This window comes from Aegilops tauschii, chromosome 1 (genome assembly GCF_002575655.3).
Source record: "Aegilops tauschii subsp. strangulata cultivar AL8/78 chromosome 1, Aet v6.0, whole genome shotgun sequence".
In the NCBI taxonomy this organism is placed as follows: domain Eukaryota; kingdom Viridiplantae; phylum Streptophyta; class Magnoliopsida; order Poales; family Poaceae; genus Aegilops; species Aegilops tauschii.
In genome coordinates, this window is record NC_053035.3 from 448395650 (window position 1) to 448466236 (window position 70587).

Here is a 70587-nt window from a genome sequence, read left to right on the forward strand (position 1 = left end):
GAGATAAACGACAGATGCGAAAATCGAGGAGCCGGATTTCTGGAAAGGTAATGATGTCGCCTCGATTGTCGGAGGCTCGTTAATGATAGGTGACGTCACGGCGGTTTACCAAGATCCTAGAAGATGATGTCATGGCGGTTTACAAGATTGTGTGAAGATGTTGAAGAAGAAATTTTCTCAAGTATTGAGGATTGACATGAACCAGTTCAAATCAATCTGGGGCCTAATGTTGGGGATATTACCACTGGGCATAAACCGGCCAGGACAGGCCGGGTTAACTTCATAAGTAGTTCATCTGTATCTTAAGCCCATGAAGACAGACGGTGACGCTCCATGAAGGCCCAGGGCCCAAAGCCGGTTTAAGGCATGTAGACACAAACTGGCATTGAGATGTAAACTTGTGTTGTAAGATATACGTAGCAGAGACCGAGCCGGACACGATTATGAGCCGGCCTCGGAGTCTGTAAACCGACGGGCGTCAACCCATGTATATAAGGGGACGACCCGGCGGCGGTTCAGGGACAACAAACAACAACTCGAGACTCAGGCAAAGCGTATTCGCTCCCTGGTCATCGAAACCCCATCAATTCCATCACAACTAGACGTAGGCTTTTACCTTATTAAAGGGGCCGAACTAGTATAAAACTCTCTTGCATCCCTTGTCCGCTTTAACCCCTTCAAGCTAACCCGTAGCGATGGCTCCACGACTAAGTCCTTTCTCTAGGACATCTGCCGTGACAAAACCACGACACCGAAGGAATTTCATATTCAATATTTTCGGTAGGTGTAGTAAGTTGACGGGTAGCTAATTGTGGTTCCGGACGGGGTGAAGATACCCCGAACAAACCCCTCAAAGGATTGTTTTCCATAGTAACAAGTGACAATTAATTTCAGCACACTATATAAATGTTTCCTTACCGAATTCCACTTACCAAAAGCGCTTCACTCCCCGGCAACGGCGCCAGAAAATAGCCTTGATGACCCACAAGTATAGGGGATCAATTGTAGCTCTTTTCGATAAGTAAGAGTGTCGAACCCAACGAGGAGCAGAAGGAAATGACAAGTAGTTTTCAGTAAGGTAATGTCTACAAGTGCTGAAATTGTAAGTAGCGAGTAGTTTGATAGTAAGATAATTTGTAACGAGCAAGTAACGATAACAGTAACATGTATGTAGCAAGGTAGCCCAATCCTTTTGAGGCAAAGGACAGGCCAAAACGGTCTCTTATGATAAGCAAAGCGTTCTTGAGGGTACACGGGAATTTCATCTAGTCACTTTCATCATGTTGGTTTGATTTGTGTTCGCTACTTTGATAGTTTGATATGTGGGTGGACCGGTGCTTAAGTGCTGTTCTTACTTGAACAAACCTCCTACTTATGATTAACCCTCCCGCAAGCATCCGCAACTACGAGAAAAGTATTAAGAATAAAGTCTAACCGTAGCATTAAACTCTAGGATCCAATCGGTCCCTTACGGAATAGTGCATAAACTGGGGTTTAAGTTTCTGTCACTCTCGCAACCCACAATCTATTTACTACTCCACAATGCATTCCCTTAGGCCCAAATATGGTGAAGTGTCATGTAGCCGACGTTCACATGACACCACTAAGGGAATCACAACATACATACCATCAAAATATCGAACACATATAAAATTCACATGATTACTTGCAACATGATTTATCCCATGACCTCAAGAACGAAAGTAACTACTCACAAACAACAAACATGCTCATGATCAGAGGGGTGTTAATATGCATAATGGATCTGAACATATAATTTTCCACCAAATAAACCATATAGTAATCAACTACAAGATGTAATCAACACTACTAGTCACCCCCTAGCAACAATCTATAGTTCCGGTAACAAGATTGAATACAAGGGATGAACTAGGGTTTGAGATGAGATGGTGTTGGTGAAGATGTTGATGGAGATTTCCCTCCCCAAGATGGGAGAGTTGTTGGTGATGACTATGACGATGATTTCCCCCTCCGGGAGGGAAGTTCCCCCGGCAGAATCGCTCCGCCGGAGGGCAAAAGTGCTCCTACCCAAGTTCCGCCTCGAGACGGCGGCGCTCCGTCCCGAAAGTCCTCTTCCTATTTTTTTCTAGGTCAAAACCACTTATATACCAGAAGATGGGCACCGGAGGTGGGCCGAGGAGGCCACTACCCACCAGGGCGCGCCAGGGGGGCCTGGCGCGCCTAGGTGGGGTGAGCCCACCTGGTGGCCCCCCTCTGGTGTTTATTGGCTCCAGTATTTCTTAAATATTTCATAAAAAATCCTCGTGGAGTTTCAGCTCATTTGGAGATGTGCAGAATAGGTGGCTTGACGTAGCTTTTTCAGGTCCAGATTTCCACCTGCCAGGATTCTCCCCCTTGGTGTGTACCTTGCAAATTATGAGAGAAAAGGCATTAGAATTACCCCAAAAAAGCATTATTATGGATAAAAACATTGTAAATAACAGTAAGAAAACATGATGCAAAATGGACGTATCAGAGGACATGCGGTCTCTTCCCGTGGACGGGTATCCGGCACGCAGGGCTCAGAAATCCGAACATAACTTGTCCTTAACTTAGGGGGAGAAGTATTCTCGGCTGGCTCCTCCACGACCGCTACTAGATGGGTGATCGGTGGGGATTTGATTTCCCTCTGATCGAGTTTAAACCCGATCTGATCATAGTCTATTGCGACTACCAGAGCGGCGATGCGATCTAGCAGTTCGTTCAAGGACGAGACATCTGCCGGATCCATCTTTTCGGAGTGTTCGAGGCTGATGCGGAGGTGATGTTTGGCAATCGCGGGGGCTGCTTTTGGCTTAACAGCCAAGCGGGCGCCCATGGTGAAGCCGCCAAGCTGGAGGACCTGTCCAGGAGCTAGGGCCCTTCCAGAGGTGATGTTGTAATTGATGACAAGGCGATCCATCGATCCTTTCATCGACGACACAGAGGAACTCTCAATGAAAGCACCAATGTCGGTGTCAAAACCGGCCGATCTCGGGTAGGGGGTCCCGAACTGTGCGTCTGAGGATCAAAGGTAACAGGAGACAAGGGGGACACGATGTTTACCTAGGTTCGGGTCCTAGGCGCCCTACTTCCTGCTTTTTTTACTTTGATGAGTATTGGGGTTACAAGAGTTGATCTACCTCGATATCGTAATGGCTAAACCCTAGCCGTCTAGCCTATATGAATTCTGATAGCCTCTACGGACTAAACCGTCCGGTTTATATAGACACCGGAGGGGCCCATGGTTGTACAAAGTCAGTTTACAGAAGAAGGAAAGTATGCATCCGCACGCCAATCTTGCCATCCACGCAAAGGAGAGCCCCATCCGAACACGGGGGAAGGCCTTCTACTCTTTATCTTCACGGCCCATCAGTCCGGCCCATAATACACGTGCCGGATACCTGAGGACTCCTTAGTCCAGGACTCCCTTACCCACAACGACCCACTCGTAAGCTACGGCAGGGTACCGAGTAGAGTCGCCATCTTCGCCATACGCATCCCATGGACCTCTTCTTAACTTCTCTGGACGCCCCACCGGCAGCCGCTCCCACATCCAAATGGAGAGGGCCCACACAAATCCACCCATACCAGAAGTATATTCCGTCCTCGAGGTTGCCTCGTCAAGCTACAAAACAACAATTGATGATCAGATATAACACAATATCATGGAGCATACATTCGTAAAAAGCAATGAGATACTCTCTTACCGAGTGGTATTGGTAGGCGAGAGAGACGGTCCCCCAACTGTACCCTACATCCCAGTCGGCTAGGAAGAAGAGATACGACCAGAGGGCGGAGTTCCCAGAGCACTCTGGAAACACGACCTCTGTGAGAAGGTACCACAGGTAGGCCCTCGCGTACTGCTCCACCGTACCCTCATCGGCATTTACCAGGCATTTCTTCCGGTTGTTCAGGAGCCAGGGCAGCGATACACCAGATGTCCAGTTGCCCTTAGTCTCGGGGCAGTCGCCGATGAGGGTGGTAACCCTCTGCTGCCAGTTGGTCCTCTCCACTCGCCCGGTGAGTGCATGACCCTCGATCGGTAGGGCCGTAATAATCCCCCAATCCTCGACGTCATCTCCCCGCATGGGAGATGGAAACTATGCGTCTCGGGTCACCACCGGTCAATCAAAGCCGTGAGAGCTGCGTGGACAAGCGTTGGCGGCTGACGCTTGATCTGCAGGACGAAACCAAGTAGTCGGGCTCTCCTGAAGTACGGCGCATAGCTCTCGTCGTACTCCATCTTCACGGCATTCGCGTGACCCCTCATGCGCAGTGGCGGGAGCATCTGTCAAAAAGTGGACGCCAAAAGCAAGTAACTTAGTTTCATCAATCCGGAAACTTTGGTTCAATATTTCGATCATAGTACTTACCACTTCGTTCTCTATGAAATGGGCACGATGACCCTTGTCAAACGCGTAGTCAAGCATGGAGTACCATTTGCCAATGTTGTCCGCAAGAGGTGCCCGTCTACATAGAATTTCATAAACATAAGCATTATAAGCATAAGCATAAATAAAAAATGAAACATGGTTGATTCATTCATACAACATTCATATATTTATTCATACAACATTCATATATTTATTCATACAACATTCATATATAACATCCACATGCATCATATATCAAAACAAATTCCTCCCCTCCAACATGCATCATATCATCATTTTTACTCCAACAAAATCCACTACTTGCATCATATAACATCCACATGCATCCTATATCAAAACAAATTCCTCCAATATTCATCATATCATAAAAAAATTAACACAAAAATTATGAACTAGGGTTCATCTTGAGGGTTCGCCATTTTTTCTCCAACTACATCCACTACTTGCATCATAGCATATCAACATGCATCATCATATCAAAACAAATTCCTCCAACATGCATCATATCAAAAAAAAAGAACTCCTTCAAAAAAATATGAACCAAGGTTCATCTTCACACTACCATTCCAACTAGTGACTAGAGTTCATATCTAACACAATATAACATCTAGAATCAACCTAAATCAATCCTAGGGTACAAAAAAATTAAATCTAGTTCAAAAAAGGGGAGTGATTTGAATCAAATAATGCGAAGAATTGGAAGCTATTTGACTAAAACTAATTGGAGGGATCGGAGTAGCTTACTTTTCTCTTTTTGGGGCCATCTGGATCCGCAAAAACGATGAAGAAACGAAGAAGATCCGAGGAGGGAAGTGCAGGAGATGGGAGAGGGGGCGAGAGAAGTACTGCCTCTGTTCTTGGGGGCGGCTGGGTGTGGGGGAGAAGGGGGTGGGGCGGGCGGCCGCGCCCTATAACTGTCCACACCCTACCGCCAGGGTCCCTGGCAGTAGGATCAGACAAGCTACCGCCAGGACCAGCGACAGTAGGGTGGGACGGAGGGGGACGGCGGCCGTTTACGCTGCTGACGTGGATTAGTTTCCTACCGGCAAGCCCCATGGTGGTAGGCTATATAAGCCTACCGCCGAGCCCCCTGGCGATAGGAAAAATGGTCAGATTTCTACAAAAAATTGAACTGGGTTCAGATCTTGATTTTATTTGCTAAAAGGGTTAAAACACGAAATTTTGCCTCTAGTCGGCGGCTAGATCGATCAGTTAGCTAGCTTTTCACAGGAGCATACAAAGCGAGCTTCTTTTTTTCGGAAAAACTTCCAATCCATTCATCTTCAATCATGGCAGTACAACGAACACCAGAAATAAAAATTACATCCAGATCCGTATACCACCTAGCGACGACTACAAGCACCGAAGCGAGCCGAAGGCGCGCCGCCGTCGTCGCCCCTCCATCGCCGGAGCCGGGCACAACTTGTTGTAGTAGACAGTCGGGAAGTCATCGTGCTAAGCCCCCATAGGACCAGCACCCCAGAACAGCAAACGCCGCCGATGAAAAATAACGTAGATCGGAAGGATCCAAACCGAAGACACACGACCGTGGACGAACAACGACGAGATCCGAGCAAATCCACCAAAGATAGATCTGCCGGAGACACACCTCCACACGCCCACCAACGATGCTAGACGCACCGCCGGAACGGGGACTAGGCGGGGAGACCTTTATTCCATCTTCAGGGAGCCGCCGCCGTCTCGCCTTCCTGAGTAGGACACAAACCCTAACAAGATTGAAAAAAAGACTAAAAACGGAGCCCTTCCGCCGGCCCTTGGCAGGATCCACCGCGCCTCCATGGCCTTAGGGCCACCGGAGACGAGGCGGACCTGCACGGCGCCGACGAGAGGCACGAACCCTAACTTTCTTTCTTGGAGGAGGAAGAGGAGGCAAAGCCCTGGCTCTAGGTACGTGATAGGTATGACATCTTTCGTGTGTGTTTTTTTTAGAAAAGTATGACATCTTTCGTATGCGCTATTTTTTATACAAAGCGAGCTTTGCCGTGTACGTCAATCATGACCGCCACGGACCCACGCGCCTGCAGCCAGGCCGGTGCCGGCCGCATGACTGGACGGCGAGCATGCCGAAAGTCCAGCATCCCGCGAGCCAGGCCACTGTGCATGCAGTGCTACCACGGCCCAGCACTTGCACAGCATGCGGTGCAGCTCCATGACGTGACAGTCAAACCCCAATGGCGTGTCATGTTTTAGTCAAAACCGTTGATGAAAACCATCAAAGGAGGTATAAAGGACTAAACTTATCTGGTTTAAAAAGTTAAGGGACCAAGATTTTATGGTTTTAAAGTTAACTATACCATCGAGAAAGTTGAGGGACGAAAAATATACTTTTTCCTTTTTACATGTTGAAGGTGTTTTTTTACTTTTGGTGAATTTTTATAATAGATCTGACCTTTTTACAAAAAAATAAAATAATAGAGTTTTATATGAAAAAATTAATTAGTGACAATGCTATTACACTTTAAAAGAAAGAAAGGAGAACTTGCACATAACTTTGCACGAAAATTGCACTTTTTTGTAGTATGGGAAAAGCAACCATATAATATTACAATTTTCACATATATTTTTCAGAATTTGTCCATATATATTTTACATTTATCCAACATCCCAAAAATACCCAGACAAAAAACCCGACTAATAAAGAAAAAGAAAAAAGAAAAGCAAAAAAAAGAACAGAAAAACAAGAAAGAAGACAAAGGGAGAGAGAGGGAGAGCTGGGGCGCACATGTAATGGGCTTTAGCCCGTTTAGGAATTAACTGACCCAAATACGTCGTCAGTCAAAAAAGAAACAGACACAAAGAATTTCTCAAAAAAAAACAGACACAAAGTAACTCGTACAAACCAGAAGAGCATGAATCTTAATGCAGAATCAACGGCCAAAAATATTGGCTGACCCAAAATCAGATTTCAGGCGACTTACATATTGCTAAATTGAACTAAGTTTCATCTTATTGTATGCAAAAGCGGGACGGGTTCGGGCGCTGCTGTACACCTCTGCCTTTTTTTCGAAATGAAGGATGACTCCGGACCTCTGCATCAGGACGATGCATACATCTATTTTATTAATTATTCATCAAGACTTTACAAACCCTGCAATTTTTTTAAAAAAATCAAGACCTTAGAAAGTAATACATGGCAACAGCTATCGCTACTCCTATTAACTGACAAAGGGGTGCGTATTGTCGGGGCCGCCTGCCCAGACCTTGCACCAAACCTCTACACCCCTACCTATATGTTTCTGAAATCATGTGAACTTTCCTAAAAAATCATATATGAATCAAAAAGACCATATATTATTGTGAATCTTTAACATAATCCGCAAAACCTGCCAAATACAGTAATTATTTTCAGATGCTCCCACCTAACAACTCAATCTGGCGTGTACCCTCAAGCATTAGTACTGTCCGACGGAACATTAAGGCCAACTCCACCGCGCGACCCCATCCTGTCCGGCCCTGTCCGTTAGGGGTAAAACGGACAAACCAGAAGGCCCAGCGCGCGGGCGCAAACGGACTTTTGTCCGTTTTGTGTCCGCTTTCGACCCATCCCGGGCCCAAGTTTGTGCCGATTTTGGGGTGAAACGGACAGCGCGCGGACGGGCGGGACACGCACGCTTGTCCTCCCCTGGCCCGCCTGTCGGTGCCACAAAGCAAAACCCCCCCGCGCCCCATTTGGCGCCATTTCCCCCAAACCCTCCCACGTCCCTCCCGCCGCCCCCTCCCTCCCCCGTCCATGGCCGACGCCCAGCCGAATTCCAGCGGACAGGCCGTCGTCCCGCCCCCAAAGGTGAAGAAGAAGGCGGCCAAGGCGCCAAGGAAGCCGCGGTCGGAGTGCACGCCGGAGGAGATCACCAAGTTGGACGCGGAATCGGCGAAGAGGAGGGGCCGGAGAGCGGTCGTCAAGGTCAATGCCGCCGCGGCCAAGTTCGCCGCCGAGCGCGATGCGATGGAGGCCGCGGTCGACGAGAAGGAGGACATCGTCAATAAAGCGCACGCCCTCCTCATGCTTGGCATGGGCCGTCCGGCCAGTTTCCTGCAACGGCCGTCGGCCCGGCGAGCACAGGCTCGTCGGTCGCCCGGCCTCCGCACTGCCAGTCGCGGACCACGCCCATGTCGCCCGGCTTTCCTCCGCCAAAGCACGACAGCTAGACCTGTTTCTCGGGGTCGCCGGATGTTGGCGTGATCGTGCCGTCCACACCGCGCCCCTCGGCCGTCATCGACCTCAACGTCACGCCTGGGTCCAGCAGCAGCGGCGGCCGTCCGTCGAGATGCAAAGAAAGCAAGCACGGGCACCGTTCACGGGCACCATGCCGTCCCCCCCGCGTCTTGTTTGACGGAATGCCAACACCAACGCCACCGGTCGACGACCCCTTCTACAACCAGTACATGGAGGACGTGATTTTCGAGGGTGGGCAGGGCCACGCCTACGACCCCGACGAGACCCAAAGTCAGGATGGCCGCGCCCAGTACGTCCCCGATGAAGAGGCCGACGACCGTGCTGACTACGACCATGGTGACTCGTGGCATGAAGACGATGACATCTATTGCGAAGGTGATGGTGATGAAGAATAAGGCAATGACGTTAATATTAGTGGCGAGCCATTGTTCATTGACAAGCTCACCCAAAGAGCGGAAGAATAAAAGAGGAGGAAGAGCATTCGCACGGGTTCATATACACAAGATGAGGACAAGTTGATTTGCCAATGTTGGATGGATATTAGCCAAGATCCGAGGACCGGCGCGCAACAAAAGGGCCTTGTTTTTTGGACGAGAGTCCACAAAACATTCCATGAAAGGAAGATGTTTGAGCCCTACCAAATTACAAGCATCTGTGGCATCACCTCGATTCAAAAGAGGTGGTTGTTCATCCAACAAGAGTGCAACAAGTATTGCGCCGCATTTGAGAGCGTTGAAGCACGGCCCGTGAGTGGTCTCGACGTTGGGACATGGTATGCTCTCCTCATCCTAGTCCTTTCCTTGCTACGGCGATGAGACTTCGGCCTTGTATATGTTTGCATGTTCAATTGTTGTTGATCATGTGGTGTAGGCATTTCAATCTTTGGAGGCATTCAAGGCCCGGCACAATGACAAACCATTCACTCTTACGCGGACGATCATCAACAATTGCCCTAAGTTCAGGGACCAATACCGTGAACTTCAAAGGAAGAGAGGCATGAAGACGGCCAAGTTCGCCGGAGGTGGAGATGGCGAGGCGTTGAAGAGGCCGAGGGGCAAGACCAACTCCAAGGTTGACGACTGATATGTCTCCAACGTATCTATAATTTTTTATTGTTCCATGCTATATTATATTCTGTTTTGGACATTATTGGGCTTTATTATACACTTTTATATTACTTTTGGGACTAACCTATTAACCGAAGGCCTAGCCCAGAATTGTTTTTTGCCTATTTCAGAGTTTCGCAGAAAAAGAATATCGAACGGAGTCCAAACGGAATGAAACCTTCGGGAACGTGATTTTCGGAACGAACGTGATCCAGAGGACTTGGACCCTACGTCAAGACATCAACCAGGAGGGCACGAGGTAGGGGGCGCGCCTACCCCCCTGGGCGCGCCCTCCACCCTCGTGGGCCCCCTGTTGCTCCACCGACGTACTCCTTCCTCCTATATATACCTACGTACCCCCAAACTACCAGATACGGAGCCAAAAACCTAATTCCACCGCCGCAACCTTCTGTACCCGTGAGATCCCATCTTGGGGCCTGTTCCGGAGCTCCATCGGAGGGGGCATCGATCACGGAGGGCTTCTACATCAACACCATAGCCTCTCTGATGATGTGTGAGTAGTTTACCTCGGACCTCCGGGTCCATAGTTATTAGCTAGATGGCTTCTTCTCTCTTTTTGGATCTCAATACAATGTTCTCCCCCTCTCTCGTGGAGATCTATTCGATGTAATCTTCTTTTGCGGTGTGTTTGTTGAGACCGATGAATTCTGGGTTTATGATCAAGTTTATCTATGAACAATATTTGAATCTTCTCTGAATTCTTTTATGTATGATTGGTTATCTTTGCAAGTCTCTTCGAATTATCAGTTTGGTTTGGCCTACTAGATTGATCTTTCTTGCAATGGGAGAAGTGCTTAGCTTTGGGTTCAATCTTGCGGTGTCCTTTCCCAGTGACAGTAGGGGCAGCAAGGCACGTATTGTATTGTTGCCATCGAGGATAACAAGATGGGGTTTATATCATATTGCATGAGTTTATCCCTCTACATCATGTCATCTTGCTTAAAGCGTTACTCCGTTCTTATGAACTTAATACTCTAGATGCATGCTGGATAGCGGTCGATGTGTGGAGTAATAGTAGTAGATGCAGGCAGGAGTCGGTCTACTTGTCTCGGACGTGATGCCTATATACATGATCATACCTAGATATTCTCATAACTATGCTCAATTATGTCAATTGCTCAACAGTAATTTGTTCACCCACCGTAATGCTTATGCTCTTGAGAGAAGCCACTAGTGAAAACTATGGCCCCCGGGTCTCTTTTCCATCATATTAATCTCCCGACAACAAGCTATTTCTGGCGCCGTTTTTATTTTACTTTCTTTACTTTGCATCTTTATCATAAAAATACCAAAAATATTATCTTATCATATCTATCAGATCTCACTCTCGTAAGTGACCGTGAAGTGATTGACAACCCCTTTATTGCGTTGGTTGCGAGGATTTATTTGTTTGTGTAGGTGCGAGGGACTCGTGCGTGGCCTCCTACTGGATTGATACCTTGGTTCTCAAAAACTAAGGGAAATACTTACGCTACTTTGCTGCATCACCCTTTCCTCTTCAAGGGAAAACCAACGCAGTGCTCAAGAGGTAGCAAGAAGGATTTCTGGCGCCGTTGCCGGGGAGTCTACGCAAAAGTCAACATACCAAGTACCCATCACAAACCCTTATCTCCCGCATTACATTATTTGCCATTTGCCTCTCGTTTTCCTCTCCCCCACTTCACCCTTGCCGTTTTACTCGCCCTCTCTTTTCTGTTTGCCTCTTTTTCGCTTGCTTCTTGTTTGCTCGTGTGTTGGATTGCTTGCTTGTCACGATGGCTCAAGATAATACCAAATTATGTGACTTTACCAATACCAACAATAATGATTTACTTAGCACTCCGATTGCTCCTCTTACCGATACTGAATCTTGTGAAATCAATGCTGCCTTGTTGAATCTTGTCATGAAAGATCAATTCGCCGGCCTTCCTAGTGAAGATGCCGCTACCCATCTAAATAGCTTTGTTGATTTGTGTGATATGCAAAAGAAGAAAGATGTGGACAATGATATTGTTAAATTGAAGTTATTTCCTTTTTCGCTTAGAGATCGTGCTAAAGCTTGGTTTTCATCTTTGCCTAAAAATAGTATTGATTCTTGGAACAAGTGCAAAGATGCTTTTATCTCTAAATATTTTCGTCCCGCTAAGATCATCTCTCTTAGAAACGATATTATGAATTTTAAGCAACTTGATCATGAACATGTTGCACAATCTTGGGAGAGGATGAAATTAATGATACGTAATTGCCCTACGCGTGGTTTGAATTTGTGGATGATTATACAAAAAATTTATGCCAGATTGAATTTTGCTTCTAGAAATCTTTTAGATTCGGCCGCGGGAGGCACTTTTATGGAAATCACTTTAGGAGAATCCACTAAACTCCTAGATAATATTATGGTTAATTATTCCCAATGGCACACTGAAAGATCTACTAATAAAAAAGTGCATGCGATAGAAGAAATTAATGTTTTGAGTGGAAAGATGGATGAACTTATGAAATTATTTGCTACTAAGAGTGTTTCTTCTGATCCTAATGATATGCCTTTGTCTACTTTGATTGAGAATAATAATGAATCTATGGATGTGAATTTTGTTGGTAGGAATAATTTTGGTAACAACACGTATAGAGGAAACTTTAATCCTAGGCCTTATCCTAGTAATTCCTCTAATAATTATGGTAATTCCTACAACAATTCTTATGGAAACGTTAATAAGATGCCTTCTGAATTTGAGACTAGTGTTAAGGAATTTATGAATTCGCAAAAGAATTTCAATGCTTTGCTTGAAGAAAAATTGCTTAAAGTTGATGAATTGGCTAGGAACGTTGATAGAATTTCTCTTGATGTTGATTCTTTAAAACTTAGATCTATTCCTCTTAAGCATGATATCAATGAGTCTCTCAAAGCCATGAGAATTTCCATTGATGAGTGCAAAGAAAGAACCGCTAGGATGCGTGCTAAGAAAGATTGCTTTGTGAAAGCGTGTTCTTCAAATTTCTATGAAAATAAAGATGAAGATCTAAAAGTTATTGATGTGTCCCCTATTAAATATTTGTTTTGCAATATGAATCTTGATAATTATGGGACTGAATATGATCTACCTTTACCTAGAAGGCGTTCCAAAAATTCAGAGTTTTTAGATATTGATCCTAAAATTGATAAAAGTGGGATTGAAGAGATCAAAACATTAGATATTAATAAACCCACTATTTTGGATTTCAAGGAATTTAATTATGATAATTGCTCTTTGATAGATTGTATTTCCTTGTTGCAATCCGTGCTAAATTCTCCTCATGCTTATAGTCAAAATAAAGCCTTTACCAAACATATCGTTGATGCTTTGATGCAATCTTATGAAGAAAAACTTGAGTTGGAAGTTTCTATCCCGAGAAAACTTTATGATGAATGGGAACCTACCATTAAAATTAAGATTAAAGATCATGAATTCTATGCTTTGTGTGATTTGGGTGCTAGTGTTTCCACGATTTCAAAGACTTTGTGCGATTTGCTAGGTTTCCGTGATTTTGATGATTGCTCTCTAAACTTGCACCTTGCGGATTTCACTATGAAGAAACCTATGGGAAGAATTAATGATGTTCTTATTGTTGCAAATAGGAACTATGTGCCCATAGATTTTATTGTTCTTGACATAGATTGCAATCCTTCATGTCCTATTATTCTTGGTAGACCTTTCCTTAGAACGATTGGTGCAATTATTGATATGAAGGAAGGGAATATTAGATTCCAATTTCCATTAAATAAAGGCATGGAACACTTCCCTAGAAAGAAAATAAAATTACCTTATGAATCTATTATGAGAGCCACTTATGGATTGCCTACCAAAGATGGCAATACCTAGATCTATCCTTGCTTTTATGCCTAGCTAGGGGCGTTAAACGATAGCGCTTGTTGGGAGGCAACCCAATTTTATTTTTAGTTTTTTTTTGCTTTTTGCTTATGTTTAGGAATAAAACTTTGATCTAGCCTCTGGTTAGATGTGTTTTTATGTTTTAATTAGTATTTGTGCCAAGTTTAACCTATAGGGTCTTCTTGGATGATAGTTATTTGATCTTGCAGAAAATTCCAGAAACTTTCTGTTCACGAAAATAATTGTTAAAAATCACCAGAACGTGATAAAATATTGATTCCAATTGCTGATGATCAATAAACAAATTTTCTAGGTCTTCCTATTTTGGATGAATTTTTGGAGTTCCAGAAGTTTGCGTTAGTTACAGATTACTACAGACTGTTCTGTTTTTGACAGATTCTGTTTTTCGTGTGTTGTTTGCTTATTTTGATGAATCTATGGCTAGTAAAATAGTTTATAAACCATAGAGAAGTTGGAATACAGTAGTTTTAACACCAATATAAATAAATAATGAGTTCATTACAGTACCTTGAAGTGGTCTTTTGTTTTCTTTCGCTAACGGAGCTCACGAGATTTTCTGCTGAGTTTTGTGTTGTGAAGTTTTCAAGTTTTGGGTGAAAGATTTGATGGATTATGGAACAAGGAGTGGCAAGAGCCTAAGCTTGGGGATGCCCATGGCACCCCAAGGTAATCTAAGGACACCCAAAAGCCAAAGCTTGGGGATGCCCCGGAAGGCATCCCCTCTTTCGTCTACTTCCATCGGTAACTTTACTTGGAGCTATATTTTTATTCACCACATGATATGTGTTTTGCTTGGAGCGTCTTGTATGATTTGAGTCTTTATTTTTTTAGTTTACCACAATCATCCTTGCTGTACACACCTTTTGAGAGAGTCACACTTGATTCGGAATTTATTAGAATAATCTATGTGCTTCACTTATATCTTTTGAGTTATATAGTTTTTGCTCTAGTGCTTCACTTATATCTTTTAGAGCACGGTGGTGATTTTGTTTTATAGAAACTATTGTTCTCTCATTCTTCACTTATATTATTTTGATAGTCCTACAAAACAGCATGGTAGTTTTCTTTAACAATAATAGGCATTCAAGATTAGTAAAGAAAAAGAAAAAATTCTTATGAGTGTGTTGAATACTATGAGAAGTTAGATGCTTGATAATTGTTCTGAGATATGGAGATGATGATATTAGAGTCATGCTAGTTGAGTAGTTTTGAATTTGAGAAATACTTGTGTTAAAGTTTTTGATTCCCGTAGCATGCACGTATGGTGAACCGTTATGTGATGAAGTCGGAGCATGATTTATTTATTGATTGTCTTCCTTATGAGTGGCGGTCGGGGACGAGCGATGGTCTTTTCCTACCAATCTATCCCCCTAGGAGCATGCACGTAATACTTTGCTTTGATAACTTGTAGATTTTTGCAATAAGTATATGAGTTCTTTATGGCTAATGTTGAGTCCATGGATTATACGCACTTTTCTTCCTTCCACCATTGCTAGCCTCTCTAATACCGCGCACTTTCCGCCGGTATCATACACCCACCATATACCTTCCTCAAAACAGCCACCATACCTACCTATTATGTCATTTCCATAGCCATTCCGAGATATATTGCCATGCAACTTACCACCGTTCCGTTTACTATGACACGCTCCATCATTGTCATATTGCTTCGCATGATCATGTAGTTGACATTGTATTTGTGGCAAAGCCACCGTTCATAATTCTTTCATACATGTCACTCTTGATTCACTGCATATCCCGGTACACCGCCGGAGGCATTCACATAGAGTCATATTTTGTTCTAAGTATTGAGTTGTAATTGTTGAGTTGTAAGTAAATAAAAGTGTGATGATCATCATTTTTAGTGCATTGTCCCAAGTGAGGAAAGGATGATGGAGACTATGATTCCCCCACAAGTCGGGATGAGACTCCGGACGAAATAAAAAAAGAGGCCATAAAAAAGGGAAGAAAAGGCCCAAATAAAAAATGAATGAGAGAAAAAGAGAGAAGGGACAATGTTACTATCCTTTTACCACACTTGTGCTTCAAAGTAGCACCATTATCTTCGTGATAGAGAGTCTCCTATGATATCACTTTCATATACTAGTGGGAATTTTTCATTATAGAACTTGGCTTGTATATTCCAATGATGGGCTTCCTCAAAATGCCCTAGGTCTTTGTGAGCAAGCGAGTTGGATGCACACCCACTTAGTTTCTTTTGTTGAGCTTTCATATACTTATAGCTCTAGTGCATCCGTTGCATGGCAATCCCTACTCACTCACATTGATATCTATTGATGGGCATCTCCATAGCCCGTTGATACGCCTAGTTGATGTGAGAGTATCTTCTCCTTTTTGTCTTCTCCACAACCACCATTCTATTCCACATATAGTGCTATGTCCATGGCTCACGCTCATGTATTGCGTGAAGATTGAAAAAGTTTGAGAACGTCAAAAGTATGAAACAATTGCTTGGCTTGTCATCGGGGTTGTGCATGATTTAAATATTTTGTGTGGTGAAGATAGAGCATAGCCAGACTATATGATTTTGTAGGGATAACTTTCTTTGGCCATGATATTTTGAGAAGACATAATTGCTTAGTTAGTATGCTTGAAGTATTATTATTTTTATGTCAATATTAAACTTTTGTCTTGAATCTTTTGGATCTGAATATTCATACCACAATTCAGAAGAATTACATTGAAATTATGCAAAGTAGCATTCCACATCAAAAATTCTGTTTTTATCATTTACCTACTCGAGGACGAGCAGGAATTAAGCTTGGGGATGCTTGATACGTCTCCAACGTATCTATAATTTTTTATTGTTCCATGCTATATTATATTCTGTTTTGGACATTATTGGGCTTTATTATACACTTTTATATTATTTTTGGGACTAACATATTAACCGGAGGCCCAGCCCAGAATTGCTGATTTTTGCCTATCTCAGAGTTTCGCAGAAAAAGAATATCAAACGGAGTCCAAACGGAATGAAACCTTCGGGAACGTGATTTTCGGAACGAACGTGATCCAGAGGACCTGGACCCTACGTCAAGACATCAACCAGGAGGGCACGAGGTAGGGGCGCGCCTACCCCCCTGGGCGCGCCCTCCACCCTCGTGGGCCCCCTGTTGCCCCACCGACGTACTCCTTCCTCCTATATATACCTACGTACCCCCAAACTACCAGATACGGAGCCAAAAACCTAATTCCACCACCGCAACCTTCTGTACCCGTGAGATCCCATCTTGGGGCCTGTTTCGGAGCTCCGCCGGAGGGGGCATCGATCACGGAGGGCTTCTACATCAACACCATAGCCTCTCCAATGATGTGTGAGTAGTTTACCTCAGACCTTCGGGTCCATAGTTATTAGCTAGATGGCTTCTTCTCTCTTTTTGGATCTCAATACAATGTTCTCCCCCTCTCTCGTGGAGATCTATTCGATGTAATCTTCTTTTGCGGTGTGTTTGTTGAGACCGATGAATTGTGGGTTTATGATCAAGTTTATCTATGAACAATATTTGAATCTTCTCTGAATTCTTTTATGTATGATTGGTTATCTTTGCAAGTCTCTTCGAATTATCAGTTTGGTTTGGCCTACTAGATTGATCTTTCTTGCAATGGGAGAAGTGCTTAGCTTTGGGTTCAATCTTGCGGTGTCCTTTCCCAGTGACAGTAGGGGCAGCAAGGCACGTATTGTATTGTTGCCATCGAGGATAACAAGATGGGGTTTATATCATATTGCATGAGTTTATCCCTCTACATCATGTCATCTTGCTTAAAGCATTACTCCGTTCTTATGAACTTAATACTCTAGATGCATGCTGGATAGCGGTCGATGTGTGGAGTAATAGTAGTAGATGCAGGCAGGAGTCGGTCTACTTGTCTCGGACGTGATGCCTATATACATGATCATACCTAGATATTCTCATAACTATGCTCAATTCTGTCACTTGCTCAACAGTAATTTGTTCACCCACCGTAATGCTTATGCTCTTGAGAGAAGCCACTAGTGAAACCTATGGCCCCCGGGTCTATTTTCCATCATATTAATCTCCCGACAACAAGCTATTTCTGGCGCCGTTTTTATTTTACTCTCTTTACTTTGCATCTTTATCATAAAAATACCAAAAATATTATCTTATCATATCTATCAGATCTCACTCTCGTAAGTGACCGTGAAGGGATTGACAACCCCTTTATTGCATTGGTTGCGAGGATTTATTTGTTTGTGTAGGTGCGAGGGACTCGTGTGTGGCCTCCTGCTGGATTGATACCTTGGTTCTCAAAAACTGAGGTAAATACTTACGCTACTTTGCTGCATCACCCTTTCCTCTTCAAGGGAAAACCAACGCAGTGCTCAAGAGGTAGCAACGACATACGTGATGCCTCATCCATGGCATTGCATGACACTTTGCATGGCATGATGTCTCAAAAGGATGTGAGGGACGAGAAGAAGCGGCAAAGCAAGGACGAGCAAATGAAGCAATACCTAGACCTTCAAAGGAAGAAGCTTGAGATGGAGGGGGCGGCCAAGAGGAGGAAGATCGACATGGAGGAGGCGGCCCGGCAAAGGCAGCTCGACATCGAGGCCGACAATGTCAAGGCCAGGCAGAGGCAGCTCGACATCGAGGCCACCAATGCCGCCACCAAAGCGAAGGAGGTGACCCTTGCGATCATGGGCGTGGACTTGTCCAAGATGAGCGAGAAGACGAGGGCCTGGTTCGAGGCCAGGCAGAAGGAGATGCTCGACGCCGACGGCCTGAACTAGGTCGTCAGATCGGCCGTGGTCGTTCTTTTTGGAGGCTGGCATGGGTGCCGCCCGCCCACTAGGCCGCTGGCTGTGTGCCGGCGAGAAAAACATTCATTTTGGACGCCGGCTGTGTTGCCGGCGAGGACAACTATTCATTTTGGAGGCTGGCTGTGTTGCCGGCCGCTGGCTGATGCCGGCGATGGACGTGTAGGCCGCTGGCTCTGTTTCCGGCGTGATGAACTGGGGCCGCTGGCCTGATGAACTAGGGCTTAGCATTTGAAACGTTGCTCTCTTTTTTAAATAGACGCGGACAGGATGGGGCAAATGGATGCGGCCGCACGCTGGGGGCACGGCCACCACATCCCAGGACACGCCCAGACACGACCCCATTGCCCTACCCAAACGGACAGAATCCGGACAAAACGGATGTCTGTTTGGGGTCGCGCGGTGGAGTTGGCCTAACTACGGTCGGCACGGGACCAAATTGTAGGTGAAGTGTGTAGTGGAAAGATTCTTGCCAAATTTGCCCGCTTTCAAACATACCCAAGCCTCTATATCCGGGAGCGTTTTTGCTCCAATATTTACCCACTTGATTGAAAGTGACTCTTGTGTAGGTTTGAATCTGGCACGTGTATTATTTTGGTACATGGATGCGTACAAATGAGTGGTGTGTCTAGGTTTTCATTTGAAATTTTTTGAACGTGTATGCAGCTTGGTTTGGTTCATTTAATATTTTCTGTTTTGTGTGGGTCAAGGCAGTTTTTTTGCTTCGATGCTTCTTTCAGTTTTTGATTGGTTAACCGCTGTTGGTCCAGTCGTTACGTCGGTGTCGATCTCTTGATTGGTTATTGGATTATGTTCTGGTCGCTGTTGGTTCGGTTGTCACGTAGCTGTCGATCCTGCCGCTGTTGGGCCAGGTCCGTTTTCTGGGTTCCTATTCGTCATCGGTTTGTGCATCGGTTGTTGTTGCGTGCGTGCCGATGTTGCCTCGGTCGGTCTTTCTTTCGTTACATGGTGTTTTGTTTCTTTCCGATGGAGCGGTGCCGCTTTGCAGCGTTGGTTCGGGAGTCCGCTAGATCGATGCTGCTTTTCTGCGTTCCTTCATCTGGAGGATTCTATAGCTTTTCATGAATAGACTTCCATCGTCGTCCACCGCTGAGGGAGTCCTGGACCAAGGGGTCCTCGGGCGTCCGGTCTGTTATCCGTGGGCCGGACTGATGGGCTGTGAAGACATGAAGACCGAAGACTGCACCCGTGTCCGGATTGGACTCTACTTGGCGTGGAAGGCAAGCTAGGCGACCGATTATGAAGATTTCCTCCTATGTAACTGACTCCATGTAACCCTAGATCTCTCCGGTGTCTATATAAACCGGAGGGCATAGTCCGGATAGGCCAGATTCATTACCATATACTCATAGGCTAGACTTCTAGGGTTTAGCCATTACAATCTCGTGGTAGATCAACTCTTGTAACACTCATATTCATCAAGATCAATCAAGCAGGAAGTAGGGTATTACCTCCATAGAGAGGGCCCGAACCTGGGTAAAACACGGTGTCCCCCGTCTCCTGTTACCATCGATCCTAGACGCACAGTTTGGGACCCCCTACCCGAGATCCACCGGTTTTGACACCGACATTGGTTCTTTCATTGAGAGTTCCACTATGTCGTCGCCAAGAGGGTCGATGGCTCGCCTTGTTGTCAAGGATAATATCATCTCCAGTGGAGCCCTGGCCCCAGGCCAGACCCTCCGGCTCGGCGGCTTTGTCATGACCGCCGGCTCGGCCCTTAAGCCGACGATGACCTCTCAAGTCATCGAAAATCGCCTCCGCGTTGATCCCGAATACTCCTCCCGCATGGATCCAATGGAGTTATCGTCGTTGAACGAACTCCTGGATCGCATGGCCGCCTTGGGTGTCGCTACAGACTACGATTGGGTCGGGCTTAAACCCGACCAGAGAGAAATTAAAACTCCACCGATCACCCATCAGATAGCGGTAGTCGAGGAGCGGAGCAACTCTTCCACTATATTGAAGACGAACTATGTTCAGATCGCCGATCTCGAAGAGCCGGATATTTTCCGGCAGAAAAGCATGCCTCCTCCTTCGAACATAAAGTCGGATGACGAGCCTAAAAAATCGGTCGATAACCCGGAGCCCGAACTGTCCGGCCCGGTAGACCTCCAAACTCCGGATCCAAAATCGGGTCAGGGTTCGGATTCTATTCCACCCACCCGGACATAGACGCTCTCAGGAGCATCAAACAACAGTTTCAGGAAACGGTCCACCACTTCTGGGCCGGATTCCTCCTTGTTAAAAACAAGGTAAAAGACTGTCGCGACGAAGACGCGATAGCAGCATTCTCCAACAACTGCGCGGACGAAGGTATCCTTAACACCATCAATCGTTGTCGCATACCAAAGTTCGCTGACCAAGCAACTATCGTACAAAAGTACAGCGCGATGGAAAGCGCCTGGAAAACTCAGGCAGCTTGCTGGGAACCATCCCGGCTCCCCTTACAGGCAAAAAGTACGCGCCCTCGTGGCACGCCCAGCCGAACAGTCAAAAAACATAAACCTATTACGTTGCACGGCACCGTTCTGGAGGGATGGCTCAAAGGCCCATGCAAAATACACACGACGCCGGATACCGTGGCAACCCACAACCTTAGAGCATGTTGGATACTTCGGCAGGTGGCCAAGAGCGGCGAGGACATCCTTATCAAGGACACCCCAGAACAACACTCTCCAGCAAACGACGACAATAGAGTATTGGCAGTCTTCGAGACATTCGCTTCAAACAACAAGCGTAAAAGGGCCCTACGCAATCTCGCCGAAGTTTGCCAGGTCGCTGCAATTGACCCCTGGAACGACACGGCCATAACCTTCAACGCCAGTGACGAACCTAAATATAGAACAGTCCGAGCGCCAGCTGCCCTAGTCCTCAGTCCCATCGTGGACGGCTTTCGACTTACAGAGGTCCTCATGGACGGCAGCAGTGGACTAAACCTCATTTACGAGGAACGCTCCATAAGATGGAAATAGACATGAGCCGCATCGAGAAAAGCAACACAACCTTTCGAGGTATCATTCCCAGCCGGGAAGCTCGGTGTGCAGGAAAAATTACACTTAATGTGGTGTTCGGCACGTCGGAGAATTATCGGTCCGAAGAAATAACTTTCCAGGTGGCCCCTTTCAACAGTGGGTACCACGCCCTGTTAGGGCGAGAGGCTTTCATGCGCTTTCAAGCCATACCTCATTATGGGTATATGAAGCTAAAAATGCCCGGGCCTAATGGAATAATCACCCTTGTCATCGATCCGGACATAGCCCTCCGCGCCGAGAATAAAACCGCATCCTTGGCCCTCGAGGCATTGTCTGAGGCCCTTGCGGCCGAAGAACTAACCGCACTACGCTCCACCGTGGATAAGGACGATGTGATCCTGGACAAACGACCCAAATCCACTTCCTTCAAGCCAGCAGAAGAAATAGTCAAATTTCAGGTCCATCCAACAGACCCGAAGAAGACAGCGTCTATCGGAGCGCAACTCAGCCCTGTAGTCGACGCCGCACTACGAGACTTCCTGCGCGAAAACTGGGATATATTCGCCTGGCATCCTTTCGATATGCCAGGAATCCCGCGCGAGTTGGCCGAACATAGCCTCAACATACTAAAGGGATATAAGTCGGTCAAGCAAACTCTGCGGCGCTTTTCCGAACCCAAACGACAAGCTATGGGGGAGGAGCTAGCCAAACTCATCGAGGCCGGATTCATCAAAGACATTAAACATTCGGACTGGCTGGCAAACTTGGTAATGGTACCAAAGAAGGATAAATCCTGGCGCCTATGCGTCGATTTCAAAGACCTTAACAAGGCTTGCCCTAAGCATCCCTTCCCTCTTCCCCGTATTGATCAAATCATTGACGCTACCGCAGGTCACGACTCGCTGTGCTTCCTTGATGCATATTCCGGATACCATCAAATCAAAATGAAGGAGTCCGATCAAGCCGCAACAGCATTCATTACACGATACGGGCCGTTTTGCTTCAACACCATGCCTTTCGGGCTCAAGAACGCCGGCGCCACCTACCAGCGCATGATCCAAACATGCCTCGAGAAACAGATCAGCAAAACAGTGGAGGCCTACGTGGACGACGTCGTCATCAAAACTAGACACATCGAAACACTAATAAACGACTTGCGTCTCACATTTGACAACCTCCGCACATATGACATCAAGCTTAACCCGGAAAAGTGCGTCTTCGGCGTCCCCGCCGGTAAACTATTGGGCTTCATCGTTTCCAATAGAGGGATTGAAGCAAATCCAGCCAAAATCCGAGCTCTGTCGCAACTGGCTATGCCAACTGAACTCAAGCAGGTCCAAAAACACGCTGGGTGCGTGGCAGCTCTAAGCCGCTTTATCTCCAGGTTGGGAGAAAAGGCGCTGCCGCTCTATCGCCTTCTACACCGCCCGATAACTTCGAGTGGACAGACGCGGCGACGGCCGTACTGGAAGAAATAAAAGCCCTTCTGGCAAGCAACCCAATCCTGGCCGCGCCGAACGCCGGCGAACCAATGCTCTTATACATATCAGCAACACACCAGGTGGTGAGCGCCGTACTCGTCGTCAAACGAGAACGGGACGGACACAAATTTCCGCTCCAGAAGCCGGTATACTACGTATCCACCGTCCTCACACCATGCAAATCCCGGTACCCTCATTATCAAAAAAATAGCATATGCAGTTTTCATGGCATCTCGAAAATTGCGGCACTACTTTCAGGAGTGCTCTATCACGGTGGCCTCTGAAGTACCCCTCAATAATATAATTAACAACCGGGATGCAATGGGCCGGATTGCCAAATGGGCCATTGAGCTCCTGCCATTTGACATTACGTACAAACCACGTCGAGCCATCAAATCCCAGGTACTGGCTGACTTCGTCGCCGAATGGACAGAAGCCGAACTCCCTAAAGAGTACGGCGCATATTCCAACTGGGTGATGCATTTTGACGGCTCCAAGATGTTGGTAGGGCTAGGGGGCGTGCGTCGTATTAACTTCCCCCACAGGAGATATCATCCAGTACGTACTCCAAATATTATACACAGACTCCAACAACGCAGCCGAATACGAGGCCTTGCTACATGGCCTCCGGATGGCCGTATCAATGGGCATACAACGCCTAGAGGTGCGCGGGGACTCAAACCTTGCAATATCCCAAATTAATGGAGACTTTGATGCCAAAGATCCAAAGATGGCAGCTTATTGCAATGTCGTTTTGAAGATGTCGGCTCGGTTCGAGGGACTCGAATTCCATCACATCACCCACGAAAGTAACCAGGCGGCAGACGTCCTTGCTCGCATCGGTGCTAAGAGCGACCCCGTCCCACCTAACATCTTCCTCGAAAGGCTCTTTAAGCCATCCGTGGTATGGCAAGGGGGAGATAGCAACGACAGTCACGTTCCGAACACAAACACAGATAACGAACACGCCGATATCTTCGAAGGCTCAACCACCGAAGTAACACCATCGGCCCACCTCCTAATGGTAGTAATTGCCCCGTGGACCGAACCATTCTTGGCCTACTTTAATAGGAAGGAGCTCCCAGAAGATCAGAACGAGGCTCGCCGCATCGTCCGGCGTTCGAAGGCCTATAAAGTTCACGAAGGAGAGCTCTACAAGAAAAGCGCTACCGGAGCCCTTCAACGGTGTATCTCCGAGGAGGAGGGGTGGCAACTCTTGGCAGAAATTCACGCCGGTCTCGGTGGGCACCACGCCGCAGCCCGGGCACTTGTCAGCAAGGCCTTCCGTACAGGATTTTACTGGCCTATGGCCCAGGCAGACGCACAGGACCTCGTCCAGCGCTGTGTCGGATGCCAACTCTTCGCCAACCAAAGCGATATGCCCCCAACCGCTCTACAAACAATCCCCATTACATGGCCCTTTGCGGTCTGGGGCTTGGACATGGTCGGACCCCTTAAAGGCGGAAGCCATAAGAAAAAATATCTGCTGGTCATGGTGGACAAATTCACCAAGTGGATAGAGGCTAGACCAGTTAAAACGGCCGAGTCCGGACTGGTGATTGCATTTATATCCGATGTGGTACACCGTTACGGTGTACCGCACACCATCATCACCGATAATGGTTCAAATTTCACAGCTGACGAGGTGAAAACCTGGTGTGCTAATCTGGGCATTAAGCTCGATTACGCCTCTGTCTACCACCCGCAAACAAACGGTCAAGTCGAGCAAGCTAATGGTCTTATTATGAGTGGCATCAAACCCAGACTAGTGCGGTCTTTGAAATAATCAGACAAACACTGGGTCGAGGAGCTCGACTCTGTACTCTGGGGGCTGCGGACCACGCCCAATCGTACTACCGGATACACACCTTTCTTCATGGTGTACGGTGCAGAGGCTGTATTTCCCTGCGATATTATACATGACTCACCTCGAGTGCGTATGTACGAAGAGAAAGAGGCCGAGTTGGATCGGCAGGACAGCCTAGACGCCCTGGAGGAGGAGCGCGACGTCGCCAAAGCCCGTTCAGCATTTTATCAATAGCAGGCTCGAAGATATCAAAGCAGAGAAGTACGGGCCAAGACTCACAACGCTGGCGAACTCATTCTATGCTTGCCGGAGAAGAAAAAGGACAAACTCAAGCCCAAATGGGAGGGTACCTTCATAATTGACGAAGTTCTTACCGGAGGAGCGTACCGTCTTCGTGACGCATCAGACAATCGCCTAGAGCCGAACCCCTGCAATGCGGCCAGACTCCGAAGGTTCTATGCCTAGCGCTGAGCACTTTGTTAGTCTCCTTCTCCCTTACAGTTTCCATAACTCTTTCCCCCTTTTTACACAATTTTATCGCTGTAAAGCTCTCATTCGGCTTGACCGAATACTGCTGACGTACACATTTTTACAAACGTACGCTCATATACCTGGGGGCTTCTTTTAACAGAAGCTTGTTAATATTACCTGCCGAGCATTAAGCTCATCACACATACGCGTTTTTTTCGTATGTCTTTTCTTCACCATTATATGCATCGATATGACTTAAATTTTGGCCAAGCTGGGTTGCCTAGCTCCTGTGCTTACCCCTACGTTCCCAATTGTTCGGCAAGGTGGTAAAGGGAGCACCTCTGCGATTGTTACTGCCGGGTCATCCGGATGTGTACCTCAGACTGGGTGAAGCCGAAAGCTAGTGTTCTTAAGGGAATATTCGGTCAGTGGATGAAAAATACTTTTTTGCACTCACTCTATTGTGAACCCCCAGAAGCTATACACACCGTGATTCTCACATCACAATTCTGACATGTCTACTAATGCATGCATACCCAGGGAAAGGAACCCTTAACGGAACTATTTTCCCTGGAAGATGTTTCTTACAACCTCAATGTAATATAACATAACTAGCCGGATACAACTTGTCTGTTCAAGCAACTATGACCCCTACGCTTAGTTTTCCACGCATACCCCAGCCTACTCGGCCGCGACGGTATTCAGAAACACTCCGCACCTTTGGGACCGGAGGTTGAAGCGAAAAGGTCTGCCATGACAAATGATATACAATTCAGCTAGAATTCCATACGGTGAGGAAAGTACATAGTCACTTGGATTCAAACACTTCCTCCTCTATACCGTCCAACATGTGATCTAACTTACAATCCTGTTGGGAATATTTGGCGGCCACCCCTACTTGGTCATACACCAAGCTAACGGGAATTTCTTCCCCATTCGGCCCTACCGGTCCGACCCGAGCCATGTGATTAGGATCAAGCTTGGTATACCGAGTCTTCACCATGGCCCAAGCCTCACGCGCACCCTCTCGACAGGCCGATATCTTCCATAGCCGGATACGCCCCCGCGCTCCTTTGAACCGCTCTACAAGCTCCTCCATACTTCCTGGAGGGGAGGCGGATGGCCATAGAGCCTTGGCAACACTCCGCATCGCCAGCCGCGCTTGTTCATGCACTTGCGACAGCTTTTGCAGCAGATCACTCGATGATCCGGACACCTCCTCTTCAGGACGGCCCGTTAATATACCTGCAATCATAGCTATATCAGTTTCTTATATCGCCGAACTACTTTCAAAATAGTTCAGATACATACTGAATATGCCGCCCCGCAGCTGCTTGTTCTCCTTCACGGAATCGGCTAGCTGGGCCCGCATATCTTTTAGCTCTTCGCCTAGCTGGGTCTTGCAATCCTGGAGCTAGTTTTTCTCAATAATGGCCTGCTTCAGTACACGATCGCCTGTAGCTTGTAGCCTTTTGGCTTCTTGCTCATTCGCTTGCACGACTTCCAATGCCTCTTTGAGTCCCCCTGACCATTATGTCACGGTATAGGAAAGACTATTAGTATGGAGGGCATATAAGTATATTTTCTCGTTGGAAGGAGAATATTACCAGGTGGCGCCTTCTTGGACTTTTCCAGTTCGGCGGTAGCAGCATTTAGCTGCGTCCGACATTGTTCCAGCTCTTGGGATAGCAGGTTGTTCTTCTCTGTAAGAACCTGGCCATACAACGGTACTCAAGTCAGTTGTACCAACTGCTTTCAGTCCCGGGGGCTACTGGCATATGGTTATCCTATTCGGACAAAGAAAACTTACCCGCACATCTGTTAAATACTGCTTCGTGGCTCTACTAAGCCCATTTCGAGCAGTCCGGATGTACGCATCAGCCGAGCTGAAGGCATTAAATGCCTCTTCCGAGAACTCAGGGTCTCGTAAAACAGCCCTGCAGCGCCGATGGTTCATGGCGCTCTCCACTTCCGAGTTGGTGATGGACATATTCTCCGAACCCTCGGCCGAAGGACTGTCCGGCAATGTTCCTACGTCGGCTCCCGCCTTTCCAACGGGGTCTAAATCCAGGGCGCTGGGAGTACGGCTGGCCGGACCCTCGTATTTAGCCCGGTGAACCTTTTCCCTGGTGTCAAACAAGCATACAAGTTACAGTTGGATGTGACTGCTAAAGTATACCTTTATATCCTTACCTCTTCGACGAGGGACCGGTCGTGACTTCACCGACCTTCCTTTTAGAGGCCTTGCTCGGCGCCGGAGCCACTCTCTTTGGAGCCGCCCCTGGAGTAGCGTGACGTGCCGAACGCCTCCCCTGTGGAGCACGAGACAGTGCGAGGGGTGAGGCAGTGCGACGAAGCTCTTTCGAGGGAGATTTTTTCTCGACGACTTACGTGGGAAGCAGGAAGAAGACCAGGATAATCGGCGATAATGGCCACTTCCTTGCCATCGTAGCTTGCCTAGTAAAACACCCCTTCCGCGAGTACCACGAATATGTTCGAATCTTCTTCGGACCCAGGATCCAGCTCCCGGTTGTGGTCCTCGGGCTGTGGGGCGGGGCTGTAAAACTCCTCCGTGATTCTTCGCCAATGCTGTTGTAAGCAGATTAGAAATTCATCAAAGGTAATCCGGGAAGCGGAATGAGTAAAGCAGAAGGATTGGGACTTACCCAACTGGGAGGATTATACATAGAATATCCATCTCTGCGATTGATGCGAAGAAATTCCTCTTCCTCCCCTTTGAACAGCTCGGCCAGTATTTTGGCCAGAGCGGCGGGGGTACCCGGACCTTTTCGACCGCAGCGGGAGGCGTCGTCCTCCCCGTTGTAGTGCCACATTGGGAGCCCTCTATATTGAAGCGGCTGAACCCCTCGCGTTATGGAGGTCGCCATTACCTCAACCATTGTTAATCCGGACTGGGCGAGCGTCTTTATCTCGCCCAAAAGTTGACCAACCTCCGCACTGTTGTCCTCCTCAAGGCTCCGGGGGCGCCAACTATGGCGTTTCTTTAGCGGAACGCTTGCAAATTCAGGGAGACCCTTTCGAACTGGGTCGGGAAGTGCAACGTCCTCGATGTAGAACCATTCGGAAGGCCATTCTTTAGATGCCTTCCTTGGTGTGCCGGACAGGTATCCGGTATCGGCGATGCGCCATACTTCAGCTCCGCCCACTTCAAATATTGACCCCTCATGGTTACGCGGGACAAGACAGAACAATTTTCTCCACAGTTCAAAATGGGCTTCAACACCCAGAAATAGCTCGCATAAAGCAACATAACCTGCGATGTGCAGGATAGAGGTGGGAGTGAAGTTATGCAGCTGAAGGCCATAATATTCCAGAAGCCCTCAGAGGAATGGATGGACTGGAAATCCAACGCCTCTTATCAGATAGGGGACGAAGCACACTCGCTCCCCCCCCCCGGACGGATTAGGGGAGTCCTCCGCCTCAGCCACACCATTGAAGGAAGCCAGCCCTGCTCGAATAGGGACCAGATCCGCGGGAGGAAGAAATCCCTGTGTTTGCAATTTCGCTAACTGATTGTGAGACACAGAGCACTTCTCCCACTCGCTTTTCTTTGGGCTGGAGCGGGAGGAGGAGCCGGGAATGCTAGACATGCTGGAATGGTTTCTCCTAGCAGTCTACGGGGTTCTTCTCGGTGTGGCGTCGCATGGATCTGAGATCCAGTATCTTTAATAGGCGCGCTCCCTCGCGTGGACGGGGTGTTATTTGCAAAAATACCCTGACTTTCTGCATTCGCTCGACACGTGGAAGGCGAAGTTATTAGCACGCAGAAGCCGAGGGGAACAATATTGAGTCAACAGCCGAATACATTACTTGGAGAAGGGAACCCGCCTTGCAATGCCGAAGACAATCCGAACGCCGAACACCTCGTCATTGAAGCCTGGTTCGGGGGCTACTGAGGGAGTCCTGGACCAAGGGGTCCTCGGGCGTCCGGTCTGTTATCCGTGGGCCGGACTGATGGGCTGTGAAGACATGAAAACCGAAGATTGCACCCGTGTCCGGATTAGACTCTACTTGGTGTGGAAGGCAAGCTAGGCGACCGATTATGAAGATTTCCTCCTATGTAACTGACTCCATGTAACCCTAGATCTCTCCGTGTCTATATAAACCGGAGGGCATAGTCCGGATAGGCCAGATCATTATCATATACTCATAGGCTAGACTTCTAGGATTTAGCCATTACGATCTCGTGGTAGATCAACTCTTGTAACACTCATATTCATCAAGATCAATCAAGTAGGAAGTAGGGTATTACCTCCATAGAGAGGGCCCGAACCTGGGTAAAACATTGTGTCCCCCGTCTCCTGTTACCATCGATCCTAGACGCACAGTTCGGGACCCCCTACCCGAGATACGCCGGTTTTGACACCGACAACCGCCCACCGCCCACCGATCCATCGTCGCTGCTCTACAAGCTATAAAAGGATCTCCTCGGTGTCCCTCCATTAGCATCGTCTCCACGGCCCTTGCTCGATCTCTATATAAGTTGTGTTCTTCTGTTTCTTTTCACTCACCACAATCAAGCCATACGGGGAGCGCAAACATTGAAAAAGGCGAGCAGGCGAGGTTGATTTTGATGGCGTTCAACTCCTCGGCGGCGAGGCCATCCCATGGGGAGCGCCGCCTGTCTCTCCCCAGGCACGCGGCCTGTCCTCTCCAGTGTTGGTTCTCCATGCCTTTGCCGACATCGGGGGCGTGAGCCCCCTCTCCCTCTGCCTCCTGGTATGTGGGACACGTTGTGTCCCTCGCCTCGCACCCTTCTTCTTAATCAGTCATGTGCAAGGGAGGGCCAGCGGTACGGTTTGGCTTTGGAAGTCGGCCATCAAATCCTGCTGTACAACGCTGGTGAGATGCAACACCAAATATTTGAGTGGCGGCCATGGTGGCTGCAGGGCCTCGACCTGCTCTTCGATCCTTTTCTCTTCTTTTTCTTCTGAGAGGGAACGGTGCTCCGTACGCCGCATCCCCGAGCATGCCCCACCATGGTCGGATCCTAGCGGTCTGCGGCCTTCCTTGACAAGCGGCGTCACGCTCCATGGCGTTGGTGGAGGCGGCGATCGAGACGGCGGGCAGCGACAACGCGGAAGCCTGGATGTTGTGCGCCTGGCCATGAGGATCACGACCGACGAGCGGATGGACGACAATACCGTGGAGCTGTTGCTCTGCGACCAGCTGCTATTAGCGCCACCCGGTAGTTACCGAAAAAGGCTTTCGCCCCGCTTTATAGATAAAGCAAACCGCCCGAATCAAACAGCCAACAGAGTTCACACACACACAAACACACACTCAAAGTCACAGCCGCACAGAACGCACGGTACCAAAGGGGTTAATGCTGAGGGCACAGCTCAACAAGCCCTAAGAACAAAGGGACACACACAAAAAAAACCGCCACGGATGAGTCCAGCCTAATCAGGTTCCGGCGGTGGTGGCGGAAGCGGGGGCGCCATGCGGAAGGCCATCGATCGAAGGTCGGTGAGGAGGGTGTCGATGGTGCTCCGGTCCTGGGGGCGGCTAAGCGGCCGCCAAAGCTGCAAATAGCCACACATTTTGAAGATCGCGTCAGTCGCACGTCGCAAAGGAACTTTCTGAATAACGAGCTTGTTGCGAATATTCCAAAGCGTCCATGCAAGGATCCCAATGCACAACCATCTAATATGGCGGTAACGCGGGGAGGAGGCATCGATCTCCGCGAGTAGGTCAGGGAAGTTGGAATTGCACCACTGTCCGCCGACCGTTTCACTGAAGCACGACCACAGGAACTGGGCAGTGGAGCAGTTGAAGAAAATGTGGTTCGAATCCTCCACCGTGGCGCACAGGGGACACATCCCGTCCCCAGGGCCATTGCGCTTGAGGACTTCCACCCCAGAGGGGAGACGTCCCCGAATCCACTGCCAGAGGAATATCCGGATCTTGAGGGGGAGACGAATGTCCCAGATCAGGCTAAAGGGCTCAGGGGCCAGCGAAGGGGCGATGGCAGCATACAAAGACTTCGTGGAGAAGCATCCCGAGGGCTCCAGATGCCACGCCATGGAGTCGGTGGCGCCCTCTACCTGCATTGGCAAGAGAGCGATGTCCTGTAGAAGGGCGTCCCACGCGTCAACCTCCTGGGGGCCAAAGGAGCGCCGAAAGGCGAGGCGCCCTAAGTCAATAAGGGCCGCTTCGACGGAAATTCGGGGATCTGCCGCAATGGCAAATAAGCCCGGGAAGCGGGCGGCCAGAGGGGAATCTCCAAGCCAGCGGTCGAACCAAAACAGGGTCGAGGACCCGGAACCCACCGAGATGGAAGTGCCAATCCAGAGCACGGGGAGGAGCTGAATCACCGCCTGCCAGAACTGGGATCCCCCAAAGCGCTGGCAGAAAGCAAGAGGTTGTCCTCGGAGGTACTTATTCTGAATGATGGTAAGCCAGAGGCCGCCCTCCCCGTTGGCAATACGCCATAGCCATCGGGACAGGAGAGCAATGTTCATGCGACGGGAGGATAAGATCCCCAGACCTCCCTGGTCCTTGGGTTTGCAAATGTCCGGCCAGCTCACCATATGGTATTTTTGCTTGTCCCCCTCGCCAGCCCAGTAAAATCTGGACTGATATTTGGCCACCTCCTGGTGAAGCGTCTCATGGAGTCTATAGAAGCTCATGAGGAACCAGAGAAGGCTAGCCAGCGAGGAGTTGATGAGGATTACCCGCGCCGCCTTCGAGAGCCACCGGCCCTTCCAGGGCTCGACTCGGTGTTGCATCTGGGTCACGGAAGGGCGGAGGTCCGCTAATGCCGGCCACGCGCCGTGCGCCTCGCGCTGCGTAGTTTTGGTAACCTCGAGCGCCTGTAGCTCTTCATCCATGGCATGAAGTTGGAGCGGGCAAAGCTCCAGCGGTTCGCCTTCTCCCTGTCTGCACAGGAGGAGCAGGTTTCTCTGGCCACTTATCTCTCTGATTTTCTAGCTAGAAATTGCTCTTTTTTTATGTGCTTCACTTATTTCTACTAGATGCATGTTACTGCTCAAATTCTTTGTATTTCGCTTGGGATCTCGATGGACCTCATAATCTTCTCTGAATTTAATCGTGCTGCAGGACCAACGGGAGATGATCTCTAGACACTGCAGGAATTCATATGGATCGCCACCAATTTTGTTTGAAGATAACCGTGAAATGCATACATAAGAAACTAAAAAGATAGAAGTATACAGAGATCATTGATTCTCATAGTCACTTACCCACCAAGAAATCTACATGATAGTTTCTTTTGTAAAATGTATATAATTTTGTTTTTATTTCTCATAGTTTGTTATTTCCGTTGCCTTATCTTCAGTTAAGCACGTATTTTTTTAGAAGTTAACCGCATCTTAGTATCCTCTTTATGTACAGGCCAAGTAAATTTTATAGGTTCAATTATTAATTGTTGCACATAGTTGGATTTGTTTCTAAGTTCTGCTTTATTCTATAACAGTAGGGATGTAGTTCTCCAGAGTTCAGTGCTATGATTAAGTAATTCATGTAATGAGTAAATAGGTGACACTCAGATTGTCAGAATGTGCTTAGTGTAGTACATAAATAATCCTACAGATGAGTTACTTGTATAGCACTTTCTGTGGATTGCAGGTTTGTAATGCTTATTGTGTTTCTAGGTCTGTACAGCACGTAGGATCTTGCAAAGAGAGATGATTTTGAAGTTATTTCGTATTTGCTGTGTGTAGTGTACATGCAGTTTTTGTTTTGTTTCATGTGGTCCATCAAAAATCTACGAAATAATGTTCAGAGTTGTTAAAACAAGACTCGCCACATGAGTGAGACTAGCATGTTAAAGGCTTCAGGCACTGGAGAGAGCTCAGTCACAATTTATATGACAAAAGGAGCATGTTTATTTGTGTGAGGGAGTAAAGGGTGCATATTTACAGAGGATCGTGATGCTTTTAAAATTACAAGTACAGTAGTTCAGCATAGGACTTTCCCTGCTGCTCTAATCCGCTTGACCTGTTCAAGGGATGTTTTGTTGTTCCTGTGTGGTCGATGAAAATTGGTCAGAAACTGAGGTCTTCCAATCCACCACACAATACCTGCTAATCGACATCAACTACTATGCCTTACAGATTCATCCATTTTGATGTTTGAAGCATCTATTTTGAAGAGATTAAACGTATCTTTGGAATCTTGATTCCTGGGTCTGTATTCAGATCTATATTTTTTTAATATTTGTAACGGTTTGATTCTTGCAACCATTTGTTTGCCATTATCTGCATCTGCATGCAGATTAAAAATGGAAGAGAAATCAATGAACTGTATTATTTCTCAGTACATAGATCGGACAAATTTGATCGTATATATGGCATATTCAGATCTTTAAGGCATGGCCATCTCAGCAATAATCAGTAGCAATGTGTACTTCCTACTTTTTCTAAAATATATCGATCATGTGATTGAATAAATCTTTGCTTTCCAATTCACCTTTATACATTGCTTGCCTTATTGTAACGCCCAAAGTGTACACGTACATTTTTTCTCTAAAATCTAAATTAGTCAAATAAAAGAAATTAGCAAACTAGCATTACTATGCCGCAACGTATTTCGTCATGATGCATCAATGGGCGCGGCGCGGGTATCGCTAGTTTATTTTATTACAGAAAATGACCGCTGTCAAACATGTCTGGTTCAATCAGTCGCTCGCATACAGTGTAGGAGCACTCTGTGGTGACATTGCTGCACGAGTACCGTGAATGCCGTGGGCGTAGGCCAAGCTCACGCAGCTTCCCCGCCGCGAGCCCGAGCCTGCCACCGGCGGTCCACGTCCGACAAGAACAAAGCCAGCGCCGCCCGCGACGACCCGCCGTCGCTCCATGCCGCGGCCGCGGCCTCCTGGTGCTGCGCCGCGCGCGCCCTGAGCTCCCTGCCCTCCTCAGACTCCATGACCAGCCTCACCTTGCGCTCCACCTCGGCGGCCTCCACCAGCCCCCGCTGCCACCCGACCATCTCCGCGGCGAGCCCCATCTCCCCCACCATCAGCAGCTTGTTCATCTTCTGCTCCGTGTGTAGCGGCCCGCACAGCATCGGCACGCCCGCCGCCACGCCCTCCAGCACCGAGTTCCACCCGCAGTGCGTCACGAACGCGCCGGTGGCCCCGTGGCGGAGCACCTCGGCCTGCGGCGCCCACTGCTTGACGACCATGCCGCGGCCGCCGGTGCGCTCCAGGAACCCGTCCGGCAGGAGCGCGTTGAGGTCCGGATCGCCGCCGTGGGGCGCTCGCACGATCCACAGGAAACGGTGGCCGGACCTCTCCAGGCCGGCGGCGATCTCCTTGAGCTGCTCCGCGGAGTGGTTCGCTATGCCCGTGCTCCCGAAGCAGAGGAACACCACGCTGCGGTCCGGCTGCGCGTCTAGCCAGGCGAGACACTCGTGCCGCTCGTCCGCCTCGCCCTCGATGTCGCCGAGGAATGGCCCGAGTCCGACGCAGTACACCGGGGGCATGACCCGGCCGGCGGGGAGGCACCGAGGGTCCCTGAGAGCGGCCACCGCGCGAGCCTCCAACGACTCGACCGTGTTCATTAGGATGCCATGGGTGTCCGGGACCCGGGACAGCCCGGCCATCATCCTCTTGTACGTGTCGCTCTCCGGGTCCTCGAGCACCTCGGCGAACAGGTGAGAAGCCGGAACGGGCGGAAGGCCAAGGAACTCGACAGGGGCGTCGCCTAGCTCCCTGAAGCTTGTCCGGCTCCCCTCTCCGAGGACATAAGGAAGCTGGGCGAAGGCCGCGAGGGTGGCGGCGCCGGAGGTGAACATGACGTACCCGGGGATGCCGAGCCTCTTGGTGACCTCCAGCGCATCAGCTGGCACTGACACAGAGTCGACGACCACGGCGTGGACGCGCGTGGAGGAGCAGAGGAAGTCGTGGAGGCGGTCGTTGTAGCGGAGCAGGAGGCGGAGGTAGCTGGCGAGGAACTGCGGGCCGGGGGCTAGCCTGGGCGGGTCCTCCACAGGCGGGAGCGTGTGGAAGCGGACGGACGGCATGGCGGCGGCGACGCGGCCAACGGCGGCCGCGAACGCAGTGTCCCCCGTGACGGCGGGGTCGATGACCATCGCGACGGAGACGGCGTAGCCGTGCTCGAGGAGCGAGCCGGCGAGCCGCATCATGGGGACGAAGTGGCTCACGGCGATGCCGGGGTACAGAACCACCGTGTTCTCCATCTGCAGTGGATCGTCTTTGGCGCAGGGAGAGGATGGACCTGTGACGACCAGCTTTGAAGCCTTACTCCGTTCGTAGCTGGGTAGGTTGGCGTTAGTCTTTCATAGTCTTTACGTAGTACTACAGTTTGGCATGCAATTATATTCGGTTCAGATGTCATTATGGTCGAAACAACCACTGGTACACTGATCTAGACAGTCTATAATGCAAAATGAAATTTCAAACTACTCTCCTCCACTCCGCGTTCTTTCAGTGTCGTCCTTTTCGACAAACTCCTTTTCAGATTCTTTTCCACCAAATCAAATTTGTACTAGTTTTATAAACTTTGTATTCTCGTCCTCCTTCCCCTCGTGGCCATAGCGCATTCGATTTTGGGGACTGCTAAAACTCAGTCGACTGAGTTTTAGTGAAGTCTCAGTCGATGTTCCCGTTCGTTCAATCGTTTCCAGCTTTTCACGATCGCTGATGTCCCGAGTATTAGCCTGTTCTACTGGTGCGGCCGGCCCGTTATCTTTTTTTTCTCTTTGCCTTTTCGTCCGTGTTGTTGGACACTTGGAGATGGATACTACCGCAACGGGTGTTGTGTGTTCTTTCTTTGTCCATATTTTATTAGGCTTTCTTCTAGGCTGGGCTTTTTTCCAGTGCTCGTGTTGCCCATTTTCTCACGTTGGCCATTCATCTCCTTCACATGGCCACGTGCAAGTTTTTTTTTTTGCAAGACGTGAAAGACTAAAAGTTTATGTGTGTTTTTGTTGTTGTAGTAGTCTATGAACGGGCATGTTCACTTTTCATGTTTTTTACTAATTTTTTTGTTGCACTACATTTACACGTAATCATGCCGACTGCAATTGCAAGGGTTGCAACACGCCGGAAACTAAAGAGAGGGGGCGCCAATTTCATGTCCATCCTGAGCTGCATTTTCATATGGATTATAGCTTGTCTTGTGTGTGCCGCAGGTGTGGGAGTAACGACAAGGATTCATTTTTATTTTTTATTTTTTTGGGTGCCAGTTGCATGCCTATTTTTCCTGAGGTGCAAATACTTGCGGGCCATGTAGACTATAATAGCATGTCGGCCACTAGACTTGTAATTGCAAGTGTCGACACCCGACTGCAACTCATGTTCACTCCTGAGCTGCATTTTAATATGGGTTATAAGCCTGTCTTGTGTGCCGCCGTCGGAGTGGCCACAAGGATTCATTTTTACTTTTTATTTTTTTGGGTGCTTGCACGCCCATTTCCTGAGTTGCAACTGCATACAAGCCATGTCGACTGCAATTGCATGTCTGTCACTACACTCGCAACTGCAAGTGTCGGCACCCGACTGCAATTCATGTTCACCCCTGAGCTTCATTTTTATATGGGTTATAGCTTCTCTTGTGTGCCGCCGCCGGGGTGACGACAATGATACATTTTTATTTTCTATTTTTTGGGTGCTTGCATGCCCATTCCCGGAGTTCCAACTGCATGCGGGCCATGTCGACTATAATTGCATGTCTGTCACTAGATTTGCAACTGCAAGTGTCGGCACCCAACTGCAATTCATGCCCACCCTTGACCTGTATTTTCATATGGGTTATAACTTGTCTTGTGTGTTGCCGCCACAAGAGTGACAACAAGGATGCATTTTTTTTGGGTGCCAGCTGCATGCCCATTCCCTGAGTTGCAACTGCATGCGGGCCATGTCGACTGCAATTGCATGTCTGTCACCAGACTCGCAACTGCAAGTGTCGGCACCGACTGCAATTTTATGTTCACCACTGAGCTGCAATTTCTGGTGGGTTATAGCTTTTCTTCTGTGCCACCGTCGCCGGAGTAACGACGAGGATGCATTTTTTTTGGTGCCAGTTGCATGCCGATTCCCTGAGTTGCAACTGCATGCGGCCCATCTCGACATGCAATTGCATGTCTGCAACTAGACTCGCAACTGCAAGTGTCGGCTCCCGACTATAATTCATGTCCACCCCTGAGGTGCATTTTCATATGGGTTATAGCTTGTCTTGTGTGCCGTCGCCTGGGTGATGACAAGGACGCATTTTTTGGGTGCTAGTTGCATGTCCATTCCCTGAGTTGCAACTGCATGCGAGCCATGTGGACATGCAATTGCATGTCTACCACTAGACTCGCAACTGCAAGTGTCGGCGGCCAACTGCAATTCATGTCCACCTCTGAGCTTCATTTTTATATGTGTTATAGCTTGTCTTGCCGCCGCCGGGGTAACAGCAAGGATGCATTCTTTTTATTTTTTTCTGGGTGCCGGTTGCATGCCCATTCCCTGAGTTGCAACTGCATGTGGACCATGTCGACTGCAATTGCATGTATGCCACTAGACTCGCAACTGGGACTGTCGGCACCCAAATGCAATTCATATCCACCTCTGCATTTTCATATGGGTTATAGCTTGTCTTGTGGCCACCGCCGTCGAAGTGACGAAATGGATGCATTTTTATTTATTTTTTACTTTTTGGGTGCCAATTGCATATCCATTCCCTGAGCTCAGGAAAGCCGGGGGTAGTTGCATGTGTACACTAGGCATGCAACTACAAGTGTCACCATCCGACTGCAATTGCATGTCTTTTCAGCATGGTTGTATCTGGACTTTGTTTTGTTGGAGGGGCCGACGGGGAGTCTCACCAACGTCTTCTAACATTCTGCGAGAAATGTCTAGCCATCACTATTTTAATTTAGATATAGGTAGAGAGAGAGAGGGGAGAGGGAGAGAGGACGAGAGAAGGTCACACACGGGGGCCCGTACCTCGAAGGTGTCTATGACACAAGTCGCCGGCGTCGAGATCCACGGCCACGCTGGTGCGACTTCAGGCTAACTCGCGCCCTGCAGAGCAGATAAGGTACCTACCTGCCCAAGTAAATCAATCCCCACCGTTGTGTCTGCGCACCAAAATGCAGCACCCCTACTCCAGTTTTCTCTCTAGGGTTCACCTATGTGTGCCAAAATTACCATTCATAGAGAGATCCCATAGCAAGAGACTAGTTTAAATGTTAGAGTAACGACTGAGGTGCCAATAATTTTTTTGTTCTGCCTGTGTTTGTGTTTTTACTCGAGCGGAGCCCAATTTCTGATTGCTTCGAAATGAAGGATTCCCCTTTTTCTTGGGCAGTTTTTGATGTGTCTAATCGGAAATGAAGTGGCCAAAAAAATTTGAAGTAGCTTGTGAGCGGTTTTTGAAGTAGCCGCTGTCAGGTTCCAAGCACCTCTGTTTTTGTAAAACTGATAAAAAGAGCTGATTGTTTTCACCAACTGAACCCAACTCTAACCAAAGTGTGCGCGCACACAGAGCAACCTAACTTGTGCATGGAAATTTTTCAACGAGGCTCCTTTTCACTAAAAGAAGAAGCGGGGAACGGAAGGATTTCTCGTCATTTAGGTACAGATGGGCCTTTTAGCTGTCTCTGTTCTGGGGTGTAGCTTTTTTTCTTTTGACAAAAAGACAAACAAACAAACAGCCCAAACAAAACAAAACAGATAAAGAAAAGCCCAGAACTCAAGCCCATAACAGAGGAAATTAGAACCCACTAACCAGGGAGGCAGAATAGCCCAAGTCAGCTCTAGGTGAGATCATTCGACTGAGAGTCGACCGAGTCCTAGACACACCCATCACAGAATGTGACGGTACTTGAAAGCCCTATTTTTTAGGATCGGTGTTTGAATTTTGAAAGCCCTAACCCTAAATGTTGTGGGGTCCAACTAAAAAAAAGTTGTGGTTTTTTACTCTGCTCACTCCAAAATATGCCGTCTCGTCTCTTGGAAATCTGCAGCCACCGGAATACAAGTTTCAGATCGCGTGCCGCCCGTCACAAGACTCTGCCAGGTAGTTCAGTACAATCAGCGAACCTATCTCGATTTCAAAAACACAAACTTGGATGGTGTAGATTTAAAAGAGGGTTGGTTACTGTTAGTATCTCACCGCGAATACCGACCGTGTCATCTGGCATGGTATTAGGAGAGACGGTTCTTCCGAGGCTCCCGCACATGGAATCTAGTACGCGGCGGCGTCCGGCCATGGGAGACACGGTGGTGCTGAACCCCGGGCTCGGCGTGGGCCACCTGGTGCCCATGGTGGAGCTGGCCAAGATCTTCCTGCGAGGCGGCCTCGCCGTCACCGTCATCGTCAACGTCCCGCCGGGCAAGGCCACCGACACCTCGGCCGCCGTCGCGCGCGCCGCCGCGGCCAACCCGTCCGTCCGCTTCCACGTGCTGCCCACGCCGCCGGACGCCGACGCAGACGGCACGGTGGCCCCGGACGCCGCGGAGGCGCCCAACCCCTTCGTCCTCCTGCGCCGCATGAACGCGCCGCTCCGCGACTACCTCCGCTCGGTGCTGCCCTCCGTGCGCGCCCTCGTCCTCGACATGCTCTGCTTCTGCGCGGACGCCGTCGACGTCGCCGCCGAGCTCGGCGTGCCGGTCTACGTCTTCTACACCGGCAGCGCCAGCAGCCTCGCCGTCAACCTCTACCTCCCGCGCATGCAGGCCCAGATCGGCGACGCCAGCCTCGGCGAGATCGGCGACGCGCCGCTCTCCTTCCCCGGGAACCGCCCCTTCAAGCCCACCGACCTCCCCGGGCTCGCGCTCGACCGCCACAACGAGGTGTACAAGAGCTTCCTGCACGCGTTCGAGCGGATTCCGGAGTCCCGGGGCATCGTCATCAACACGTTCGAGTGGCTGGAGGACAGGGCGCTGCGCGCGCTCAGGGACGGCGCGTGCGTCCCCGGCCGCGCCACGCCGCCGGTGTACTGCGTCGGGCCCATGATCTCAGCCGGCGGCGGTGGCGGTGAAGAGAAGAAGCACGAGTGCCTGGCGTGGCTGGACGCGCAGCCAGAGAAGAGCGTCGTGTTCCTCTGCTTCGGGAGCATGGGCACCTTCCCCAAGACGCAGCTGGAGGAGATCGCCGCCGGGCTGGAGCGGTCCGGGCAGAGGTTCCTGTGGGTGGTGCAGAGCCCGCGCAGCGCGGACGGCGGGCCGGACCTGCTCGCGGACGCTCTCGGCGAGCCGGACCTCGCCGCGCTGCTGCCGGAGGGGTTCCTGGAGCGGACCGGCGGCCGCGGCCTGGTCGTCAAGTCGTGGGCGCCGCAGGCGGACGTGCTGCACCACCGCGCGACGGGCGCCTTCGTGACGCACTGCGGGTGGAACTCGACGCTGGAGGCGATCGTGGCGGGCCAGCCGCTCATCTGCTGGCCGCTGTACGCGGAGCAGAGGCAGAACAAGGTGTTCGTGGTGGAGGAGATGGGCGCCGGCGTGGAGATGGCCGGGTACGACGGGGAGGTGGTGGCGGCGGCGGAGGTGGAGGCCAAGGTGCGGTGGGTGATTGAGTCCAGGGGCGGGGAGGCGCTGCGGGAGCGAGCCATGGCTGCCAAGGAGAAGGCACTCGAGGCGCTGGACGAAGGTGGAGCATCCCGGACGGCGTTTGCTGAGTTTCTTAGAGATCTTTAGAGCCTGATATAGAACTTCGATTAGATTATCGTCGTGTTACAGTTTTGTCGAATCATATCACGTGAAATGAAAAAAACATAACTTAGATTATCGTCGATGAATTCTGACGGCGAGGTGATCGCTGTCGCGGTGACGGCAAGGTGATAGCCGTCGAACCGCGACAGCAATGGCCATGTTCATGGGGGAGGAAGAACTTGACCCCCTTCTCAAATATGATCGTATTCCATACATCATCAGCAACATGTATCACACAGAAGTCCAAACAAAAACGAGAAGGGGTCTCAACATCACACAACCCCATGAAAAAGAATGCATGTTATCCTATCGTGGCACAACAAACAACACAAGCTCGAATGTAGTCCATTCATGTCCTCAATCCGGACCCAATCACTACCAACCTAAACTTTTTACATACAAAGAGAAGAAAAGAATCAAACTGTACTGTACTCCCCCTGCTTGTGTTTCCGTCTGTATAATTACAAAGTGAGAAGAACCAAACTTGTGGCCTGACAACTCAGCTACAAGCAAATATACACAGTTACTTAGCCTTGTGCCTGTGGTGGCCTTCCCTATTGTCCTACATCACATCACCCAGCATGTAGTCAAAACCATAAACCATATTCAGGAGATCAGCGTCTTTGTGTCGACTCCGCATCCGCATATAGGAGATTTTACAGAGGTGCGGTCATCACCAGCACGACAGTAATATATACTTCTGAATCCATGATTGATGTGTAATGTATGTACTACCAGCTGATCCCCGGCTTCCTTTCTTGAGTAACATTGCGTAACTGGCAATCAGTGCACCGACAAAGCACTAGGTGATTCTTTCCCTTGCTCCCCAAAGTCTGGCGCGCAACAAGCAAAGACGACATACATACAACACAATCCTGTGTTAATTTCCTATTGTGCGGTTTACCTGGTTTCAGAAATGCTCCTTGTGGAATTCAAATTTTGTCGTGCATTTGCCATTGAACTCATGGCAAAGGTTGCTTAGTTCCTGCGCCAGAACCGGAGCTCCGCAATAGAACACTCCTGCAAGAAACAGTAGCAGTTACCTTCTTTGCAATGATCACATTATATAAGTTCATACCCAAATTACTTGGACAGCCAGAACTGTGCTATTTATGTTGCTGTATTGCATCTTGACTGAAGTACTAAAACGTGGTGATGGGTACTATTTCGCAGCTAAAAGCATGAAAAGGCAAAGCTTTAATTAGTATCTTACCTATCTTGGCATAAGGATGCTTGGAGGCTACCTTAGACAGCACCCTCTTAAAATTTGGTCTTGCAAAATGTGTCCGCACCTGCGAAATCAGTATATCAGTAAATAGCGAGCACATAAAATTAACTCAACAGGCATGCTAACATGTTTCTTTTCCACATCTCACCCTAATAATATAGCAAAATTCCAACATTAATACTGCTAATACTAAGACTGGCATGAGGCCAATTGGCATGTCATAACTTGTGACTTACTCGAGTTCCAGACACTACATCGACGCCGTTCTTGGCATGGTTGAGAGCTTGCAGCATTGTGATGAGTGCTGACCGGGCATCTCCTTCCTCATAAACACTTGTGAGATAGTTGTGCATCTCAATGATATTCTAGTATTGAAGAAAGACAGCTGTAAGAACTAAATTGCGAGCAAACACAGTGTGTCACTTGAAAAAGGCTTAGCTGATAGTTACCCTTTGATCTAGTTCAGCAATCTCATTCATGATTCCTTTAAACCAATCAAAAGAGCCTTGCTCGCGTGTCACCCAATAAAAGTAAGCATTTGTTGTCTTAAAAACCCTCTTTGGTTTTGACGTAATCCTCATAAGGGTGTCAAGGTCAACAGATGCCTTACTGGGTCCGATTGGTGGGTAAAGATCAGTTGAGGCTTCCTGCAAATATAGGTTGATGAGTTAATTAATTAGCCTAGTTTTTCATAGTTTTGGTAAAATGTAGCACAAATAGATGGATAAATAAATCACTGAATATTATAATTCTTCCTGCGGTTAGGGTATAAGGAAGACGCCAGTTGGAAACATGATATAGATTGCAGTATAGCCTGTCAAGAATCAATAGTAGTTCTAATTGTAGTAGGGTACACGGAAAATTCGCTTACATCCTCTTCCTCCATTTTGATGATGTTGTTAATCAGATCTTTCAATATGCTGATGAAAGGAGTTGCACCAATTCCTAACCCAACAAGTAGTAAAACATCATACTTGCTATAGTCTTGTGCAGGAGAACCATACGGTCCATCAATCAAAAGTTTTGGGAAACTGCATTTTGAAAATAATTATCAAGATCCCGATTGCACAAACATATTATTGCCTCTGAATAAGAAGGATAGCCATACGTTTTTTTGGTGTTCTCATCTGCTCTAAGGAGGCCACTTTTCCCATTCATAGGTGGCTCACAAGCTGCAGAGAATACACGCTTGAGCTCTCGCGTCCAGTCACCAAGTTGTCGGACATGGATACTGAGAAAATCATCCCCGGGTGCTGAAGTTATCGAGAAGGGATGCCTGAAAAGGGTAAGAGTATTTGAGATTGAATGAAGTGCAATGCATACCTATTCTACAAATAAACTGTACATAAACATACTAGATAGTGTAAAAGCGATTTTTTTTGTTCCAACTGTAGTTTATTTACAATTAAAAGGCATGTACCATTCAAATGGTGAAACAGCTGGACATTGAACAAACATATACTGCCCGCTCTTGTAACGGAATGTCGGTGGCTTAGACATTTGCAATGTCAAAACATTACCAGGATATATGGCCACCTGCAAAGCAAGTGTATGTGTCAGCGTACCAGACATGGAAATAGAACTCAAATTTCAAATTTAATGTGGGTTGACCTTCAATATCCGGACAGAGTAACTGCCAGACCTGAAGAACCTCAGAGTCCTCTCCCCTACATATAACCCAACAGGGACTGCAAGATACATCCATGTCTGCAAAAGAGATTAGGTGCTTACAAAATTATTCAGGTAAAGAGAGTAAAGGAGAAGAAAAGATATAAACTAACCGTTCTTTTGTACCAATCCAGGATAAGGTATAGACGCTCTCCATGAATAACAAGTGATATGTATACAATGATGAACAGATGATGGGAGTACCAGAAGGCATTGAAGCCAGTTAGCTTGTCAAATGGCTTGGGAAGCTTCACCAGGCTACGACGGAACCACCTGGTTGCTAGAGTAAAAGCAATGAGCATGCAGACAACCATAATAACTCCAGTTACACCCTCCACTCCTCTGACTAAAGCCAAATATGTTGGCTTGGTCTCCCCGAAGTACTGGCGCAGTGGAGCATACGTCTCATCTGAGGAATCTATAAGCCGTGGAAAATCACATGCAAGATGGTTTCCTGCATGAAGGATAACACCAACCACAATTGCCGCCGCAATAGTCTGCCATGGCAACACAAAATGTTCATTGTTAGCTGTAACCATTATATCATTATGTGTCAAATTAGCCTAGAGTACGAATGGTAAGTTGATAACAGACACATTAGGCACAACTAATGATCACATTATACACCTGGATTATTTCTGTTTATTACATTATTTCATTTTGTGCGTTCAAATGAAAATGAGCTGGACCACAGCTTGTCCATGCATTAGTTAGCTGATGAGAAGAGCTTCGGATGAGCCAGCTTTACAGCCCAACTATTACTGTCAGCTGACAGCTGCATTCTAATCATGGCCATCCGACTTCTGTATGGTACCAGGTTTCAGCTTCTCTCATCCTCTTAATTTAGGTGGGTACAGAGCTTATATACTACTCCTTCCGTTCCAAAATAAGTGTCATGGTATTGCTTCAATTTTGAACTAAAACCACGACAATTATTTTGGAACGGAGGGAGTATATGTGACCAAAGGTTGTTTCTTTAACACTCATATAAAAGCATGCCTTCAGGATCTGAACTTGCATGACTAGCTTGTGTAAGTCAAATACTGCTGATGGAAAAGAATGACTATCCCATAGCTTAATTTAAAAACAAAACATAAGATAACAGGAGCCAATAAAATGATTTTAAACAGCAACCAGGTAAAATATGATTGTTGTTTCAAGTTCATAACCCATTTTCTAAACTGCACCAATTATCGGGACACCAGAGAAAGCTTTCAGACAGAAAGTATGGGGGAGTCGTCTATTAACTAAGCTCTATTATGTCCCCTCCATAGTGTTGGGCACATGTGATGTCAGACCCACATGTAGGAACCATCAACCATGGGAAGGACCCATGTATTTAACCAAATTTTGTTGCATCACATGTATTAAGATCAATCACTGCGGTCTACAGAAACTAGGTACGGATAATGAAAGTGTGGAGAGATATCTTTCCAACACATACAAAAATATATCCTGGGTCTGTTCAGAACAAGGAAATTCTGCAGGAAATTTATTGGACAGTTGGACATGGATTAATTTCGCAGAAATCAACAAACAATAACAAAAGCAATGAGGGTCTAATGTCTAACCTTATGGAAGTTGATGTTGTCATCGAACGGTAATGCCCGTGCAGCTCTTGTATTACGCAGCCAAGTAATGGTGTTGCGGCATACAGGTAGGAGGATGAGTGCCATGTTCAGCTTAAGGGTCTCAGCAGCCCCCTTTGCAATTGTTACACAGTAGCCCATCACACTAAATACGTACCGATTGCGGTACTGGATAAATTTCCAAATGAACAATCCAGCCATTATCCCAATCCACAGTGCAAGTACCCAGAGGCGTTTCCAATTGTCCTCCAGATAATAGCTTAATTTGCTGCTCATTTTTCGGATCGGGCTCTTGTGCCTTAGGCCAGCAAGGTTCTGGCTCAGTGCCTGGCTTGTGTAGCTCAAGGCCTGGCTATAGTTCACGTATGTATCCTTCTGCAGTAGCAACGTCTCCAACTGCCAAAGCTGCAACGACAATCACAAACAGTGTTTTTAATGTGTCCCAACATTAAGTAGAATATGGCCTCAAGAAACACTGGCACATTTTTCTACAATATTTGCTGGTAATAAGTCCCATCAATTTGGCCTATCCATAAACCAGACAATTATATAAATTATAATCATTTAAAGTGATAACCAAATGATCTTATGATATATCACTTCAACGTGTGAACATTTCAATTTTAAAAGCACAGAACACACTTTTATCCAACCACCATAATATTATCAGGTAATTAACCGTAGTGGAGTTAACAATGAAAGGCCATTGTGTTGTCTAACTAAAACAGCATATGACCCAACCAACAGTCGAAAATTATCCATAGTTATACTGATCAGGAAATACACGGCAGGTTAACGGTGCACATCAGTTTGAGAACAGAAAGTCAAATAGCCCACCAAACTATAGAAGGCCCCACAAGATTATGATTGCATCTGGTGGCACACATGGCTCCCATATGAGTGCACCATACCTGCTAAATCTTGGGGAACATGCACGCAATAACTCCATCCTAAGAAAGAGGGGCATCGTATTGAATATCCACCTGTACAAGTGCTACACTTCGACAGTCTCCCAAACAAACACAGCCTAGAAGAGACGCATACACATAAGAAATTTAAATGGAACTAAAGCACTGCATATTAGGTATAGCACAGAAGTGAGGCTGCTGCAGTATTTGATGTGGATATAATTACTTTGTCCACTAAATAAGACAAATAAGACTTGGCGCCTAATGAAGGTCAAAAGTAATGGTAACCCTGGCGATATCAGAACAACAATTCTACAACAAGTGATACTGGGCACTGAGCCTTGTATTTGATTAGGGTAATGTGCCGTCGCTGTCTCACAAATGCAACATCAGGCGGGACGGTGGATATAATTTGACTATGGATGACACAGGCTCCTGCCAGCAACAGTCTCTATTCTTGATAGGATCAAAAAGGTTTCAGTGTGGATGGCAAAGATAAACTACACCTTTCTTGCTAGAATTAAGCAACATACAGTTAGATGTGCAATGTGGAAAATCTCATTTGAAGACGGCAAATTATGAGAAGATTCGGACTGAACTACACTTGATATTCTGCTATACAGGTGCTCACCAGCTTGAAGCACAGGTACTATTCTATTTTGGTTGTGTCAATTTTCAGCATAAACATGTCAATCACCACAACACTTTTACTGCATCTACTACGTTGATGTTGCTTAAAGAGGAAGCCCCTTCTTCAGCGAACCAACATATATGACTTCAAGTACAGTTATTAATGATGTCTCTTTTCTGAAGACCTAAGGGCTCCAGGCCCGTGGTTTCCAGTTTCCTCTATTACGAATAACTGCAATTTTCCATATGTTTGGAATGGAGCTAGAGCTCCAGAAAGTGAACCGACAGCAAAGCATTGACCATTGAGAGACACACGACGGGAACTTGTATCCCAGACTGGCCAGCAAGTAAGATGGTTATTGGTTCAACCTTTGGGTATGTTAAAATAGACATGTGGACGAGGGCAGAAGTAGAAACAAAGATAGAATGATATCTAGGATATTTGCTGGAGGAGAGCAACGGCATTTGACTGGCAGGAATAAAAATATACAGAACTTTGTTTTCCAGTAGCAACAATAGCGTTGCTGTCTTGAGAAGCAAAATTTCAAGGAACACAGAGGATAGTGACGGGAAGCCAGAAGGAATCCATAGTTTATACCTCAATGTAGCCGAGGCCTTCGGGGTCTAGCTCCTCCATGATCAACGCGGCGTATTCCTCTGCTTGCTCCTTAAGCCTCGCCAGCTTATTCGCGGACGCACTTAGCATGATGATCTGGAAACACAAAGCAAATTGCCACCTTTAATCATCAGGATTCAGGAACCGTCCTTTTCACAGCTTGGAAAAAGGCACGATGAACAAACAACACAACCTGGCTAGGCCCTTTACACAATGTCACAATCACATCAACGGAACACAATAGATTAGATTAAATCTCTGATTAAAAAGTCCCCCCTGTTGAACGGATTATAATAGCTGGCCAGCCTGACGGGAACGCCCCCCACCAACTACTGTTGCGTTCGATCTGGTCTTCCCTTCACGACTGACTTCCATCGCCATCCGTGGTAAATTTACGTAACCTTCCTCCCGTGTTTCTAGAACAGAAAAAGCTCATGTAGAAAGAGATTGGTGCGTGGGCGCCGGCCAGGGATGATGGTTTCTTCCCCCGCCAGTCTCGCTGGGGGTGGGGGGCCTTGATTAGTCGGCAATGTTTCCCAATCCACACATACGGTTCTTATGCGTGAATCCTGGAGCGCAAGCTTGCAGACAACCAGCAGACAAGGACATGGCGAGAATGGACGGCCCAATCATCAAAATATACTAGTAGTCCGAATATTCTGCTACTACCAAAATGGAAGAATTTGTACTGTCGCAGCAGCAGAACTGCCAAGCGCGACCGGGGTAAAAAGGAAAGGAGATACTACGTATGAAGAACAGCAGCAGTAGTAAGTAGTGGTACCTCTTTCACCTCCGCCTCCGTGATGTGGCCGTCGGCGTCCTTGTCCACCCTGTGATTGGATTGAACCGTACCACGTTAACGGGGCGAGAAATGGTGCGGACTCAGAGCGCGCAGAATGATTTGGCAGGAGGTTGGTTGGGGATTGTAGGGGTGTGGGTTGTTACATGTCGAAGAAGATCTGGAGGCGCGAGTCAAAGCTGTTGTCGGTGATCTGCGACCAGATCTCGCGCAGCTCCTCCCTGTTGATGTGGTCCGACTGCATCTGCCGCCGCCGGCACAGCGTGTCGAAGAGCTCCATGGCGAACTCCTTGGACTCCATCATCCCTGAAAACCAAATGCGGCTAGGGATTAGGAGAGGGGGGGCGAGCAAAGCGGCTTGAGGATTGGTGGGAGGAGATTTGAAGCGACCAAGCTGACCTATGCATTGCGGGAAGTCGGCGCGGGAGAGGCGGCCGTCGAGGGCGAGGCGGTCGAAGTTGCGCTGGACCTCGATCCAGGCGTTGTTGCTGGCCTTGGTGTTGCCGCTGATGAAGCGCAGACCCTTGATGGCGCGCTGCGCGGTGGACTTGGTGCGGTCGAGCTGCGCGCGCTGGCGGCGCTCGGCGCGGGCGGCGAGGGCGGACTCGATGCCCGACGGCGGGTGCGCGGCCGGCGGGGGCTGAGGGGGCTCGGCGAGGGCGGCGCGGCTCTGGGTGCGCGTGAAGCGCTTGGTGAGGTCCTGCGAGATTTGCTTGGCGCGGGACACCCCGGCCTTGAGCTCCTGCGAGAACTGCAGCAGCCGGTGCGACGAGGTCCGCCGGATCGCCGGCGACCGCGACCGCGACGGGCCCGCCCCGGGCGGTGGCGTCGGCTCCGCGCTCCATCCCATCACCGACGGCGACGCCCCCGACGACGAGGCGGCGGCAGAAGCGGCCGCGTTGGCGTTTGCGGCGGCGGCCGGCTCGACGCTGCGCAGCACAATGGTGTCGTCCTCCTGCAGGTCGAGCGTGACCTCGACGAGCTCCTCGCCGTCGTCGGAGCTGCGGTCGGAGCCGCGCGGCGAGGAGCCGGTGCTGAGCGAGCGCGGCGTCGTGGCGCCCGAGCCGCCGCCCCACCGCGGCCGGCCCGGGGCCCCGCCACCGCCGGCGACCCCCCGCATGACGGCTCCTTCCTTCCCTCCGGCAGAGCAGTCCGCCCGACACGGCCGCGCTGCGACCCACCAAACTGGGTTGACGATTTTGGGGAAGGGGTGGGAGCGAGGGGGAGAGAGGAGACGAGAGGGATGATATAGCTCACGCAACAGTCCAACGAAGGCGACCTAATGCTACGCGCTGTAGTAGAGTAGTAGTACTTACTGGCTGGCTCGCTCGCTTAGCTAAGCGTAGCCTAAAGCTTTGTGCTCACCAGCCAGGCTTTGTCGTTCCACTGCGCGTGTGGATGGGGGCTGTGGCCGGAGAAAAAGAGCAGACATGAATATCCCGGCCCGGCCAGCCGCCGTAAAAGATTGGTTAATAGTGGTGGTACTAGTGACGACAAAGTTAAGCTAGCTGCGCCGATCTCCAGAAAATACGAGTGCACGACCCGACTCCCGGTGCTGCTGACCAGCACCATGTAGCGGTAAGTCGTAGGAGCAGCTGAGGTTTCACTTTCACACCGTGGTAGTAGTAAAGCTGGTCAAGGCGGAGACCCGGCGGGCGGCGGTGCGACGTGGCCGCGTGAACCGCTCGTGGCCATGCATTGCGTGCTCCGGCGTTGCCCGCGCGCGCGCCGTCACGTCCCGGCGCGCGCCGCGTATCGTCGAGCGGCACCTCGCGACGCGCCGCGCCGTGCCGTGGCGTGCGATCGCGACGCTCTCGCTTCGTTTTCGTTGCGTGCCCCGGCAGCGACTTGCGAGCGAGCTGGTTGCCGGTCGGTCAGCGAGCCTGAGTGGGCGGGGAGCGCGCGCACCTACGGGGCGAGGACGGTGGCGCATCGCATGCGCTGCCTGCCAGGATAGAAGCGATGGATAGAGAGATAGAGGGCGCGCCATGATGAGGGCGAACATGGGGGCGAGCTGAGCAGCGCCTTTGGTGGCCACGATTGTCGCCGCGGTCTCCAGCACCGGATCATTGGCTTTGCCTCCGCCAAAACATTCCTGGCCCCCAGCGAGGTCTCTCTCTCTCTCTCTCTCTCTCTCTCTCTGTGCGTGCACTACGTACGTACGTGGTGACGGCACCATATGGTTCCGTTTCCTGAGGAATAATGCTCTGCTCGCTGTGGGAAACAAGGCTGCGGCTGACGACCACCACGGGTGGCCGGTGAAGTGGTGAGTGAGTGATCCGTAGAAAACCATGCACACCTATGAACGCAATTGCAACAATGCGGCCGGGCTTATTTGTACTTTAAGCGTGTTTTGGTGGGATAACGAGGTAGTATAATGTAAGTGAGTAATAAGTAACGGCATCTCCAACGCAGACTCCAAAACCGGACACCGCATCCGTCCAGCACAGGGACTGATGTGTGGCACTCGGGGCGCCGGAGTAGGTTCCCCGTCACACGCGCTAGTTTAATGGAGGTATGCGGACAAATGGATGTCGTTTAATGCAAAGAGAAGGCGTGCGCAGCAGGCGTGCAACGAGCGATGCTCTCGGCAGGCGAGCCGCTTCAATGTCGACTCTAGTGACCTGTCGCGTCTGCCTCTTGGCCGGAATGAACGCGGAGCTAACGCTCTGACGAAAGCATGCAGACGAGGGAGAGGGGTTTTGGGTGGGCCAGATTCACTTGCGTGGCAGCAGTCCGAACTCCTACAAAGCCCCCCCCCCCCCTCCCGCGCGGTTTGTGGAGAAAATGACGTCTGGGCCGACTCACGGACGGATACAGGACCGCATTGGATGGCAAAACACGTCCAGACTACACGGTTGCGGGCGGTTTGAGAGTTGACGTTAAAGATGCCCGAGCTAGTTCCAAGCTTGACAGACATTATTTGATTTGGTTGACGAGGACAAACGGAACAAAGTGGTTCCACCAGAGAGAATATTCATGTGATATCGTTGCTACTCCCTCTGTTCCCAAATATAAGTCTTTCTAGAGATTCCATCAAGTGACTACATATGGAGCAAAATGAGTGAACCTACATTCTAAAATATGTCTATATACATCCGTATGTTGTTGTCCATTTGTGTGTCTAAAAAGACTTATATTTGGGAAAGGAGGGAGTACTTGCTAGTGTAAGGTTGTGCATCAACTGTTGATGTCATATCTTTTGCCATGATTATGAATGGAAACTTGGGTGATGTCATATCTTTTGCCATGATTATGAATGGAAAATACGAATTGTGGGTGATGAAAGTACAAATAAAATGTTGAACATTACTCGTATAAATGTTGTTGAGAATGTGTTTCTTTTGCGGCGAAATGCTGAAAGTACAACTCAATGTTGTTGAAATTGCAAATGAGTTGTTGGAGGTACGAGCAACTTTACCATGAAGCCATATTGGTCCAGTCGCCATACAAACTGTCAATGTGATGATTTTGATCCAAAATGACACTCTAACAGAGTGATCATATGCCTTCGAGTCGGCATAGTTTATGGAGCTCGCTCCAAAATAGAGCTCATAGACTCCATATTTGGAGGTTGTGGAGGTCCCGTTTGGAGCTCGCTCAAATTCAATAGTCAGTGTGGGAATCAAGTTTCAGCTTCTTTCTCATCACGCCACGTGAAAGATTTGAAGCAGTCCGGCCTTTCACGCACCACCGGGGACGAGCATGATGGTGCCATAACCTCGAGGTATAGATATGGAGGACAGAAGAAGCCTAACGACAATAGGGCGCCTGTGGTGACGACGCCATGAAGAAGAGGAAGAGGAAGAGGATGCTGCACCAGCACCCAAGTCTCAGAAGCTTATGGGAGATGCTATCAAGTCAGGGGCTGCAACATCAAAGCCCAAAACTGCTCCCAAAGCAACAGCTCAAGCTCAGAAGCCTTGTAAACCCAAGAGAAGCACCAGAAACATCCCAGCTGAAGAGAAGAACAAGGCCCCAGTGCCTGAGGTTGAAGAAGAAGACGATGAAGCCCATGTGCTAAGAAAGCTGAAGCCAAAGGTTCCAGATCACAATGACACTCATCCAGTGGCAGAGGGAACGTCAGAAAGGATGCATGATTGAGACTTTGGAGACAGTCTGATCCTTATGCTGTGAGAAGGAGAACTGCTGTGGACTACAGGTTCCACACCAAAGAACAACAAGATTTCTATGAGACCATTCTGCTTGACAAAAAGCCAATTGTCTGTGATATGAAGCGGGTTGATTGGGAATATATTGATGAGAATGAAGATCACTTCACAGGTGTACATGGAAGCTTCAAAGCTTGTGGAGTTAATAAATTTGTTGGACAGAAGCCCACTAAATGGAATGATGAGCTAATCATGCAATTCTACTCCACTGCTCATTTCTATCCTGATGGAAGGATAGTATGGATGTCTGAAGGTACAAGGTACCAATCAACTGTTGAAGAATGGGCCAAGTTGATCAATGCCCCAGAAGAACATGAGGATGATTTGGATGTGTATGCCAAGAAGAAGAAAGACCACAATTCCATGGCAAATATGTACAAGGAGATCCCAGACAAGGCTTTGGAGAGACACAAGTTTGGATCTGTACACTATTTATTGTCTGGTCAGCCTACTATCAACACCATCTTAAGGCATACCCCGTTACCCAAATCTGGAGATCACAAGATGATTAGAGGACATTCCATCAACTTGCTGCAAATATTTGATATCCCTCAGAAATTCAAGGTCATGAGTCTGATTGTTTGTTCAGACAATCAAGAGGACAGCTGCTGACCAGAAAAGATCTTGTGGGTATGCTCCACATATTCAGGTGCTCATCAACTCAAAGATGGGCACAGGGACATACTTGTTGGACAAGGAGCATTTACCCTTGCACCCAGATTTTGAAGACAACACAGTTGTGATGAATGAGGATGAACCTTCATCTGTGCAAGCACAAGAAAAGAGAGCAAAGGCAAAGGCAGAGAAAGTTGCAAAGATGCGAAGTATTGAGGAGGGATATGAAGTGTTCCTGAAGAGCAAACAAGATCAACTAGCCTATCTGATTCAAGCTACATTGAGGATTGAGAAGGGCTTGGCCACCCTGACTCAGAATCAGAAGAGCTTGGAAAGGATCATAGAGACCAAGTTTTATGAACTTGATCTGAAAGTCACTGAGATTTAGACGACAGTTGAGCAGCTCCAGGAGGAAGCAGAAGAGAAGAAGGGGAAGGCTACTACAGATGCTTTTCGCAAAGTGCCTAGAGGTCAGAGGTCTGCTGCAGAGCCAGTACCAGATACTAGAGCTACATCGTCAGCATCAGCAGCTACAGCTTCAGTGCCACCTCCAGCAGCCACTCCACCAGCTCCAACTACAACAACTGATGCCTTCATCCTTGGAGTTCTCTCTACACCACCTCCCGAAGACCAAGCCTGAGAGACGCATAGCACTATGCATTTTCGAATTTTTTGGTAACTTGTTGCCAAAGGGGGAGAAATGTATAGATCATAGGCTTCGAGAGAGAGTGTTTTTTGCTTCTTTGTCTCTCTTGCTGTTTGGTTGAACTTTATTGTGTGCTTGGTTGATACTCTATGTATGTGTGTGAGATACCTGTATGATCATGTGTTTGATCATATGCTACTTTAATGCTTGCTTGGATGATATTATCTCTTATATCCCATATATGATCATTCACTTTGCTTGGTGATGAGTCCATGCTTTTAATTGCTATCATTTTGAGCGCTCCACCAAGATGTATGTGACATGGAAGAGTAACCCATGATCCTAATCGATTGTGCATTTGCATTCAAAAGCAAATTTTAAATAATGCACAAATTTAGGGGGAGCTCTTTCTTATCACATACTTCTCAAAGCGACGATGTATTTCAACCTTATTATCATTTGTCGAAGCTTTGATCTATATGTTGTCATCAATTACCAAAAAAGGGGAGATTGAAAGTGCAACTATCCCTGGGTGGTTTTGGTAATTCCTAACAACATATAGCTCATTGAGCTAATGATATTTCAAGATAAATATTTCAGGAAAGTTCAATGATTGGCATGGCATGGATCAGGAATGTGGACCCCTCAAAATGCTAAGGACAAAAGATTGACTCAAGCTCTAAAACTCAAGACTCTACATTTTACTTTTAGTGATCCAAGATCATATTGAGTCCATAGGAAAAGCCAATACTATTAAAAGGGGATGAGGTGTTGCTTAATGGGATTGTTTGCTCAAAATGCTTAGTGATATGCTCCAAAAACCCTCAACCACTTTCTCATATCCACATTTGTCCCAAACCAAAAGTCCAACTTGGCCCCACCGAAACATTCTATCTGGCGCCACCGAGTTCACTTGACATAGCCACTGCCACAAACCCTAGTCACTTCGGTTTCACCGATAGGGATCTCGGTCTCACCGAGATGGGATTGCAAACTCTCCGTTTCCCTTCGTAACGTTTCGGTCCAACCGAGATGAGCGATCGGTCCCACCGAGTTCGCAATGCAAACTCTCTGTTTCCCCTTCGTAACGTTTCGGTCTCACCGAGATGAGCGAATCGGTCCCACCGAGTTTGCCTGACCAACTCTCTGGTTAGCTTATTACCAAAATCGGTCTCACTGAGATTACGTTATGCCCTAACCCTAATGAAATCGGTCCCACCGAGTTGACATATCGGTCCCACCGAAAAGCCTAACGTTCACATTTTGAACTGAATCGGTCTGACCAAGTTTTCTGATTCGGTCCCACCGAGTTTGGTGAATTGTGTGTAACGGTTAGATTTTGTGTGGAGGCTATATATACCCCTCCACCCACTCTTCATTCGTGAGGAGAGCCATCAGAACATGCCTACACTTCCATCATACATTTTCTGAGAGAGAACCACCTACTCATGTGTTGAGGTCAAGATATTCCATTCCAACCACATAAATCTTGATCTCTAGTCTTCTCCAAGTTGCTTTCCACTCAAATCATCTTTCCACCAAATCCAAATCTGTGAGAGAGAGTTGAGTGTTGGAGAGACTATCATTTGAAGCACAAGAGCAAGGAGTTCATCATCAACACACCATCTATTACCTTTTGGAGAGTGGTGTCTCCTAGATTGGTTAGGTGTCACTTGGGAGCCTCCGTCAAGATTGTGGAGTTGAACCAAGGAGTTTGTACGGGTAAGGAGATCGCCTACTTCGTGAAGATCTACCCTAGAGAGACAAGTCCTTCGTGGGCGATGGCCATGGTGGGATAGACAAGGTTGCTTCTTCGTGGACCCTTCATGGGTGGAGCCCTCCGTGGACTCGCGCAACCGTTACCCTTCGCGTGGGTTGAAGTCTCCATCAACGTGGATGTACGATAGCACCACCTATCGGAACCACGCCAAAAATCTTCGTGTCTACATTGTGTTTGCTCCCTCCAAACTTCTCCCTTTACCTTCATGTGCAATGTTTTACATTCCGCTGCTATACTTTTGGACTTGCATGTGTAGGTTGATTGCTTGACATGAGCTAAGTTGCTAAAATCTGCCAAGACTTAAAATTGGAAAAAGGCTAGATTTTTATTTGGTCAAGTAGTCTAATCACCCCCCGCCCCTCTAGACATACTTTCGATCCTACATCCCTCCAGATCCGGATCCTCCTATGCGATTGGTCGTGGCTGTGGGATGGCAAGGGCGATGAATGAAGGTGAGGGAAAAGAAAAAGGCGTAGGCGGAGAGAGTCCTGCAAAGAAGGTGACGGCGTCGCCCGAGCAATATTCGTCTCATCCTGTCCCATGACGTCACGTCCCTCCGATATTGAACATGTGCGGAGTTCGGACATGGCACGGGCGGCGGGGTTGGTTTCTTGGACGCCACGCCGATTCAATGCCACCTCCAATGACGGGTCACATCCGCTCTAACCGGCATGAACGTGCTGCTCTGGACCGGCATAAATGCAGTGCAAAAAGCAGAGGAGCGTTCACGCAAGAGAGGATTTGCGCGCGGGTGATGTTTTTGGGTGAGACCAGGGTGTCAGACGCGTATGTGGCGGCTGTCCGAACACCCGCAAAGCTCCCCTGGTTTGCGAGATTTTGGACAATCACACGCCTCCGCGAACAAGTGGGTCTCGCGTTGGGTGGTAAAATGCATGCGAATAACTTGGCCCGACCTTTACGGGTAATTTGAGGGTCGATATTGGAGGGCGTGAACACTTGACCACTTGAAACGAGTGGTTAGAAAAACAATCAACAACATACAAGAACACCGAAACAACACACCTTTTTGAAAACACAGGAGCAAAGAAAAACCATGCATGTGTTTTTCTTTTTTTGAGGGAACCATGCATGTGTTTTTTGCTTTCTCTGTCCACGGCTCTTGCTGTCCATTTGTGAGGGAAAATAGATGGCGATTGGGTTAAAACAAATGAGACTTTTTCTACTGTTTTTTTCTTTAAAAAATAAATAAATACATGATCACAAGAGCCAGAAGAGCCTAATCACAGGCGTACTTCTTCTGGCTCTTGATCCTTCTGCCCGTGCGGAGTGACTGCGACGGAGAAAAAAAGCGAGGAGATCTGTGTGCTAAGACACGAGAAATCCGAGTTGTTAGCACCTTGTGATCTGCCGATTCGACGAGGAAATGTTCAACCAGCTTCCCATGATTAGGCTTTGCCAGCTCATGAATCATATACGTGCGTCAAATAAAGATCGTGTTCGTACGCCACTAGCATCTCTCAAGATTCTCCAGAAAAATAAACATGGCAGTTGGGCATTGACATTTTGACAAGCACGGTCAATGCATCGCCATGTCAAATCCTCTCTGCTTTATCAAAGCCAGGAGGACAAATTGTAGCTAGCTAACAGAGATGCACGTTGGCGGATCGCCATGTCAAATCCTTTTCGCGTCTCTTTGCAATAAGGTTCTACCCCTCCGCCCCATAATATAAGATGTTCTCTGCAAGCTTCACGGAGGGAGTTGTTAACTGGCTCTTGCGACAATAAAATCAGGGTGTATATTTTTAGAGAAGCAAACTAGTACTTCCTGATCTAAACGATGTTATATATTTTTTACGGAGGTAATATCACTGTATCAAACTGCATCGATCTAGGGCATGTAGAAGAACAGGAGATGATGTACGGGGGGCATAATAACATAAAGTAGAGTTTCTAGTTGACCTGGGTATCACTAGCAAGCAGAGTAGCACGCATGTTCAATGTCTGACTTCGCAACGGGGAGACCTTGGATGAAGTCATGTGCGTGCATCACCGTGAGAGGGGAAGTTGCCCAACGATTCCTGGATCCCACCACTCCTTCATCACCCAACAGCACGCACATTCCATCATTCACGACAGATTTGTTCAGCGTAGGCTAAGTGCTCGGTATATCTTCGGACCTCCCGGAGGCCTGAACCCGCACAAACTAGCAAACACCTTATGCATATTTCCTCTGCAGTCCACCTTCGACGCATCAGTTTAGGTCCTACATATAGTGCAGTTGCCTCCAAAACAAATAAGGAGTACGTGAAAATGTACGTTTTTTTAAAAGAGGTTAAACCCCCGGCCTTTGTATCAAACGATGCATGCAGCCATCTTTATTAATATTCCACAAATGTCTGAAAAAATATACATCAAATCATCCGAAGTCATCACCCACACCTACAAATTCGATAATGAGGAGTGCTCTCACTCCCCATTTCTAAAACCGGTGTCGCCGCCAATCCATCCACATAACGTATCGGGACTAACAACCGGTGCAGCAGACCTAAAACGCACATCACATGCACACGTTTTAAAAGCTGCCATATTCATTGGACCACTGACCCATCTTCAGGAGGAAGATCCGCATCATCCTTACTAGTCCGGACATCCGTCGATGCCACCACTGCGCCCAACGGCGCCACCGCCCTGCGCTCGTCCGTCCAGACGAGAAGACTCTCGAAGATCTGTCGTGTGTAGCACCTGCCAACCAGGCATGACTCAGCGTAGCACCTGTCGGCCATGCATGACTTGACAACTCCACCAAAGCTTCATGCAAGACGGAGCCGCTCCACCTCCTGACTCTGTCTTCCAGCGCTCCTCCACAAACGATGCTCCCAGGAGAGAAACGGCACCGCAGTACCGCCATCGTCCGATCTGGAAGACCAGATCCTAAGGTTTCCCTCAAAGCAGTGCCCATCACCAGCAAACGTCAATGACCCACACAATGCCCACCACCACTCAGCCCTCAAGGCGGCGCCTTCTGGAAGGTTACGGCATCAAGGACGCCGCCGCCGCCCACCGGAGTTAGGGTTTTCACCCGAGAGGCGGGGGAGGGGGGGATGAAGGAGCAGACATAGACTGACGTCTCCAAGAAGAAAAGCGGCGCCCTTGAGCGTCGTCGGCGGCGCGGCCAGCCGGGGCCGACCAAGGGGTTTCCCCCAATCTGGATCTCCTCCACCAGCTTCACCCGCGGCCAGGGTCCCAGCAACCACGCCGACACCGCCAGGAACCCACAGGAGAGAAGCCCACCGATCGGGGCTAGATGACAGCAGCCAGATCTGGCGCCGCCGCCGGCCGCCAGAGCAGTCATGCCAGGCCATGGTCCATCGAAGATCCGTCGGCCGCCTGACCGGACCACCGGCACCACGCCAGTCCCGCCTCTCGCCGGCATGGAGGGGCCTCGCCGGAAGGGCCGCCGCCCCAGATCCAATCTCTCTCCAGCGGTAGGCGGAGCAGCAAGGGCCCTGCCGCCGCAGTCCCCGGCTGCGCCACGGGCTTGCCCGGCGCCAGCCTCATGCAGCGGCGAGGGATGGAGGAAGAAGAGCAGGGTACGCCGGCGGCGGGAGGGTGGTCGCCCCCGAGTCGCCCGAGCGGGGGCGACGCGGGGGATTCTACTGAATAGTGCTACTTTATTGTACGTGGAAATGTACGTAGAATGCAGCCAAAGTTAGCAGTAGTTTCGGTGGATTATGATAATGCCGCCCGCAAGACAATCTTTTGTCTGTATTACGGTTTGGCAACCAACCTTAGCATGTTTCTACGCCTACCTTCTCATTGCAGATTATACAAAGCCGAGCCTAACAAGTCTGTTGACGCTCAACATTTTCGGTCGCTCGCTGCCACTAAGCTCCACTGGCTTGTTCGACGCGCATCAACCAAATCTAGAGACGCTTCTCATCAGCAACAACCTGAGACGTCCGTCCGAGGGTCCATCTCAGGCAGCCGAGGTTACGTACGCATGCTTTATACGATACAGTATACCACACTGCACCGGCCTACCGGCTAGGCGTGTGATCAATCTGAGCACTCAACGGCCGGCCTAGCTAAATTTCTTTGCATGTAGCAGCGCACTGCATCCCGTGTGACAACGATCAAGCAACAGATCGGCCATGCTGGGTAGAAAACGATGTCACGCGGCGTGTCCGGAGAAGATCGCTTTCGGCCTTGCCATCGATCTATCTAATCTACGTACCTAACAGCAGTCTGAACCCGAGAGAAACCTAACCCAGTTAGAGCTTCTTCCCAGGTGACGATGGATAAAGCAACCGCAACCAAAGATGACGCCCTCTGCCAACTGCTGAAAGATGTTAGTGCTTCGGGTTGCCGAGATCATGCACAATTAGTTATGTATTTCAATTAGGTACATCAAACTGGAACAAGACCTCATTGTGTATTAGCTGATTCATCGACTACAGTTTCTTTTATAAGTTAGAAAACAAGATTTACTTTCTTTTAATAATTATTAACGCAAACCACATCTAAGCGTGGAAAGAAGAACCCAATCTTTTGGCCTCACCTTCCTATGTAATATGTGTTCCCGTTTGCGCATTCTTTTCTCTGTTTACACGGCATGATTGTCTGAATTTTATGCAGGGCTTAAGGTTTTGTTTTGCTTGGTGACGTTGTGTTCCAGCAAACAACATGTTCATGTCCTAGGTTGGTTCCCCTTCTATTTACTTGCCTGTCTTAAACAATTAGCAGTAGAGCTATTCCATTCACCCGTCAGCAAAAAGGAAGAAGCACGAGCATGGTTCTGGGATAGTACAGAGGTAAATTTTGATTTTTATTTGCAATGTTCATGGTGTTTATATCGGCGTTGCCTGTGGTGTAGGAGTGGCGATCTGCCTGTCATTGAGTGTGTTCGAAAGAGTGCTGTTTTTGCGATGATGCAGATGTGTGCTTGAATCTATACTTGTTTCTATGAATACCAATTAGATGATCACTTTTTGTGCACTTGTTGCCGTGAATACCAATTACATGATCGCTTTTTGGACATGGCAATGAGATGTTCAGAGTTTGTTCCATATTCTAGCAAACAAGGGCACAAACAAATTAAGCATTTGCTGATTCATGCAACTGAAAATTTCACAAGCCTTTTGATCGCATTTCTGCCCACGGAGAGCAGCAGCAACAACATTCGGATTTCTCCACAATCAAGAAGACAAGCACGCTCTGAAAAATAAGACGAAACCTCCATAAAATCCATACACAAGAACAGCATCCAGTGTCGATCCCTGATCTCATCGGCGATGATCTGCGCACGAGTTTCATTCCGACGCAGCGAGAGGCAATCCTACTGGATCTATGGCGATACAGGAATGTTCCTTCAGTACAAAGGCGGATCACAAGCTCTCATAACTCACACTGATTTGTGGGTCGAGAATTCACCTCATCTGCTCCGCCTAGTCGCGGCCGCCGCGGAGGGAGCGGAGGCGCTCGAGCCACTGCTCGTGGGGGACGGTGCCGGCCCACGGCGGCGGCGCGCCGGGGAACGCCACGCCGCGCATCGCGTCCACGATCCGGGCCGCGGCGCCCGCGGGCAGCTGGGCGCGCCGCCGGCGCTCGTCGTCCAAGGAGGCCGCGGCCTCCGTCGCGCCCGCGCCTTCTTCCTCGTCGCTCTCTTCTTCTTCGTCGTCGGAGGCGAGATCCAGCTCGGAGACGCCGTTGTCGACCGCGTCGAGGCGGCGGCGAGATGCGAGATCGGGGTCGGGGTCGGGGTCGCTGTCGGTGTCCGACGCGGCGCCGGAGATGGGGAGGTAGTCGGCGTCTCCCTCGGCCTCGGAGTCGGAGGAGTGGTCCGGTAGGCCGGTGGAGGCGGCGGCGGGGAGGTGGCCGTTCCCGGGGATGGACATCGTGGGGAGGAGAAAACAGAAAACAATTGCAGAGGTGCGCCACTCGCTTGGGGAAGAATACGGGTGGGTGGGTACCCGAAGCCCGGATGTTTGGTGATGCCTTTGGGCCTGTTTGGGCCGAATTCGCAGCGCCAGCCTCCACATATTTGTTTTTTTTCTAGAAGATCCTCCACATATTTGGTGACCCCCTTCGCCCGCGCTCCCGAAAAACAGAGGCGAAAAGCGCGGGAGGAGACCAGTAGCGGCGGCGGGAAGCAGGCCTCGACGGCGGCGCAGGTCAGCCTCCCCCTCCTCCTCTCATCTCCCCGCCCCCGGCCGTCTTTCCCCCTCTCTGCGGCGTTACGCGTAGCCCCATCTGCCCCTCGCGACGGCGGCCTCCATCTCGGATGCGGCTCGGCCACCGCTGGCTCCTGCCTCTCATGGCGACCTCCGCGTCGCCCCCCTCACCCCCCACGGTCGGGACCCCATGGCGGCTGCTGTTGTATAATGTTCTTATTTTTGTACAGAATTGAGTCTCTCATGTGAGTTCCAAGTATCATTTCTTGAACCTCCAAACAACACAATTCAGATTCAATTTCAACATCAATGTCTGGGAGATTTGATATTGGCACCAGTTCAATTCCATGGCCCTCAATATCAACATTCAAACGGAGCCTTAGAGTAGCACTCCGTATATGAATATAGGAGGCCAAATCTGATGAGTGAGTTGGACTTTCTCTCATCGGCATTGTGCAAACTGTTCATGCAGGGCTGAGCATAAGCAACAGTGATCTGTCCCACTTGGTGAAATGCCTTGTTACTACGATGTCGATGACATCCTCATGGAGGAGGAGGTAACCATGCTCGTGTTACCCTCTGCTTCATTTATGCTTGTACAGATGACATGAATACTCTACTGTAATTGCAGCTTATTTCGGTTGTTTTCCAAGTAACTGCAAATGGTGTTGGTATGCTAGATCCTGGCGCCGAGAGAAACAGTGTAAGCATCTGTCCAATGACATTTCTGCATTTATCTTTAACTGCTATCTTAAACCTGCTGATGGCAACTGCTGCCAATTCTTTCTCTGGCCTGTTTGTTCTTGAGCAAATTGCTTCTCAAATACGCTGACTAGTTAGATGATGTTTACCTGAGATAGATGCATCGTGCATTCTTGCTCATTTTAGTTTGCAAAACCGATATGGAACGCTAGGTGCTTTCTTATTTCCCTGTGTGCCATGTTTCTCACTAACTGGGAGTTAGATGCTTTGTTTTTGAGAACCTTTTCTTGCTACCATGGCAAATGAAATGGCGTATTTTATCTGGTTCCAACAAAAAGAGAAATGATCTTATTCTTTATGTTCAGGTTGAGAAGGGTGCTAAGGTAGACCTTCCATTTTGGCTTGCTCATGGGATGCTGTCTCTGGAACAAGCGGTGTCGATAAATGTACCTCCTTGCTTCACCCAGAAGTAGGTTTCTTTGTATTTTGTTTTGCATCTGTAGAAATTCTTAAGAGGGACATCAAAATATACTGTATGCAGTAGTATGTAGTTATCGTTCTCATTTCAACATATTTACACGTACTTTGCTTGCAGAACTCGGAAGGAGATCCAAGCTGATGCAGCCTGTGTTGATTTGAGGGTTCGGTGCCCTTACTTTTATGAGCTAGGATGCAAGATTGTTCCTCTGTAAGTTCTGAACGACCTCAGTTACACGTACTATTTTGTTTCCTTTTTCTTCCATCTCATTACCTTTCTCTATGCAATCTTAAATTTGTAAATTCTCATTAAAATACTTCTATATCATCTTTGGTAGAAATACATTACCCACTCCATTGCTTTGCAGAACTTTGATGAGCCTTAGACATCTTATAGTCTCAGTCACAATAACCGGGCAATTGTGTAGGCATACAGCACTACAGTACATTATCCTTTCTGCATGTATTCTGTTTTTGTAAAACTTGGAATGCTTCCATCTCCATGAGCAAGATAGTTTCAGTCATCAGTCATATATTAAGTTAAAATAGGAGGAACTTCTGTAAGTTCAAGTAACTGTAATCTTGGGGAGAAGATGCAGTTGATACTATGAATTGTATATAGGCAAGTTGATTTCTTGCGAACAGAATGCAATCATATGGTTTTCTTTTCTGAGGGCCCAGACTAAAACATGCTTTTAACCACACTTGCAGTGTATCTCCCATCTCAGTTTAGCCAAACCATGTTCAAACTGGTGTTCAACTGTTCTAATTTCGTATTTTAGCAAGCTCCCCTCTGTCCACTCCAACAAATGATTTAATAAGTCATAAGGAGGTATTATATGGCCGCCTTGAAATGATCAATATATTCCTTGCTGATCCTACCATTGTTGCCGAGACCAAACTATCATTCTAGGAAATTTAATCATACACCTGACAATGACCTCTGATGCCACTAGGTCAATTTGTGCTTGTAACACGTGTTGATTCTGTGTTGACATATGGTGATATGAACATAATAGACCATAACTAAGTCTTCCTGAATACATAAGTTATGATTATTTGAGGTCTATCTCTTTTCAAAGGCATAATCTGGACTCTGCACTTAATGAGGACAAGAGCTGGCTGCAATCATCTTAATCTGAACAATTCAGACATAGATCTCAATGGTCTTTTGCCTTTAATTTTAGTGCTCACTAGAACAGAAATAATGAAATGTTTAGTAGCCACCTGTAGCACATGTTGTGAGCAACTGGGTGAACTTGTAGAGGTACCACTTGACAATTAATTGGTTATACTCTTGAGTGATCCTAATTGGGATTTGATTTTCTTATGATGGTTCATGTGATTTGGTTGAAAAGGTGTAACTATTCTCAGATTAGATATGATCTATGTCAATTACAGTGCCAATGTGTCATTCCATGGCGTGCATTATTTGACACATTCTTTTATGGTTGATACATTCTTTTGTGGTCGGTTTAGAGGTCTGAATATCCTTGTCAAATTGGCCCAACCCATCTGGTTACTGTCCACAATCAGGTCGAAGACCCCCTGCAGTTACTGCTGTAGTCACAATTTTGTCAGTTCTGTGAAATATTGTTATGTGTTGCCTTTGTAGTTTGTATACTGAAGTTAGGGATCCCATGAAGTTATTATGTGGTGATGTCTGGGCACCTTATATATTACTCCATCCATTTCTAATACTACCTCCGTGCCAAAATATATGACATTTTGGCAGGCTAAACTAGCTTACTAAAACGTCATATATTTTGGCATGGAGGTAGTACATTTCACTGTATCATTTTTTCTCCTTAATGCATATCATTTTACTATTTTGAGGCAACTTTACACCATTTCCCCCTTTTGTCTATTTTGAAAGCCATTTATTAGTATGGACTAGACTGTGTGACTACTGACTAGCACAAAACTCCAAAAGTTAATAAGTGGTGTAATAGAGGGGGAATTCGATCTTTAACCCCACTTTTGCTGGTACTGTGATAATTCGTTCTTACATCGTAATGGATTATTTCCCCACCTTTCTTTCGCATTTGATCTTTTGCCCTCTAGCAGCCTGCATCCATACTCAGCAGTGAACTAGGAGTAGAACTGGAGAACATTTTTGCATATCAGATTTGAGAATTCAGCCCTCTAGCAGCCTGCACCCACAGTCAGCAGTGAACTCGGAGTAGGACTGGAGAATGTTTCCGCATTTCAGATTTCAGAGCAGACCACGTCTGACATGGACTAGGAGTAGGAATTTAGAATTCAGGACACGGTTCCATCGATATTTAATGCTGTTAGCCTGATAAGTCGAGTCGAAGATGTCCGGCTGAGAACCAAGTGTTGACTCGTAAACTAGTCGAGTCTCTTAATAATTGGGATGAGATATGGTGCATGTGTACAGGAATGGATCAGTAATGAGTAGGAATATCCGAACAGGGGCGAATGCGCCTTAGGTGTCTAGACGCTTAACCAGAATATTGGCACACATAGTTGATGTATTGGAACATTTCAGATAACTGAACGACTAATATTTTTTTTAGGTTGAATCACGACTGCCTCTCAATTTTTTATTTGAGTTACTATAATGGTCAGACTAAATTATATCCCTCACTGATTTATTATGTTTGCATCGACAGGGTGGGTGACAAGAGCATCGGCCAGTTCTTGCGCTACGCGTTCACCAGTAGGTACAAGGAGGTACTAAGCAAGGCACACAGCTCTTCGACGATGACAGTGCCCAAGTTCGCAACACGCCTTACAAAAGAAGAGGCTCAAGGTACAGACACATCTCCTCTGCACTTCCCTTTGTTTCCCCCTACCATATCAACTCTAAGTTGGGTTAACTTTTTTCTTTTTCTGCCGTGTGAAGTGTTTGAATCTGCTAGGGAATCGATGTCCGCCTTCAGGAAGTGGCGCGTCGGGGGTGCGAGGCTGCAGAAGGCGTCCATTCTTGGAAGGAAGAGGAAGACAAAGGTGCCCGACGATCCTTCGACGCCCTGAACCGTCTTGACCGTGAAGCGGAGTACTCCGGCAGGAGAGCCGATGTATGCGCACTGATTGATCCGGTGCTGTAACTGTAAGGAACGAAAAAGGCAATTCCGATCCGTGATCAGACATCCATGTATTTCAATCTGGTGCACCTGATGTGTCTGTCGTCTTACTCTGACGGCAACTCTTGTTTTTAGATGCATCTTGACTGCAACTTTCCAGGAGGTTTTGCTTGTTACCAATCAATGCAAAACATTTTAGATGCACTCATATTGAACTACTTGTGGTATCTCTTTTAATAACGGGTCGTGCCTTCTCTGCAAACAAACTTTCTGTGTAGATAAGCTAGAGGATAGGAAAAGCAAAAGCATATTTGAAAAACCCTTGTTTGGGTGCAATATCATTTGGTGGTGAAATGGTCAGCTTCATTGTCAGTTAGGTATACTTAGGCCCCTCCCAATGCTCCACCTTGTACAGGTGCTGAGGTTGCCAACTAAGTGGAAGAAACGGTGACCCGGGAAGAAACGGTGCTAAGCACGTGTACCTAGGTGGAAGCACAATTCTGAGTCTACAACTAATTGATGACTTGAGTACCTAGGTGGAAGCACAATAGCACCCAAAAGCTTAGCACCTTTGCATTGGGGACTTGAGTTGCTAAGGCATTTAATATACTTAGCACCTCATCTAAGCACCTTTGCATTGGAAGAGGTCTTAGGGGGTGCTCATAAATTGAAACCGGAAAGTCCGAGTGTGACAATATAACCAATTAAAATCAGACAATTAAAATCCACCCAGGCAAAAGCTACCTTTCCTTTTTTCTTTTCCTGGTAGGGAAATGCTAACCAGAACAACTTTTGTGTTAACATTAAAAGTACAAAAAGTGTGCGGGTAAAAGTTCTGAACTCTGATGCAAAGCTTCATTTGTTTGGAGATTGATTTCGGATGTTTCTGCAATTACGTTTGGGATGTTTCTGCAAATAAAATAAATCTTTGGGTGATAAAATTGCCAACTGGAATGCAAACTGTGTGGAGTACTCAAATTGGACCACATCGGCGACCCTCTTCTCCATCGCTGCTGCAGCTAGTGCTCTGTGGTAGCGCCAGCGTGTCTGCGTCGTTTACTCGCATCAATGGATCAGTTACAGACTTGTACAGTACAGGTGCAGCCAAATAACTTGCTGGATCCATACTTGCGATCCTGTATCACCTTATTTATCACGCAAATAAACAGCACGCCCAAGTTAAGAAATCTTGAAATCTCAAAGATTGATCGAATATATTGCCATTTATGATCGATGATTTTACGCCAGAAAGAAACCATCTTCTCTTCTTCTACAGACAGAAGAAGCACATCTGTCCTCTAAGCTTAACAATGCCCATAATAATAGAGCCTAATCAAATAATCCTCCCTAAGATCCTAACCAACAGCAACTCAGAACCCAACGACGAGCAGCGCACCGAGCAGAGCGCCGAGGACCACGGAGCCGCTGCCGGACGCCGTCCTCCATGCGGCGCCAGTGGCCGGCGCGGGCGCGGGCGCGTGGGCGGGCGCCTCCACGAGCCCCGCGGAGGACGAGGGGGAGTGGGCGGGGGCCGGCGCGGCAGGCGGGACCCGGCGGCCGTGCTTCTCCGACATGACGAGGACGATGACGCGCTCGCCCTTCTGGCAGTTCCCGGGTGCGCCGCTGATGAAGTGGCGGAAGCGCTGGCCCCCGGGCGGCAGCGGCACGACCGCGCCGCTGGCCTTGTAGGTGGCGATGGGGCTGGCCGTGTTGCACCGGTCGTAGTCGGCCCGCGTCACCTCCAGCACCGAGTCCGTCGCCGCGTCGAACTTGAACACTGCGTGCGCGCGGGGTCCAAAGAAATCAATCGTAAGAAAGCAAGAAATTCAAGAAGCAGATCGATCGAGGAGAGTAACGACTAGAAGATGGACAAGGATTTGCGGCGTGGTTTGTTACCGAGGTTGTCGCCGACGTGGAAGCGGGCCTTCCCGGCCCAGTCGTTGAGCGCGTCGGGCTGCGCCGGGGGCGGCACCCTCCACGCGCCGTCCTTGCCGCCGCCCACGACGTGGTCCCGGGCGTCGGAGCCGGCCGCGAGGGCGAGGGCGACGAGGGAGCAGAGGAGGAGCGCCCTGGACGCCATCGGAAGAGAGCGGGATGGATCGACTGGTTGAGGCGGCGAGGAGCTGGGGGAGCAGGTGTTTGCTGGTGGCTGGTGCTGGGTGTGGTGGGGAGGATGGGTGCGGCGGAGGGGCGGGGCTTAAGTAGGCGGCGGGCGGTCAAAGTAGCCGTTGGATTCGAACGTTCGGGAGAGCCGCGGCGGGCGGCGGCGGCAGCTGGCGAAGCGATCTTCTGTTTTGGAGTGTACCGTTGCCCTCCCCTCCCCTCGCCCCGAGAAAGAGTCGACGGGAAGCAAGCAAGCAACGGATGGACGCCTGGGCCGGGACGCGTCGTGGGGCCCACGTGCAGTCAGAGCCCAAACGCCAGCGAGAACAACCGCTGGCTTTTGGAAATGACCACGGGTGGCTGGCTCCTAAAAAAAGTAACACCATTGAAACCATTGAAAGTCCGAGGATTCAAGTTCAAAAAAAAAAAAAGACCACTACTAGGCGCCGGTCGACCAGCCCAAACTTAACCATCTCTCTCCCTCGACCCGCTCGGTAAAAATCCCCAACGACGCTTGCATCTCTCGCCTCCCCTGCTGCAACGCACGAGTAGCTCGCCACCAGCCATGGATGTAGCAAAGGCCGAAGTCCCCATCGGTCATGGATGTGGCATCCACCCTCGCTACCAGTTGCAGTCCTGCTCGTCGCCGTCCCCTGGCGCGGGTGCTCACCACTGGTTGCAGCAAGGGCGTCGGTTGCAACTCGCTCATGCTCATGCTTGCAGCCTCGCCGGCGTCGAGTCGGTTGCAACACTGGCATACATGGTTGTAACATCGTCAAAATGGTTGCAGCTCTAGCGAATGTGGATGTAGCTTTTGCACTGTACGGCTGTAGCATTCACCGATGATGGCGCCGCTGGTTGCAGCTCTGGCAAACATGGGTGAAGCTTCTGTAGTGTGCGGTTATAGCATTCGCGACGATGGCGCCCCTGGTTGCAGCTCCTGTGTGAAGGGTTGCAACTCTGCGCGAATGTAGCTTCTAAGGGGTACAGTTGCAAGAAACAGACGGTGATCGGATCGCCGATTGCAGCTCCGGTGGCAGCAAAATTCATCGCCGGATGCAACATCTTCCACCGCGGTTCCAACATACATTGTAGTTGGTTCCAACCATCTGCATCCCCATCGGGTCCAGGAAACAAAAACCATTGCCGGAAGCAGTGACAGAGCGACCGTGGTGGCAGCGCGCTGGTCGCCGTCGTCAACACCGGTGGCCTGCCGGCGCGCAACAACCGCGTCGTCGTTTACCAGGGGAGATTGGAGTTGAGACGACATGTGGAGAGAGGAGACGTAGAAAACGAGGCCGAGCAGGAGCTCCATGGTTGTCGTTGAGAGCATAGGGAAAAGATGAGCCGCGGGAGGACTAAGGATGGGAGGAGGAAGACGAGCTGCAAAGGGAACAAATAAGGACCGAAGGAGGCGGGCGGTGCGTGGACCCACACGAAACGTGCAGTCAGGGAGCGCCGAAGCTGTTTCCTATCCAACCGCGCGCGTGTTGCCGGCCAAAGTTTTAGCCGGCTGGCCGGTGGGAAACATTTCCCAAAAAAGATAGTCTGAGAATTTTCTCATGCCCTTTTCCATGAAGGATAGTTTGAGATTTTTTATTCTCTATTTTTGTTCCCGGTAGCCATTTTTATTTCTTTCGGTGCTGACAAGCGGGATCCACACGCGACACTTGTGTAGTGTCGATGCATACATATGGGAATGCACACCACGTGGGCAGAGGTAACAGCCACAGAAGGAAAAAGCATCGTAGTTGCACGAGTTCATCCTGAAAATATTACGTTATCTTCAACGTCGACCCCTAAACCACCCGGACCGCGCGGTCCGGATTTGTTGCCATCCAACACGATCCTACATCGGTCTGTTTGGCTATCCAAACGCACTTTTCCCCGCAATTTGAGGGAGGGGAGGGGGGCTTTGCGGGTGTCCAGACCGCTGCCACGCTCGCTTTTGACTGCCCTGCCCACCAAAAACCCCTCTCCCGCCCCCGCGCGCTTTCCCTCCTGATGCTGGTCAACGCCGCTACAGAGCGCGAGCGCCGCATTCATGCTGGCCCAGAGCGGACGCGACCTCTCACTGGGGCTGACATGAAGTCGCTTCCCGGTGCACACGATGTCTCTGCGCATTCAAACGGCACCAGTCCGTCTGTCTCCCTCCATTAAATGTACGTGGTTGCGGAGGAACCTACTCAGACGCCACCCGTTCGTCTGTCTGGCACTCACCATTAAGGACCTCGCCGCCTGGCCTGCCCTCCACCCACTATTTAACCCCCATAGGCCGCCTAGCAGCACAGCCGCATCCATCCACCCTCCTCTACTCTCTATCTCCTCTCCGCAACACACCCGCTGTGGTCTCCTCGAGCTCTAAAGCCTTGTGGGATGGCGCCAGATGGAGGAGATCGTTGCCATTGCGGCTAGGTGGTAGGGCGCCAGATGGCCGACCTCACCAGAGGTTGGTGCTGCAAATGTGCCAATGGCGGGCGCGGCCAACGAGGAGGTGCCACCATCCGCGCTGGCCAATGCGACATCAACATGGGCGAGGCCCGTGCTCACTACATGGACATGGTACTGGAGGAGCGGTATGCCGCGTTCCGGCAGGCATAGGCCGACCAGGCCTAGATTATTTAGATTTTCGAGCTGTTGGTATTGATACTTTTTCTCCTAATACACCATACCAAGGCTGAGT

The 70587-nt window shown here is 48.7% G+C and overlaps 6 protein-coding genes and 1 pseudogene across 6 annotated transcripts; 3 read left to right on the forward strand and 4 right to left on the reverse strand.

Moving 5' to 3' along the window:
• The first annotated feature begins 8753 nt into the window (after nt 1-8753).
• On the forward strand, nt 8754-18359 carry LOC109772372 (uncharacterized; annotated as a pseudogene).
• A 15388-nt stretch (nt 18360-33747) lies between these two features.
• Nucleotides 33748-35519, reverse strand: LOC109772361 (anthocyanidin 5,3-O-glucosyltransferase-like). The gene has a single exon (XM_020331045.4). The coding sequence runs from the start codon at nt 35327-35329 to the stop codon at nt 33887-33889; it is 1443 nt and encodes a 480-aa protein (XP_020186634.1). The 5' UTR covers nt 35330-35519; the 3' UTR covers nt 33748-33886.
• Nucleotides 35520-38801: 3282 nt separating this feature from the next.
• Nucleotides 38802-40862, forward strand: LOC109772363 (anthocyanidin 5,3-O-glucosyltransferase-like). The gene has a single exon (XM_020331047.4). The coding sequence runs from the start codon at nt 39075-39077 to the stop codon at nt 40773-40775; it is 1701 nt and encodes a 566-aa protein (XP_020186636.2). The 5' UTR covers nt 38802-39074; the 3' UTR covers nt 40776-40862.
• A 213-nt stretch (nt 40863-41075) lies between these two features.
• On the reverse strand, nt 41076-49759 carry LOC109772362 (respiratory burst oxidase homolog protein F). Its single transcript, XM_020331046.4, has 14 exons — nt 48628-49759; nt 48375-48534; nt 48211-48259; nt 47412-47525; nt 45258-45680; nt 43800-44183; nt 43630-43725; nt 43439-43554; nt 43127-43294; nt 42890-43049; nt 42468-42665; nt 42255-42383; nt 42004-42082; nt 41076-41810 (listed from the first exon to the last, which is right to left on the reverse strand). The coding sequence occupies exons 1-14, from the start codon at nt 49346-49348 to the stop codon at nt 41701-41703; spliced, it is 2907 nt and encodes a 968-aa protein (XP_020186635.1). The 5' UTR covers nt 49349-49759; the 3' UTR covers nt 41076-41700.
• A 10731-nt stretch (nt 49760-60490) lies between these two features.
• LOC109772365 (uncharacterized) lies at nt 60491-61440 on the reverse strand. The gene has a single exon (XM_020331049.3). The coding sequence runs from the start codon at nt 61438-61440 to the stop codon at nt 60847-60849; it is 594 nt and encodes a 197-aa protein (XP_020186638.2). The 3' UTR covers nt 60491-60846.
• Nucleotides 61436-66041, forward strand: LOC109772364 (DNA replication complex GINS protein PSF3). The gene is made up of 7 exons (XM_020331048.3): nt 61436-61572; nt 62045-62129; nt 62204-62275; nt 62640-62743; nt 62870-62962; nt 65388-65527; nt 65621-66041. The coding sequence occupies exons 2-7, from the start codon at nt 62085-62087 to the stop codon at nt 65749-65751; spliced, it is 585 nt and encodes a 194-aa protein (XP_020186637.1). The 5' UTR covers nt 61436-61572; nt 62045-62084; the 3' UTR covers nt 65752-66041.
• A 939-nt stretch (nt 66042-66980) lies between these two features.
• Nucleotides 66981-67985, reverse strand: LOC109772366 (early nodulin-like protein 15). Its single transcript, XM_020331050.4, has 2 exons — nt 67698-67985; nt 66981-67578 (listed from the first exon to the last, which is right to left on the reverse strand). The coding sequence occupies exons 1-2, from the start codon at nt 67879-67881 to the stop codon at nt 67172-67174; spliced, it is 591 nt and encodes a 196-aa protein (XP_020186639.1). The 5' UTR covers nt 67882-67985; the 3' UTR covers nt 66981-67171.
• Between the last annotated feature and the right edge of the window lie 2602 nt (nt 67986-70587).

Coding starts and splice junctions, on each gene's coding strand:
- LOC109772362 (XM_020331046.4), bottom strand. CDS start 49,348: ATGCGGGGGGTCGCCGGCGGTGGCGGGGCCCCGGGCCGGCCGCGGTGG. Junction 48,260..48,374: donor CTCCAGATCTTCTTCGACAT/GTAACAACCCAC, acceptor ATCCAATCACAG/GGTGGACAAGGACGCCGACG. Junction 43,726..43,799: donor TGGATTGGTACAAAAGAACG/GTTAGTTTATAT, acceptor TCTCTTTTGCAG/ACATGGATGTATCTTGCAGT.
- LOC109772361 (XM_020331045.4), bottom strand. CDS start 35,329: ATGGAGAACACGGTGGTTCTGTACCCCGGCATCGCCGTGAGCCACTTC.
- LOC109772365 (XM_020331049.3), bottom strand. CDS start 61,440: ATGTGGAGGCTGGCGCTGCGAATTCGGCCCAAACAGGCCCAAAGGCAT.
- LOC109772364 (XM_020331048.3), top strand. CDS start 62,085: ATGCCTTGTTACTACGATGTCGATGACATCCTCATGGAGGAGGAG. Junction 62,130..62,203: donor ACATCCTCATGGAGGAGGAG/GTAACCATGCTC, acceptor CTGTAATTGCAG/CTTATTTCGGTTGTTTTCCA. Junction 62,963..65,387: donor GGATGCAAGATTGTTCCTCT/GTAAGTTCTGAA, acceptor TTGCATCGACAG/GGTGGGTGACAAGAGCATCG.
- LOC109772366 (XM_020331050.4), bottom strand. CDS start 67,881: ATGGCGTCCAGGGCGCTCCTCCTCTGCTCCCTCGTCGCCCTCGCCCTC. Junction 67,579..67,697: donor CCACGTCGGCGACAACCTCG/GTAACAAACCAC, acceptor GCGCGCACGCAG/TGTTCAAGTTCGACGCGGCG.
- LOC109772363 (XM_020331047.4), top strand. CDS start 39,075: ATGCCGTCTCGTCTCTTGGAAATCTGCAGCCACCGGAATACAAGTTTC.